The following is a 53167-nucleotide window of genomic DNA, read 5'->3' on the forward strand; positions in this document are numbered from 1 at the left end:
GGCAGCAAACAGATGTTTCTGAGTACTTCAGAAACTGCTGATTTCTGGGAAATGGTATGAAAAACAAAAAACATTGAGTGAGTGGCTGTTCTGTAGGTGGAAACAGCTTGTTGATAAGAGAGGTCAGAGGAAAATTGTTCGAGCTGCCGGGATGCCTGGTATAGTAACTCATATAATCACTCTTTACAACCGTGGTGAGCAGAAATGCATCTCAGCATGCACAGCACATCGTCGTTGAGGTAGATGGACTACAAGAGCAGAAATCCACATTGGGTTCCACTCCTCTCACCCAAACTGGATAGCTGAACATTAAGGGGAAAAAATCACTTTTTTTTTTTTTTCCAGCCTTCAACTGTCCAGTTTAGGTGAGACTGTGCCCATGATAGCTGCAGATTCTTGTTCTTGTCTGACAGGAGCAGAACTTTATGTGGTCTTCTGCTATAGAGTTACAGTTTCCCTTCCCTGGAATCTATGGACCCAAACATGTTTCAGCATGACAGTGTCCCTCTACACAATGCGAGCTCCATGAAGACATGGTTTGTTAAGGTTAGATTGGAAGAACTTGAGTGTCCTGCACAGAGCCCTGACCTACTGAACACCTTTGGGATGAACTGGAACACTGACTGCACCCCAGGCCTCCTCCGCTGACATCAGTGCCTGACCTTACTAATGCTCTTCTGGCTGAATGATCACAAATCCCCACAGTCATGCTCCAAAATCTAGTGGAAAGCCTTCCCAGAAGAGTGGATCTTATTTTAACAGCAAAGGGGGAATAAATCTGCAATAAGATGTTCAACAAGCACATATGTGTGTGATGCTCAGGTGTCCACAAACTTTTGGCAATATAGTACTGTATATATATATATATATATATATATATATATATATATATATATTTTCTGTATATATATATATATATATATTGTGTGTATATATATATATATATATATATATATATATATATATATATATATATATAGATAGATAGATAGATAGATAGATAATGAAGTCAACCAATGTACATTTTCCATTCCACGCGACGCCAATAGATGTCGCTGTTGTCTCACTTCAAAAACTCGCCATGTAAGGAGTCATAACTCCAGTGTCATTAGTATTCACAAGATAAAGTCCTGTTTTGGAAGAGTCATCAAAAAGCTATGGATTCAATCGACAGACCGTTCTAGTCTGTGTTCAGGCAAGTGTTTCACATCGTACATCGACTACATCGATGATATTTGTGATGTTTATCTTCCATACAATACTATGGTTTGAATCTTTGTGTCAAAAAACAAAGCAGTGAACTTTGCTTGTTTGTTCACACACTTGTGCATACACACACGAGGTATAGTGATACTGCACAACACATTGTTTTGTCAGTCTTATCTGTATATAATACTCTTTTTTTAAACAACCTGCTGAACAGGTTGTCAGGACACAGCCAAGCCCATGACCGACCACACACACACACACACACACACACAGACACAGGTACTGGTAGTGTACACATGGCTACCATTGACATCAAATGATAACAGTTAGACATATTGAGCAGTTCAGTACATTTTCAGTGGTTCCTGGTTGAAGAGTACCCCTGCTTCGCATGTTGTAGTTTTTCTATTCGTTTTTTCCCTCAGCTTGAACACACCCATGTAGATTAGATGTGTTGGTATATACACCAAAATATCTAGGCCACAGGTAGTCCAGGTATCGAGAACCACTATATCGAGAGACATTTGAAGTTGAAAGGCAAAATGAATTGGAGTGCCATTATTTAGAATTTTTGTCATACCAACTGAATTGCAGAAACTCAATTTCTCATGTTTAAGAGGGAGATTTTTCCCTTAGAGTGAGATTTGCTTTGTTGCAATACAGGGTAAGCTCCTTCCTGATGAGACGTCTTGGAGGTGGAAGCAAATTTTGAAGGACTGCAGCCACTTCTTGTCGCTTTAGGGCGTGTGTTTGTTCTTTCATTCATTCATCTTCAGTAACCACATTGTGATTAGGGTTAGGGTGGGTTCAGAACCTATTCTATATTAACCTGAGGCTTTTCACCACAAGCATATTTTCATAGTGTGTGCTGAGTTTTGTAGTGTGAGGCCATTGATGGGCAAAAAACGCAGACAAATTTGTCAGTGTCTAACAAAATACTACATAAGATGACACATAACATACAGGGTGTCCAAAAACAATTTTTACAACGTTTATCCATTTAGTGTCAAAGTTGTAATGATCATTTTCAGACACCTGTATTGAATCCTAGCGTTACATATTACAACCCACCTTTAAGTCAAGTCCTAGACTCAGCAATGCAGAATTTAACACCAAGAGCCTGCCAAACGTATAAAAAATCATTTTAATTAGAAAATACAGAAAGAAATCCTATTGTATAGCCTTTTTCATAGACAGTGCCGTGATCTACATCTCTTACCAAGAGATGGCTTTAAATTAAATTTCATTATTTGAGGTTAAGAGAATTAAGAGGCTATTTCCATTCCAACTGGTTAGTTAATAATTAATTCATTCAACTGTTTATAGTTGCATGCCAATTAATGTGCCGATTAATATATTTCGACCCACTGCACAGCTTCAAGCCACAAATTAGAAAATGCATTCCTGAGTACAAAAACCATGTATGCCGAATTTGTGACATACTCTAGGATGTAACAAATTAAACATTTTCAATACTGCAGCATTGTTGAATACTTGATTCTGATTGGTCAGAAGGTGTTTCTATAATAGAAGCTCTGACACTAGATCCAGCTGCAAGGTTTATACTAATGCACCCGTTAATGATAATCTATTATCATTTTTATAGTAACAACTTGCACAGGGACATGTCTTCAGGAAAGCGAGTGTCACGGTTTCACTGTAACATGACCACCTTCAAGAGAGCGAAGAAAGAGAGGCTGGTGAGTGAACGACAGCTCATAGCTGTTGTAACGTAAGTGAATAGTGATGCAGATGTTTCGCAGCATTAACTGTAACTATAAATGGATTAAACGGTATGACGTGTCATTCTTTAATTAATAAAGAATTGTAATCGTTGACGCATTGTTTTTGTGATCTAAGAGCATTAAAACATGATGTGCTGTTATAGGAAAATAATCAACTTTCGAGTGGTGACCGTGATTGTGCTTCACATCAGGATGCATCACACCAACCAGTCATTGATAATTTTCCTATAACAGCATGTGCCTAAATGTTTTGTTGGGTTTTTTTTTTAATCTAGTACATTTTGTGATTTTGTGAGGATTGCTGATGTACGTTTCTGTTTGTTTTGTACAGTCACGTGTCATTAAATCTGAACTTTTCACAGCGAGAAAATGCCATTCTTTATCATTGACTATAGCATATACATGCCCTACAGGAGGGCTTGAACTGAATTGAACCAAACTGAATTGTATGTTGTATTATTTATGGTATAGCTTGTGCAGAAGCCAAAATTACGGCATCTGTAAACTGGTCCAGACTTGATGCTGTGTAAGAAACACCCAAATCACCAATCCTTGGCACCTGGGATATGGCCAAGCATTCAACAAGTTAATCTTCTTAATTAAAACTGGTTTTATTTAGTCATAAACATTCCATATCCACAAGTACAAAACTAGTTTGTGATTGTATTATTATATTATTGTTTGAAAGTATGGTTGCTCACAGAAAATAGGAATATGTATAAATAAGCATGAATAAGTAAATAAAACAAATGGGCAAGGAGGTCCTTGATGGTGTGAAATATGATCTCCCGGTATTCATTTTCTCTAACATCCATTAAGCACTCCCTGGCCCACATACAGGAAGTCCTTGAGCTCCAAGAGATCCCACCACCAGCAGTACTATGGACGAGAACCATCTTAGAGTTATTGCCTGGAAATTGGTTGATAAGGATAAGAGAATTATCAATAAGTTTCCTGGAGAGACAAATGTTGCCTCTTTTGCAACATACCTAATTGCAAAGTTTTTGGTTTTTTTTTTTAATTACAAAAAGTCAGATCTTGCTATCACACTGCATTGCTATATTGCGTTTAGCTCAAACAATAACAATTAAAAATTAAGTCAATCTAAGTGACGTAAATAACAAACATTGAAAATTAAGTAACTCTATCTCGTCTTTAAACGCTATACCAGACTGAAAAAATCAGTCATTGTGTAACTAATAGAGAAAAAATAGAACTGCTATCTAATTCTACCTTCACTACAATCCAAATCCATTATAATCCAAATATACTTAACACTCTTGTTGACATTTTGGACTGAAGATTCACTCCTGTTTCAGAACAAGCCATCAGCAAATGAATTCCCACCCTGCTTCCAGTCACTGAATGCCACAGACACGCAGGTTTAGTCTTATATGTTTGCTTAATTACTGCTCACACCTGTGCTCAGGTGTCTCAGGAGTGTAATATTTACTGAATGAGTAAAGGACTTCTCCTTTCTTCAGCAGCAACAGGAGTGTGTAACTAGTATCTACTACATGTAAGAGTGCAAAAAAACTAGGTGTTTGTTTGTATTAGAAAACAAAAGATAAATGCTATGACAGGAGATGGCATCTAATGACCATTCTTTGACTGTTTCACCAGGTAGTTCTTTGGATTTTTCCAACAGTACACAGCTGATCATATCTAAAATGTCTGTGCTGACTTTGACATTCTGCTACAGAACTGAATTTCTGACTGTTAGACTTGATTGTTATTAGTAGTTTATCACAAGCTAGCACAAGGAAACACAAAAGGTCTGTTATATGACAGCAATAGTGACAAAGTTTACATCGACACGGAAAAAGTGTCTCGAATGATGGGCATTGGCTTATGATGGAATGTTGAACCATGGTAGTCTTGGGTAAATGGTCTGCAGTTATATAGCGCTTTTATCCAAAGTGCTTTACACTGTGTCTCATTCACCCATTCACACACACACTCACACACCAATGGTAGCAGAGCTGCCATGCAAGGCACTAACATGCCATCGGGAGCAACTTGAGGTTCAGTGTCTTGCCCAAGGACACTTCGGTATGTGGAGTCATGTGGGTCGGGAATCGAACCACTAACCTTACAATTAGTGGACAACGCACTCTACCACCTGAGCCACAGCCGCCCCTTGGGTCAGCGGTTCAGCAGGTACATCTGCTTCCATGTATGTTAAGAATAAAACATGACTGGGCCGTTATAGTTAAATCATAGACGACATGGTGGGGTGGTGTGGCCAGATATGAAGAGGAGTTACAGGTACCAGCCCAAGACGGTTATTTTCCAATAGTGAAAACATGTCCAAAATGTTTTGTTTCTCTTCTCTAACAGCTATTTGTCAATGAATAGCTCCTTGCATTTCATAACCATTTACTATTGCGTTTAATGTTATGGAACCTCCTCAAGACAAGTTGGTTCCAGTGAGCACTTATTTTATAACGGCTATAAACAGTCATTGGCTTACCCGGCTTTTATTTGTGAATAAGTAAAAAGAAAAAAAAATACATGAAATAAAAAAACACACCAAGTCACATTATCAAGAAACTGGAAAACTTTTCTGGCTGTAGTGGAAAACTTACTAACGGTTACAAAGCACTGACACTGAAGACTCCTTATATAAATGTTAAATAAAAGTATCCTTCACCATATCAAGTTAAGTAACATGCTGGAGTTGTTACTACAGTTTGTGGTGGCTTAGTGGTTAGCACGTTTGCCTCGCACCTCTGGGGTTGGGGTTTCGAATCCTTCCTCCGCCCTGTGTGCACAGAGCTTGTATGTTCTCCCTGTACCCAGAGGGTTTCCTCTGTCCAAAGACATGCGCTGTAGGCTGACTGGCATTTCCAAATTGTCCATAGTGTGTGAACATTTGTGCGATTGTACCCTATGACGGGTTGGCACACCATCCAGGGTGCCCCCTACCTTGTGCCCAGTGTTCCCTGGGATAGGCTCCAGGTGCTCCTATGACCCAGTGTAGGATTAGTGATATGGAAGATGGATGGATGGAGTTGTTACTATTGAAACAATAAAATATTCAAACAATTATGCACTGTTAATTAGTCCAAAGGGTTCCGGTGCTCTGTCATCTGCAAGGCAAATAGACCACCTCACATTATTATTGAAGGTTTATAAACATAAATGAATATGTAGCATCAATCTAATGCTAAGAGAGAAATTCCACCAGTTTGAAACCTCAACCTATATAATTACTTTCTAAGGCCAAGTTAGAAAATGAACACATGCTTCTTGTAAAAACTTAATTAGCTTTTTATTGCACAATACAAATTTAGGACTTAATTGACCCTTCTGAAGTTTGTCTAACTTGTGTTCCTGTGCTAAACGTTGGTGTTTTGTACAGAAGGACAACTTCTACTATAGGGTGTAGAACCTGTATATGATGTATATGTTCCCTAAGCAGACCATAACCTCAGATGGCTTCAGCAAACAATACAACAGTTTGCCCTTTGTAAACTGTCTAAATCACATTATCACATTACTTTGAACTAAATTTCATTTTCGCATAGAGATCATAATGTATGGTGTGCTTTATTAACACGCTGTTTTGTGTGTTGAAAATGAAAATCTGGTTTGTCCTCAAAGACCTTGAGGAGTGCTGCTTCAGTGGTCTCGTCTTGTAGGTCATGAAACCTGTGTGCTAGGTGTGGCCAATGTCACAGCTCCCTAGGCACAATGCAAATAAATAGCAAACAAATCTCTGCTTGTGTACCGTGTGTACTTAGTACACACAAATCATTCGAGATATCCTCGTTGTGTTACTTATGCATTCACATGTAGCTTGTTAGCCTTTTCAAAAATCTTTACCTAAAATACTACTATACTACAGACTTTATCCACCGCATATTATATCTACTCTACTTCCTGCAGTGAATTTGCCTTTCAAATAAAGCTACTGATAGATGAGTTTGGTGCAAATTCTTTAAGTCCACACCAGTGAACGCACATATTAACATTTTGCTATATCAGCCATTTTTAGACAGTATTGTTGGATGTGTCGATTATGTAATGTGTCTTCTATAGTTTTAGCTTTCCATAAGCTCTTAAGATGAATAATCGTGGATGGAGTTATGAATAGATACACAAAAACCTGTTCGATAACTGTCAATGTTTTAAAGAGTTGTTAAAAACTGAGGAACCCTATTGTTTTAAATACAAAAAGATCAGTAGGAAGTGGGATGAAGTGTTAATGCTAGTCTTCCTCAAATGACACTGCTGGTGTATTTAAGAGCTGAATAAAATCGACTTGAAATGTTTGATGAGCGTGGTCCTTTTTGTAAACCTAAGCAGACTTTTGACTTTTTATTCTACTTTGTAGCTTATCTACTCAAGTGAAAGGATCTTTTCAAATATTCTAGTTAAATCCAAAAACCACTGTCATTTTATTACGCATTACATTCATTTTGCAAGGCAATACAGAACTACCAGTTGAAGCCCCACCCCCTTCTACAGTCTGGCATTGGATTGAATATTTGCCACATCAAATTCTTAGGAAATTTAAAGCAACATATCCAAAATTGGAGAAGAGTAAACTTCATGCATACGGAGGTTGTAAGCCAGAATGTATGATTTTGGCCTGAGTTTGTTGTTCATGTAAACGTCATGTATATTGGATGGTAAGTTTCTTGTGCATCACACGATGTGAAATAGGAAACGATGCCCAATAAATGCAGTCGTTCAAACTGTTGAAGGTCCTGTCAGAAGTTGTGCATTGTGAGCAGTGTCATGTTCTGACTATACACCAGCAGCCAGTTGCACCAGTAGAATGTAGTATAAAAAGAGGTCAGTCATATGAAATCGCATTTGGAGTATGCTAAAAATGCATATTGGAGACTCTGCAAACATGTAGAAAAGGTTTTATGGTCTGATTTAGATTTTAAAAACTGGCTTTGTCACAAAGCAATAAGTTTGGCAGAAACCAAACCAAACTGCCAATCATTTTAAGAACATTAATCCACACAGTGAAGCATGATGCTGGCAGCATAATGTTGTGGCGATGCTTTTGTTCAGTAGGGACTAGGAAACTGGTCAGGGTTGAGGGCAAGTTAAATGGAGCCAAGAATGTTTCAGCCTGCTCACAGACATGATCATGTGTTGAGATAGGCAGTCTTGGAATGCATGATATGTTCACCAGCACCCAGTGCAGTGTAATTGTGAGTTCTGGGAGTGTCAAAGTTTTGTTTAAAATCTCAGTGTGTGACTACTCCTATGACGCTCATCTAAAATCCATGAATAGGGGGATGGCATAGGATATGAGGATGAAACTCGCAAGGTAGCTACTAATATGTTAATGAAAATGACAAGATGTAAACGAATCATATTAATGGACACAAAAAAAAATCCTAATTATCTCAGTCTGACTTTGAAACATATTTCTGTTTATTAACTCTATCATTAGAGGATCTTTATCATATGGAGAACATGTTATTAGACAGTCTGCTATAGAATTTGGCCAAGATTTTACTTGGAACATTTCATACAGTGGACAAGTAATCTTAAAAAGCTGAAATCGCATAGCATGAAACTGGCTTTAGAGTCCTATATTCTGTGTATGAAAATGAAAGCGGGCCTATAATTAGCCATTTTATGGGAAACATTTATGCACTGCTAAAAAACATGAAAATACAAGATATCCAATACCCAAAACATTCCACGACACTGTAAGTTCTCAAATGACACGTTGTCAGGGGGCGTGGTCACATCTTAGCAACTGTCTACAAGCATACAGGGAATGAGGATGTTGCATCACAGTGCCTTATGGTATGTGAATAATCAACCTTTGGGTAATTAATAAAGTCTGTATTATGTGCCAGATAAGGCATGTCACTAATGTGTCACACATACCTGCACAGGTTTGGGATCTGTCCCTACACAATCAATACCTTAGTAAAAATGCCGACGTTTATAGTCAGTTGGGATCTGAGAGTCCATGACCAGTATTACTCAAGCTGGCACTGGCAACCCAAAGCACATGTGATGTGTGATGTTGCTGCATTTGAATTCCAGTGAAATCTATGGCCTTATGTGTGGCAGGTGAAAGAAATATGGGTGGATGGGTGGTGCTGCTTTTTATTTATTTATATATTTATGTATGTGTTTGTTTGTTCGTTTGTTTTTGTGTGTGTGCAACCCAAATTCCAAAAAAGTTGGGACACTGTGTAAAATGTAAATAAAAACAGGATGCAATGATTTGCAAATCTCATAAACCAATATGTTATTCACAATAGAACATAGAAAATATATCAAATGTTTAAACTGAGTAAGTGTACCATTTTAATGAAAAAATAAGGTAATTTTTAATTTGATGGTCGTAACATGTCTCAAAAAAGGTGGGACAGGGCAACAAAAGGCTGGAAAAGTGTATAGATGTATGTGTATATTTACAGTTGCAATCAAAATTATTCAATCCCCATTGCAAATCAGGTTCATTGTCAATTTACAGACTTTCAGCTGTTTGCAATGAACAAATCAAACAAAAGCAATTTAAATAGTTCAACACAACAAATGCTTCAAGTGGATTCCCCAAATTCGACTGAAAATGCAATGATTTCTCCAGTTTCAAAATTATTCAACCCCCTGAATAGAATCACAACAGCACAAATATGCAAAACCGGTGTTTTTTCTTAATTAGGTGCACACCTGATGCAACTAATTAAGGGCTTCATTAGTTGTACCAGGTGTACTTGAGCTGGAACACATGAAATACCTGAACTGGCTAGGGGTAGAAAATGTATGAAATACCTGAATGGGATGGAAAAAGGAAGCTATCAACAGCTGCAACCAGATTTCTGAGAAGGCAGGTTGTGAAAAACCCTTGAGGGACTGCAAAATATCTGCAGAAAGACTTGGTGGCAACAAGTACTGAGGTTTCAGTGAGCACAGTATGGCGCATACTAAACACAGGAGGTTTCCATGCCAGAACTCCAAGACCTACACCACTACTGACCCAAAGGCACAAGAAACTTCAGCTAAAAATCATATAAATAAGCCACAGAAGTTTTGGGATTCTATTCTGCGGAGCGATGAAACAAAACTGGAACTTTTCGGCACGATGACTCAGCGGTATGTCCATAGTCAATCATGGTGGCGGCTCGGTGATGTTCTGGGGCTGCTTTGCATCCTCTGGCACTGGAAACCTGCAGCGTGTGGAAGGCAAGATGGATTCATTGAAGTATCATGAAATCCTAGGAGAAAACATCATGCCATCTGTGAGGAAGCTGAAGCTTGGGAATCACTGGACGTTCCAACAGGACAATGATCCCAAGTATACCTCAAATTCCACCAAGGCTTGGTTGCAGAAGAAGTCCTGGAAGATTCTACAGGGCCATCACAGTCACCCGAGTGGAACCCCACAGAAAATCTCTGGTGGGATTTGAAGAAGGCGGTTGCAGCACACAAACCCAAGAATATATTACTGAACTGGACGCCATTGCTCATGAGAAATGGGCTAAGATTCCTCAGGAACACTGCCAGAAGCTATGCATCTCATTTAGAGCAGGTCATAACAGCAAAATTGAGCTCTACTAAGTACTAAAGATGCTTGCCATGAAAGGGTTGAATCATTTTGAAACTGGAGAAGTCATTATAAGTTGCATGTTCAGTTGAATTTGGGGAATCCACTTGAAGCATTCGTTGTGCTGAACTATTTCAATTGCTTTTGTTTGATTTGTTCATTGCAAACAGCTGAAAGTCTGTAATTTTGATTGCAGCTGTGCGTGTGTCTGTGTGTTTTTTATATATATATATATATATATATATATTATATTCCTTCCACAACATTTCTATTGGACTAAGGTCAGGACTTTGACTTGGCCAGTCCAAAACATTAACTTTATTCTTCTTTAACTATTCTTTGGTAGAATGACTTGTGTGCTTAAGGTCATTGTTTTGCTGTATGAACCACTCTCTCTTGAGATTCAGTTCATGAACAGATATCCTGACATTTTCCTTTAGAAATCGCTGGGATAATTCGGAATTCATTTTTCCATCAATAATGGAAAGTCATCCTGGCCCAGATGCAGCACAACAGCTCCGAACCATGATACTGCCACCACCATGTTTCACAGATGGGATAAGGTTCTTATGCTGGAATGCAGTGTTTTCGTTTCTCCAAACACAGCCCTTCTTACTGAAACCAAAAATTCTATTTTGGTCTCATCCATCCACAAAATATTTTTCCAGTAGACTTCTGGCTTGTCCATCTTGTGATCTTTAGCAAACTGCAGCTGTGCAGCAATGTTCTTTTTGGAGAGCAGTGTCTTTCTCCTTGCAACCCTGCCATGCACACCATTGTTGTTCAGTGTTCTCCTGATGGTGGACTCATGAACATTAACATTAGCCAATGTGACAGAGGCCTTTAGTTGCTTACAATTTACCCTGGGTTCCTTTGTGACCTCATGGACTATCACACATCTTGCTCTAACAATGGTAACAGTGGTCTTGAATTTCTTCTATTTGTACACAATCTGTCTGACTGTGGATTGGTGGAGTCCAAACTCTTTAGAGATGTTTTTTAATCATTTTCAGCCTGTTTCAATCAACAGCTCTTTGTCTGAGGTACTCAGAAATCTCCTTTGTTCGTGCCATGATACACTTCCACAAACATGTGTTGTGAAGATCAGACTTTGATAGATCCCTGTTCTTTAAATAAAACAGGGCGCTCATTCATACTTGATTGTCATCCCACTGATTGAAAACACCTGACTCTAATTTCACCTTCAAATTAACTGCTAATCCTAGAGGTTCACATACTTTTGCCACTTATAGATATGTAATATTGGATCATTTCCCTGAATTAATAAATTACCAAGTATAATATTTTTGTCTCATTTGTTTATTTGGGTTTTGTTGGATAAGATTTTTGATAGAAATAAAACACAAGGGCAATAAAATATGGAGAATGAGCATTTATTGAGAATAAGGGAAAGAGCAGAGTCATGCTCTCTTCCTTATAGGACAATGTCTCTTAAAAGTTAATAACAAGTCTTTATTTCTCACACATACATATGCACAGTGAAATTCTTTTCTTTGCATACCCCAGCATGTTAGGAGGTTGGGGTCAGAGTGCAAGGTCAGCCATGATACAGCGCCCCTGGAGCAGAGAGGGTTTAGGGCCTAACAGTGGGGAGCTTGGCAGTTCTGGGGCTTGAACCCCCAACCTTCTGATCAGTAACCTAGAGGCTTAACCACCAAACCACCACTTCCCCGCTAATTATAGCAACGCCTAGGGCCTGACCAAAAAAAGGAAGTGCAACACACAGCACACACACCCAAGAGCATGAACTCATTCATACACAGACCCAGAGTAATCAGAATAACAAAATAATGGCTAATGATTATTTTACTAAATCATACTGTATATATGCTAATGACAATGCAGAAAAAGCATACACTTACCCATGATAAAGGAGAAAAAGCACACAGGTGATAAATGTCCTCACTCAAAATCAGCTCAGAGATGCCATAAATAGCAGAAGTTGGTTTTAAAAAACAAAGCAACCTAAAAGTGCAAACTCAACAGGTCTTGAGAAGTCTGGGGCAAAAATAAGCGGATTGGAAAAGAATCTAAAAAAACCCAGACAGGACATCACCCAGACATCAGATGTAATGGTATTTTTTGGCAAACCAGGGGTGTTTCAACTGTATAAAAAGGGAGCCCCGTTTCAGCGGACTTTCAGATCACTCTGGGACGTCCCTCTGTGCGGATCTCATGTGGTGAGCAGCAATAAACCCTTGCTTTTCCTACTCACGGCTCACTGTGTTTTTCGTCATCCTCAAACTGATGCAAGTACTTGATGATATAACTTAGCTGTGTTTAACTTTTCGGAAAATTAGAGACAACCATTTTCTCTACCATCTTCTAGGACTTTTAGGACTGTTTTAGGTCATATTTATGCAGATACATAGAAAATTGTTACAAATCAAACTCTTTTTATTTCTTAAATTATGCAACATTCCTATCCTACATAAGTTATATATCCTGGAAATTATTATTACTTTGTCCATCACCAACACTCTTTTTAAAAATAATAATAATAATTTTTTGTTGTTGTTTATAGCTGGAGGATGAAATTATTGTAGGGGGATTCACATTCCAAGTGAACCTGCATTTTTGGTGGACTATGGGGAAATTTGTACCAAATAGTCCTACCATATGCAGGCTATTTATTATGGAAATGATTATGATGCTTATTTCCATCCCTGCAAATATTTGTTTACAATTATTTAAAACTATTTTTTAAATCAACTAGAACCATGATCCCAATACATTCAACCAATATGGTCATATTTTAAAAATATTCTTTCGAATCAATTGGAGGTGGAGAGATAATAATAATAATAATAATAATAATAATAATAGTGCATAATTCAAACCCATTTTCTGTGCTTGCTTCTATGCTCAGTCTGGATCAGCATGATCTTTTCACAGGTTTTCACGTTGCTAAAACAGGGATAGGAGTTCACAGCCACAGCCTGCCAGAGGTATGCACTAAGCAGGCTAAACGAGTCTCTACATGATTTGAAAGTTGTAAACTACGTCTGGTGTTTCTTTTCGGGTTTCATTTCGTGTGTTCACGTTGAGTCATTTTTTTTTTAAAGCAAAAGTAGCCATTACATCTGGCGCGTTTGAACATCTGGTGCACAATTCAGCCTTGTTTGGTGTCAGAGTGCAATTTTGCATTTCCGTTAATAAACAGGAGGGCGTGTTTTAAGCGACCTGTACAACAGGTAGGCTTTCTCTTTTTCTTTTTTCCCCACACACCTGATACTCAAGAGTTACACGACACACGACGCGGATACACCAGGAGATTCCTGTCGAAACTTCCTTTTCCTCCTTTTAACCTCCACGTAAGAAAAATCCCCTTATTCTGCATTACACTTTTTCTTGCTCATGTATGCTTTTTTTTCTGACATTCTGTACATTTAATTCATCATCAGGTTTACGCAGGTGTGTATTTGACAAGACAAGTATGCTATAGACTAATAGTAAAGAGTTACAGTGTGATAGTGTAGCCCAGGTTTAATACTGGAGTGCTCAGAACTGTAATGGCACGAGCTGCAAAGCAATCAACACGTAAATGGGATTTAACTGCACATAAAAGCAAAGGTGTTGAAATGAAATGACGGTGAAATACCTCTCCAGTTTTGGGCATTTAAAAAGCAAGGGGAATTTCGTGTACAGCTCCCTCTTGTGGAATGTGGCATTTCTGAGATGCATGAAAATATATATATATTTTTAAATGCATTCAAATATGTGTGAAAATGTTTGAAATGTATAAGACACTGCTTTAGAAAGAAGCTCAGAGAGGCTCCCTTTGGGAAATTTGGGTGAAACAAACATGCAACAATGCAAAAAAAAAAAAAGTAGCCTATATAAATTATGGCCAATTATATTAATAAACTCAAACATACCTTGCTTGAACTTGAGATCCAAGGAGAAATTTGGGATCCAAAGCTGCAACGTTGAGCGTGCACGATACAACAAATGCAGAATGCAAATCGTAGATGTGCATAAGCTGTGCAATGCAATGCACAGTGCAAAAAAAAAAAAAAAAAATTCCAAGACATTACACAACACACTACACAGTCTGACTAAGCAGCTTACATAACCATTTGAAATAATCACAGATTATTGGTGTTTGACCATACGCAGACGCATTTGTGGTTTAGATTTCTGTGCATCAATGGAGTGTCGGTCATTTCTGAATATAGGATGCGTATATTTATTGCATGCATTGTTTTGCAGATTTTAGATTCGGATTGATGCTTTGTGACAGGCTCAATGCAACCGAGCGAGCAATAATCTCCACACAAAAGAAAAGAAAGATCTTGCTGTAGGATTTACTTCAGGTCGAGTTGGGTGTGTGTGTGTGTGAGAGAGAGAGAGAGAGAGGTGCTTTGTATTGATTTTTCTTTTCATCCTCACGCTCGTGCGTGCTCATTGTGGTCCAAAGTGATGTTTTTCTGTTGTGTAAAACCACACTTGGTGGGTGGATAGACTCGACCAATGCTTTGCTCATCCATTCCCATTCCCCACCGCCTCGGTGTGTGTGCATCCTGTGACACTCTGATAGTGGCAGATGGTGCAGACTGGCAAAGGATTGGGCAAACACTAACTCAAGCACTCACTCGCTCTCTCCATTAAGTCCGAAAAAGCACGCGCTGTATTCATTTTAATAGAAATATTTGACTAGTGCGCTTGGATGGAGGCTGAAGGTGATGCAAATTCTGCCAGAGAGAGTGGAGATGCTCACTCGGGTGAGTTCAACGCAGTGCACGCCGTTTCTGCTCTTTATTTGTATTTGAATTTTTTTTATTTATTTATTTATTTTTAATTTTTTATTTTTTTGGAGGATATAACCTACCCACGTTTGAAGTTGTCGCCCCAGGGCACATGACCTAAGCAATCTGTGCTGCATTCATGTTGGCTTTCAACGCTTTCTGAAGCATGGACAGGAATGCTGAATTGTGTGCATACACAGCGTTGAACTACGGTGTAGTTTCTCCAACAGTGCTCGTGCGTAAACAAGTCTTAGTTCATCATTCCAAGCATTCATTCAACACTCGGGCTTTTTGTTGCGTGTACGTTCTGTAAGTGCGTGATAATGTCTTGATAGTGTAATCAGCTGCTGCCAAAACCATTCAGAGCACTGTTATGAGATTAGCTCAGGTTTTTTTGGTTTGTTTGTTTTATTTAAAGGCGCATTTTTGGTCGAGTCACTGTCTATGCGTAAAGAACAACGCGTGACTGCAAAGAGCGCACAAATCCTCACAGTGTTTGCGCAGGCGATAGACAGTAGTTTGAGGGATTCCCTCGTTACCAGTGTTGCCAGATTGGATTTTTAGTTATAATTGGAACCTTTTTTATTTTTAAGCGTGTTTGTAGACTAGCTTTTCTGACCAGGGCAGGGTAGGAGAAATAGACTTAGTTTTGTAAAATAGGCCTAATAATAAATAATAATACTTTGTATGTAAGCTTTAAACATTCAAAAAATAGACGTTTAAAAGACAAGTCACCGGTTGTACTATTTACAGTGGAGGACGATATGGGTTAAAATCAGATAATCTGGCAACCCTTCCCATCATAGGCGTACTATGCTGTATGTGCGCTCCGAGCGCTGTTGGGTTTTCCACTTCAACCCTGAATGGTAATCATTACAGGGATATCCAGATCAAATAGTGAAGAAATGAAAAGCCCATCTGATCCCCTGTTGCTAGTTAATAGTCTGAAGTGGTGTACCTCATTGAAATTATTACACAGTGGCCTAAAACCCCTAGAATTTAATATAGAAGAAAATAATAATAACAAAAACAAATATACTCTTGGAGTCGTTGTTTTAGATGCTTTATTTTGAAGTAAAATGATATTTTTAGATATTTGTTTAGCATTCATGGAAGGAGTCTCCAATATCACTCCAGTGTTACGTTGTAACAGACAGTAACATTTTTCTGCCATGCAAAAAGACTTCATGACAAGCTGTGTTGTTGTTGTTGTTGTCTTATTAAATTCAAGAGAGAGAAAAAACAGAGGCAGGTGAAGCTATAACATTCCATAATATTAAATGTAATTATAAATTGTTAAAGTGTACAAGGTGTTATTCATCAGTCAATTTTAAAAAAAAGTAATTGACAAATTGCTGTGGTATTATGTAAGTAAAACACGTCAGACATTAGGATGGATCACACCATGTCATTGTTGTTAAATTTCCTATAACGGCGCACCCAGTCGTGTTTTATTTCTTACATAATAATAGTAATTCAATAATGAATAATACAATAGACCTTAGGGCTTTTTTTCAGATTAAGTTTTGCTTTCGTATTAATTGTGTTAATTGTGCCTGGTATTTGATTTACCTACTGAATGAACCACACACACACACACACACACACACACACACACACATTTGTTTATATTTCCCATTGGCGTGGATCTTTAGGTTCCAAACTACAAACATCAGCTTTAATAAGTCTACAAGCATTTTGTGTGTGTTTTTATATTTCTGTTTATTGTTGCTAGATCATTGTCCTGGGTAAATATATCATATTTGTTTGACATGGGCCTTCCACAGTAATAGCGAGTCAAATTTGTAGCCATATGTAGTAAGAGAAAAACAATGCATTCCATCAAACTGAGCTGAATCATTGCTTTGCCATGGCTGGATCATCCAGTTGTCAATCATTTCTCTGTTCTAAGGTGTCTATAGTATTCTTTACTCTCTCCATGACATAATAAAAACCCACTTGACTTGGCTTGGCTTGGCTTGACATTTGACAGAGCTTGGTTGTTGGTTGCTCTTTTGTTCCTTCAGAAAGTAAAACTGTACTGTGGCACTGAAGAATGACTCTAGCATTAAGTTGAAACACATTTCGAAGTACAAAAATCAATTGTAAATGGATTTTCTAATTCCAGCTGTAAATTTGAGAGAGTAGAGTGAATTACTAGTTTACATTGATCTAGCCAAAGGCAGCGCTTTTAACTCTGGCACATTACTGGAGATTAGAAGTCCACTCGGATCAAATTTGGAAACGTTAAGACAACATCATCATAATTTTAAAGAAACCTTCTTAGTATTTAAAGCCACTCACATCCTCTCTTAATTGCACTCAATAATATTGGACAAGGGTTAATTATAATGAAAGGGAAATTGAAGATGATATTTATCTCTTTCAGAGATCATAATAGTCATGTTTAAGGCTTTTAAAATGGATTCATCAGAACTGCGGAGGCACAGTGGTGCAGCAGGTAGTGTTCCCGGCATAGTGGCTTGGTTTGATCCTGAGCTTGGATTACAGTCTGTGCACTGTACATTAGTTTCTCATGTTCTCCCAGTGTCCATGTGGGGTTTTTACAGGTTCTCCAGTTTCCTCCACCTTATAAAACAAGCTGGTAGGTGGACTGGCTACAGTAAATAAGAAGAAGTGTGTGAATGTGTGTGTGTGCATGGTGCCTCTGATATGGACTGGCAACCCGTTTAGGATGTATTCCTGCCTAACACTCTGTGATCCCGGGAGAAATTCAGGATCAGGACCAGGATAAACGCTTACTGAAGATGAATGAATGAATAAACGTATGAATAATCAGTAATTGTATACTGTGTTTGTTTGTAATAAGTATGTGCTATGTTCTAGTTCTTTACTGATCTCGGCAGCATTACCTTCAGTAGCTTAGATGATAGACTGCTGCTACGTTTTGCATCTTATTAACTTCAAGAGAGAGAAAAGGAGAGGCTAGTGGTGGAATAATGGTTTTATAGCAGTTAGGAGTTAACTTGTTTCATGGACGTTCTACAATATTAACCCATGTGCATCCTTATGGAAATTTTTGTCTTTTTCATTATTGTTTTTTTTTTAATCATTTTGTCTGTGTTAATGCAAACAGCATCAATTTTGCTAAAGGTGTTTATTTTTATTGGAATTTTAATATTTCACCCTCATTTGTGTTCATAAATCTATTTTAAACTAGGTACACAAAATAGTTACACTCAAGACCTTGCCAAAAATGTCCCCAATGAAACCCATTCAATCTGAAATATTTAATCCCCGTGATGTTTAAGCATAAAATCATGCATTCTGTGTTAATAGGCTTTTATATTGTTGACAAGGTTTCAAAACATTGCATTTTTTTTTTCTTCTCATTTCTCATGTTTTTCCTTTTTTTGATTCTGCTGTATTATAGAGCACTGCAGACCATCTGAATAAATGATGCAGCTATAACTGTGTGGGTGTGTTTGTATGGATATCAGAGTTGTGGTTTGTATGAGTTTACTGGACATTTTATGTGCGTGAACAGTTTGAAAGAAAGAAATGATATTGTACTGGAAATCACAAATCTCTCCCCATGTATACGAGTCAAAGAAGGTCATGGAGCTTTGAAGATTTTTGCATTATGTAAAGAAACCGGCGTTTAAAGGGTTAAAATTCTGAAAATGAATGAATGCTTGGTAATTATGAACAGAACTGATGCTGGTAAAAAAAAATAGAAGTTTTTTATGACTTTTTTTTTTGTTACATAGACATTTTTGTGGTTTATGGACCTGAGTGGTAGTTTTTTTTTTGTTTTTTTTTTTAATCTGACACTACATAAAAAATACGAACGCATCAAAATTACTGTTGTTGTTAATCACTGACATATCAAAGACTGTAATAATCAAAGAAAAAAAATTCTGCTGAGCATTTAGTATATGGAAATAATTACTATTTTTCTTTTTTCATTAAAAAAAAACAAACATCTGCCGCATTATGTAAACAAACCAGCATTTAAAGGGTTACAATTCAGAAAATGAAGGAATGTTGATGCTGGTAAACAAAAAAAAACAAAAAAAAATCAAAAAGTCAGTGAAAGTGGAAAATTTTTTTAATATATAATATTATTATGACAGTTTTTGGACATGGACATTTTTGTCCTCTATGGACCTATGTGTAACTTTTTTTTAATTGACGCACAAGGGTTAAATGTAAGTATACGTAAAATATACTTATTGTAATATATTATTATATATATATATATATATTATATACAATAAAATATATTTATTGTTTTATAAAAAAAAATATACGTAATCATTGGCAAATTGCTGTGGTAAAAGAGGAGTAAAATGCTTTGGGACATCTTCATATAACAGCACACCACAAAGAGTTGTATTCCTTACTTAATAATAGTAATTAAATAATAAACAATAAGCATTCAGGCTCATTATTTCCAATTAAGCCTTGGTTTGAGGTATAAATGCAAATACTCGCAAGAAAACCATTATCAATTCGGTTTAGAATAAGTATATGTGCAGAGATTGTGTAATCTGTAGCCTTAGACGTTAGTAAGAATGTAGTATATAATTTTACATGTCCTACAGAACTACAGTTTGACAATAACTTTACACAAAAAAGGTCAAAGTCAGTATGTACCAAATGTTTTTTTTTTTTTTAAACTTATTATCCTCTCTTGTGCATGTGATCAATCGTCTTAAACTTGTCTTTTGTAAATAATCTCTGAAATTCACGTTCAGGTCTTGTGTCATCTCATGTTTGTCATAAATATAGAGAAGACGTATTATTTGTGTCTCAACACAGTGTAATGTCTATGAACATGCAATTTCTCTATTGAAACGTTGCCTGGTAGGTTGGTATGACTTCAGCAGTGTCTCTGATTAGCACTCTCCATGTCGGTTTAGTGGAACATCTCATACTAGTTAATAAATTAGTGTGTTCGCTTCTTCTCTTGTCAGGTGAAACGTGCTTGGTTCAGAGCAGCACAGAGGAACAGCTCTCTGAGCTGGGAGAGGAGGCCGAAATGTGGCGGAACGACACGTACGATTCTGTCGCGTCAAAGGACAAAGAATTCAATGTACGGGGTTCCAAAAGCACCGGGGACATTGGATATGCTGAAGATGATTCTATAGTAAGTGAAATCTCGTGGTGGTAAAATCTCTCTCTGCTCATTTTGAAAACTGGCATTTTATTTAGTGCTGCCACTGCTTTGAATGCTGAACGTCCAATCCATTTGCAATGCAAACTAATGCAGAACGATTATTTATTGGTTTGGATTTTCGTAAGTTCTGCTGCCAGTTCTGAGCTGTCTATAGAGATTCTGTGCATGTTCTGTCCGCGTGGGTTTCCTTCAGGGTCTCCGGTTTCCTCCCACCTCCCTAAAACATGCTAGTAGGTGGACTTGCTATGATAAATTGCCCCTAGGTGTGATTGAGTGATACAAGGTGTATTCCCACCTCACGTCCAGTATTCCCCGGATAGGCTCCATTAATGACGATGAAACACAAATGTTTTGTCTTTGATATAAGAATTCAAGGATTTTTATTGTCATTCCAACACATGTACATGAGCTGGAACGAAATTAAGTACCAAAGGTCCGGCTAAAACAACTCACAAGTAATAACGGCTAACTCACTCATAAATAAATAAACACAAATCCCCAATCATACACACATATATACACACTAAAACCTGAGAAATTAGCAGTATAGGAAAAGACATGAAAAAAACGTTCAGTTTATCAGTTCTGGTGTGTGGCAGAGTTTAATAGTCTAACAGCTTCTGGAAATAAGCTGTTTTTTAACCTGGTCGTCCTAGTCCTGCCTGAAGGGAGAAGGACAAATAGTCTTTCCGTATAAGGCTCATAAAGAAGAGGTTTAAGAGGTTCACCTGGTCAGTAGGTTTAATCTTTGCAGCACTATCATGTTCGTTGGGTAATGTAATGTATGCAAACATGTCCTCGGTTGCACCATTTTGTATTTTCTTTTTTCCACCGTCTTTTGCATATTAGTTGGCACACCTTTTGGATTTGCATTCGAATTTTGTTTTGTTTTGTTTTGTTTTGTATCGCTCTCTGTTGACCTGGCCACTTTCCTTTGCTTAAGTAGGTTACTATAAACCAGAATTAAGTTTTAGGCTGAAGTTCAAAATTAAATTAAATACAACAGGTGTATTTATTTATTAATTTTTTTAGATGATTTTACATTCTGAAAGTAATTATTACTATTACTTGACTTATTATCTTCGGTGCAGTGCGGTATGATGGGTAAAAGTTTGTTGGTTTGGAGCGCAGCCTCTGAGTGTGCAAAGGTATTATGAAAAAGTGAAAAGATATGTATGCAAATGTGAAAAAGCACATGTTTGTGCAAATTTATTATTATTATTTTTTAAATCACTGGAGTGGTGATGCATCTCCACATGTTCCCTATAAGTAAAGGATTTTGAAACACACTGACTAAATATTTCATTTGAAACGAATTTTCATTTGAAAGCTTTTGTTTTTCATCTATATTTTACAATTCACACTTTTAAGATATTGGATATTTGTCTCCCCGAAAGATTTGCCAGAATAGATTTGTATTTCTTGATTTTTAGCTCCTGAAATCCTGAAATCAAGCCACCTTGTGCATTTTTAACACCTTCTTTCTACACTTCCTACAAACACGGCACATCGATGAATCATACAATTCAATTTCCTGTAATGTGTTTGGAGTCGATCTTCTGGCAGCATCATAAATAAGTAAAGCACGTGTGCAAAAGAGTGCCTTTTAAACACCACAATTGATTATATTCCTGCCCACATGTGCTTTTTTTTTTTCCACCTGCCGCATAATGTGGTGTGATTTCTTTCTGACACTTCTGATCTGGAGAAGAGAGAGGACGTTGAGTAGCTCTCTTCCGTTGGATGTGGTGACATTTTCACAGATCTCGGCTGCCGTGAGACAACTCACGTTCTAGTTAGAGACAAATATTGACTTGGACGTGTACCCGTCAGCATACACCTATTATTTTTTTAATGACATGTTTGTGTGTGCACAGGTTCTCTTTTGTAAAATAACTATTGTAGATTCAGGATATTCCTTAGCCCTTTTTACATACAGTGGATATAAATGTTTACACACCCTTGTTAAAATGGCAGGTTTTTGTGGCATGCAAAAAAAAATTCACCCTCAATGTGAAATTACAACATATAAAAATTACGTGAAAAACAATCAGAAATATTTTAGGGGGAAAAAGTTACAATAACCTGGTTGCATTAAGTGTGCGCACCCTTTTATAATTGGGTGTGTGGCTGTGTTCGGAATGAGCCAATCGCTTTCAATCTCATGTTCGAAAGTAATTAGCATACAGCTGTCGTCAATGAAATGATTCTGATTAACCCCAAATAAAGACCAGCTGTTTCTGTAGGATTTTCTTCACATCTTCTTGGTTTTATCCGACTGCCGAAGCCATGGTCCGCAGAGAGCTTACAAAGCATGTATGGTATCGAGTAGGAGAGTAGTATAGAAGAATTTCCAAAACATTGGATATACCACGGAACAGCATGAAGGCCATCAACAACAAGTGGAGAAAAAAGTGGACTGGGGCTTTTATCAAGGTGGAAGGAACCATGAATTGCTACAAATACCAGTCGATTTTACTGCAAAAACTTCAGGTGTCTCCTAGTAAGCTGAAGATGAAAAGGAATTTCACCTTTCAGCGCGACAATGACCCAAAGCATACAACCAAATCAACAAAGGAATGGCTTAACCAAAAGAAGAGCAATTTTTGAAGGACCTAGCAAGAGTCCAGACCTGAATCCAACTAAAAATCTGTGGGGTGACCTGAAGTGGGTGGTGCACACAATCAATTTGACAGATCTAGAATGTTTTTGCATGAAAGAGTGGGAAAATATTGCCAAGTCTAGATGTGCTAAGCTGATAGAACCTTACCCAAAAACACTGAGTGGTGTAATAAAATCAAAAGGTGTTTCAACAAAGTATTAGTTTAGGGGTGTGCATTAGAGATGCACCGATACCGATAGTTCTGCCTTTTATGCCCTCTTTTAAATGAATAATAATTAATATCACAATTCTGAAAGAAATGCAAATAAAAACTTTATTCTCTCCATTTCAACAAGTTGTTTCACAGTAACTGGTCTCATCAACAGAACACACATTACTCTAATGAACATTAACACATGAACTCAATTCTGAAGATTAAAGTAAGATTATTAAGTTATTGAATGTTATTAATTCATATAACATTGAAAACCTCCTGTTAGTCTCACATTCACTCATCATAAACAAAAGCATTTCTACTTCATCACTGAACATCACACTGGTAATATATAATATACACTTTTTTATATATTAACATTAACTGGATATGAATTTTACTACTCTACAAATATATTTTTCTGTGCAATATATATATATATATACTACTTTTTTGTCAACCGCTCTTCATTTAAATCTTTCATCAGTGTACTGGCCCTTTAATTCAGCGCGAGCAACTCGAGCAGCTCGGCAAAAATAAAATTAGACGCGAAAACTCCCGCTTCAATGCCACTCACTTCCGGTGTAAAATTGTAGCAGTACAGAGCTTACAAACTCACTTTTTACACAAGAGACATCTTCTTTAGCACAACATCGATGTGTTTTCCCGCCCTCTTTTTATTGAAAGGATATAATCGGCCCTGATCATCGGATGTTTTTAAACTAAAATCGCCTTTATCGGCCGATACCGATTATTGGACGATACATCGGTGCATCTCTAGTGTGCATACTTATGCGACTAGGTAATTGTAGGTTTTTTATTTATTTTTTTCCCCTAAAAAGTTTCTGATTGTTTTTCACTTTATTTGTGTATTCTGCAATTTCACATTAAAGGTGATGAGCTATAATTTTTTTCTTAGTTTCATTCTTTTACTTCACAAAAACCTGGCATTTTAACAAGGGTGTGTAGACTTTTTATATCCGCTGTAGGTTTGTATGTTTGTGGTTAAATGAATAAGAGCCATAATAAGCCCTGATGAACAAACAGTCAATTTAGAGAGTAAACGTCTGGTTTGTTCTATGGAGTCTTTATCTCTTAAACCAACAAGCCTGGAGCAGTGTTTGCTCATGTACTCTTCAAGGAACACATCATTGAGACAAAAAACAAACTCTTTATTGAGAGAAGTAAATACAGTATATGAAGTGTATGCAATGTAAAAAAGCTTTATTGTTTTTGAAGCTAGAGGCCAAGTCAAGTGTTTCATATTCAAATGTGTGTTTGGCTGTGACTGCGAGTTTTATAGGTTTACTTCTAGTCAGGGCGTTATCTTGTTTGAAGATCAAATATTTAAATACAAATATATACTTTAAATGAACATTTGTCAAAAGAAGTAGCAGGGACAAATCCCTGATTATGGTTTTATGGCCAGGAGTCCAAGAGAATAATCTTGCCCATGCACTCTGTCTGGAAGGGATGGTGTTACTCTCTCTCCTGTCAATGACTACGTTTACATGGACAGCAGTAATCTAATTATTGACCTTATTCTGAATAAGACAATATTCTGATTAAGGTGTTTACATGAGTGGCTTTTAGAATATTCCTTTCATGTTCCCGTTTTACATGTTATAGAACATAGATCATCATTACGTCCCCACGCCACGCCGTCCGACGTTCCCTCCAGAATTTCACGTATCGACATATAGTTCGTCTTTGTTATGGAACCGTATACAGTTTTGGGTGTTTTCATTTTTAATTTTACAAAAGTTTCAAGTGCAGTTAATTATTTGTCATGCTATATGTGCTAATAGACAACTGCTTGAAGCCTGTGTTGGGCTGTGTTCCAAACCGCATAATTAACAAAATACGTGTATTTGTTCTACTATATAGTAGGTAAGTACGCGGTTTGGGACGCAGCCGTGCTCTTGTTTGCCGTCAAACAGACGAGCACTGCCGTGTGTGTACATGTCCTGTCGCTAAATGAAAACTCCCACACGACGTTAATAGTGTGATTAAGCTGTTTAAATGTTTATAATGCACGTCAATAATGCGACTAAAACAGGAATACTCCACATGTCTTAATTCGATTTGTTTTTACTTCGAGCATGACTTTAGTCGGATTAAGGTCATCAATAAGCGCTGTTTACATGCTAGTTTCTTAATCAGAGTATCGTCTTAATTGGTTTAATATTGGATTATTGTTGTCCATGTAAACATATTGAATCACAGCGACACTAGCCAACTGTGTGTGTCTGTCAGCTCATGTATGCAGAAGTTGGTAGCGCATTTCTCTGAGTGTGTTACGCTGCCCCGTGATGTAGCATGAGCAGCAGTTCGAAAAGATGTAATGGTTGTCTTCACGTGTCTTGGAGGAAGCATGTGAAAGTAATCCAAGTTGTTAGCTGTCATTTATGACATTTATTGTTTTTTTTTCGTCATGTAGTGGTGAACGTTAACTAGTGGGTTATTCGCATTTCAGGCTTCTGTTACTATTTTCACAGCTCAGAAATGACTTTCGCACCCAGTTGGAAGGGAGCTGTTTAGTTTTGCCACTTTTCCTTAAAAAGCAACCTCACAAGCTACACATACAGTAGATTTAACAGAAGGAGAGGGGTCAGTTTGGGAAAGGTAAAGGTTTGCCAATGTTTTCATTGCATTTGTGAATATTACAAACGACTCCTTTTAATTTGACCTGGGTATGTCCATATTGAAAAATATCTGACGCATGCTCCCTCACCCAGCCTCGTTTTCTTTCTTTCTGCCCACAGCTTCTGAACAGTCAAAGTTCGAACAAGGTGCCTCAGCACTCCAACCTAGGGCCGTATTTCCAGGACGGCCAGAGGCGCATCGATTACATCCTAACCTACAATGCAGAAAGCTTCCAGCGCACCCGCCACCACTCCTCTAGCACCTTCAAGGGCTTGAAAAATGGCCTGTGCTGCATGGGGAAACAGAAAAGGGCCGAATCCATCAAGCACGACCTCGAGAGCGCCAGTAATGCGCACATCCACAGAGAGGAGTTTGAACAGAAGCTTATGGACATGGGACTTGAGCTGGAGAAGGAGGAAGATGTGAGTATACGTTATATTCTGCTCAAGATTTTTTCCCCTTAACTTGGAACTCCCACTGTTTAGACATGATGCTATGGTAGAAAGTATTCATTGTTTAACAATGTTCCTCTAATATCACAGCACTGTTGAATGCTCAGTTCTGATTAGCTAGAGGGTGTTGATGAATTTTCTATAACAGCAGTTCTGGTAGTAGGTCCGGCTCCAAGGTTTATATTAATGTACACATTCTAATGAAGTATCACTTCTATAATAGCATCTTGCACGATGACTTGTATGGTCGATGCTCTACATAAAAACGATTTTAAAATGTGTAATTGTTGATATAGTGACGTTTTCTATCATGAGATGATTATTTACCCTTTTTGAAGGAGTCTCCAGTGTCAGAGCTTTGTAAACATTGGAGATGAAGCTGTACTATCAAGTTTTCAAGCATATGAAAATCTCCTGAATGGAGACTCTTCATGATTTCTTTAATATATATTATTTCTCCATTCTTTTTGTCTTAAAAAAACAAAAGAGAGGCTGGTCAGAGAACAACTGTTTACAGCTGTTATAAAGTGAGTTGTAGCAGCTGTTAACTGTCACGTTTCACTGACAATCCACAACATCAGATGGAAATATATGGATAAAAAGTGTGATTCTTTAAAAAAAAAAAAAAAAAAATTAAATGCATGCTGCGAGAAATGAGGTACAAAACACTTTCGGGATGTCTTGTTTTTGGATAAAAAATATGATGTCACATGATGCTGTCATTGATTATTTTCCTGTAACTGCAAGGTCTATTGGCTTGCCCTTCTGGGGGAAACTTTAAAGGTTAAGTGACATGTGGGACACCACAGGAGTGTTTTCCTGGCAGCTAAAAGCCCTTGAAGAATCGTATTGTTTCCAAGAGTGTAATATTAGTTTCCACTAGTTTCTCTCACAGTAGCCTCTCATACAGGATACTGTGTAGCAAAGGCTATATCCATAAATCCAACTGCCACAAATGATCGCTCTAAAGTTCATTAAATTAGTACATTATGCCTCTTTCCAGTCAAACTTGCTCATCTTATTTTCTTAACCTCTAAGGTGACCTTTCGAAAAGAATTCAGATTTGTGTTTCACTTGAGCTTTATTACCATTGCCTGTATTTTTACTTGATATGTCATGCTTGTTTATACAGCACAAACAAGCTTCAGATGACACTAAATTAGCCTCCATTAATGCTAGCAATTATCCAGGAATGACAGCGCTGGATAAATTGTGAACAGTTAGCGTACAATATAATTGACTATGTAACATGATTAGTTTGTAGACTAAGTACACGTTGAAGCTAATGCCCAAACTTGATATGCAGAATGATTATAATACTGCTTCTCTCTCTCTCTCTCTCTCTCTCTCTCTCTCTCTCTCTCTATTCTTTCATGTCTGTTGTTATCTATATCTGAAAAGGGAATTCGTTTCAGGATTATTGTAAATAAAAACAGTTCATATTATTTAAATTAATTAACTGCGGGTCGGTAAGAATACTGTCTTATACTGTTGGTTCTCAGTGTGGGTCTGGAGCACTTTGTGGATCCTCAGTAACATGAGAAGCTGTGCTTATTAACCTAAAGAGGGAACCTCTGTTTATACGTGCTAACTTGTTTTGCCGACATTCCACCATATTAAATGTATCTATGAATGGATAAAAAGTGCAACGTGTACAACATGTTATAAATAATGTTAACTTGCACCAAAGGTGTTCTGTCAGCTGAAATTTCAGGTGTAAAACACTTCCATGGCTAGAACAAAAAAATATCCATAATATTATTTTACACACGTAAATAATGAGCCTAATGTATATTTATTTCTTATTCATTTCTGATTTTCTAATTTAGTATTTAAATGTATTTAAAAGTCTAAAGAGGAGTAGGCCAGGTTTTCAATTCACTGGAAGTTATATACTGTACATACATGTGTATGTGACAAATAAAAAATCTTGAATTTTGAATAATATTCCAATAATTGAATTCTATTCAGAAGGGTGTGTGTGTGTGTGTGTGTGTGTGTGTGTGTGTGTGTGTGTGTGTGTGAAATTTATTTACAGTTAAGGATTCCTGGCTGCAAAAATGTTGGGTACGCATGCTTTAGATGCCAGAATGCAGTGTTGCGTTTGTACAGACAGGGTCAGACATGATGTGTGGGCTGGCAGTTATAACAAGACTGGGGCATGAAGATAATCTTACATAACACACCCTCCAGCAGGAGATAACTAAATGATAACTAAACCCATTCTCCTTCATGCACACTGCAGAAGTTGTCCTCGTTTGCTTTTTTTCCTTGTGCTGATAGATCATCAGACACAAATGAACCAATCTCGCGTTTAAGGCTATTGTCCTAATTGTTCTCCCACACAGGCCACAGGAGGGCAATAGAAATAACGCAAAGGTTCACTTTGTTTTTGCTGTGTTGTTGTTTCAGGCTAAAATTCCAGAAGTGGGCTTCCTGAAGATCCATGCACCTTGGCACGTTCTCTGTCGAGAAGCAGAGTTCATGAAGCTCAAGATGCCCACCAAAAAAGTATGCACATTTTCCCCCATTGACAAGAATTAGACAGCAATGGTTACACAGCATATTCCAACCAACGTCCTTTTCTGCTATTTTTTTAGAAATATCAAGTCAGTCAAGGAAGTAATGGTATACGAGCAGTGAACGCATTTATCCAAAGATTGTCTGCACCACTGACTCCCAAAGTCGAGGAGAAGTCCCCCCAGAGTGAGAAGCACATATGTTATCCATTCTCCAGGGAAAAACAGCACTTGTGAGTAAACCACTATAACTCAAATGATGATGAGGCAGTGACTTTGTAGCCAAGTAAGATTTCTAACTTGCTGAGCAATCAAAATGTAAATTATTCTCTCAAAGCTGTGGATGCTCATCCATAGGGGCAGGTGGAGCAGAGCCACACCAAATATATGAGCTTTTCAACAAATATCAATCTTTAGAATTAGTCCTCATTCACAACTCCATACATTTTCAATTCTGTTGAAATACTAATTATCTCTTTTGACAGATATACGCCAATGTTCCATTGATTTGTTCACATGTTGCAAAGTCCTGGGGGAAACTGTCAATTTAGCTTCATAGAGGTATTATTTCACCTAGTGGTCACAACCGGAACTGCAACAAGTTTCTAATAGACACCCACTGTGGAAGGATTCATGCTGCCCCATGCTCGCTCAATAGACAATTTCAAGTTGCCAGAGCCATATTTTTTTAATACCACATTGGGCTGGTTTTAAAAATACTCAGTGGCCCTAAAGACCTTGATTACTATCAAATAATCAGAATGAAATTTTATACACAAACAAAGTAAAGTGTAATTGCAGACAGCATGTCTATGCATGATGTCAATTTCCATAGTAAGATATATTGAAAGATTAGGAGAGTGAAAGGAGGATTATGGTGTGGATAATGTCTGTACATCAGAAATGCGTACGCACCACGGTGACCTTGTTTCCCCACAAAAAGGCTGAGGGGCAAAAATGTACTTCAGTGGCCAAAATTTTGGGCTAGTCTCAGGTCTTTTATTTGCTTTTTGGGATGTAGTTCGGCTGGAAAATTTTAACTCCAGTTGATAATATTAGCTCTTCAGGAAACATGCCTATTGTATTTAACACAAGTGATCAAATGTACGCTTAAAACGAGCTGCTAGTCTGTGGTGTGTTGTATGACTTTGTTTTGTTTGAGGCTATGTCATTATTAATGTCCTCCTGCCTCACCAAAATCTATGGTCAAGATCCGCTGCTGCCTTAGACGGTCTTCGTTGCAGATGTAGAATGATGCAATTATAGTAATCTGCCTTTAATTGGTTTAACATGAAATGCAAGATTGCAATCTGAATAAAACGTTTCCATTAATATTCCATCTCTCTTCACAGGTTTGATCTGTCAGATAGAGATTCCTTCTTCGACAGTAAAATTCGTGCCTCAATCGTGAGTATCAGTCCAACCATTTCTGTGCTTTCTTACTGGAGTGCCATTAAAAGAACAGCATCATGATTGTACCACACACACTGTACGAAAAAATCCAATACGAGCGTTGGACAGAATTATTTGAGGAGTGTACTGATGGTTCTTTCTGTCTCTTGTGCACATTCTCCTGTTTCAGGTATGCGAGATCATAAAACGAATAAAGTGCATAGGAGTGAAGGATATCATGGGTAAGTGCTATAACCTCATTTTGAAAAGCAAATATCCATCTCCTACCCATTTCAGAAGTAAAGTTTCAGGAGATCAGCACAGTCTGCTAAGAGTACTATTCTATCACCTCACTGACTGATTAATAGCACAAGAGCGAGAATCAAGGCAATATGGGAGCCAAAAAAATGAAGTAAAGTCATAGACGTTTGCCAAAATCCTCTGCTTGTGCACTTAGAGATGCTACAAAGCACCAAAGCCCATATAGTGTGTGCTAAACCTTAAAGGAAACATCCACCCCGAACGATTTGCATACTTTATAATTAACATGTGTTTTTCAACAGCATCCAAGATTTATTTTCTAATGAAACTCTGAGGGTTTTTATTCTTTCATTGATATTTTGCTTTATTTGTACGTTTATTAAAGTGTTCCTATGTTACCCACAATGCCGTTTGACTACCTGCTAATAGCGAAGCAGTGGGATTCTCCGCTAAATTCAGTGTCACAGCAGCAGCTTTAGTTCTTTATTCTGTCCAGCTCTACAGTATCACCTCCTCATCTGTACCCTCTGCTCAAACGGACCAGCTTCCAAAGTTTCAACTTTCCATCTAATATCAAATACAGCCATCTACGCCATTGCAATCTTTTAATAAAAACAAAAGGCCAATCACATTTTGTTCTGTAACATTTTTTTTTTTTTAATTGTATTTGTAGTAAGAATTCGGTGTGTGTTATTGAAATGTCATGTCTGTAGGCATTAACACGCTCATTGCTCATGGAGTTTACACATCAGCCTACACTCTACATGATGTAAGTAATGGCAAAAAAAAAAAAATTATTCAAAATGTTACAAAATATTTACTAATGCTGCTACTCACTTAATGTCCTTTGTCTCGTGTGTCATGTTATTTGCACTAACACTTACTATATGTTTACACCTGAGACTAGCTAAACAACATTTTATTATACTGTACACCTATGTATATGAATGATGACAATATTTGAGTGAATATATTTGTGTTAATATACTATCCCTATTACAGGGAGACATCGAGGGAGTTGATGCTGAACCAAACGATAGAAAGGTAAGGAAATTGAATTACAATATCTGAATGTAACTCTAGTAATATGTGTGGCACTTATTACAAGAGTTATATACTTTAAAATATATATATATATCTCCATCCATCTAAAAACTACAGGCATTCCTGAACTGAAATGTGTTTATTTTAGTTCAGGAATGCCTTCAGGTGGGGTCTGAGCAGTGGTAGCTCAGTAGTTAAGGCAATGCATAGCTGATCGGAAGGTCAAATCCCAGCACTGCCAACCTGCCACTGTTGGGCCCTTGAGCAAGGCCCTAAACCCTCAACTGCTCAGTTGTATAAATTGGATAAAACGTAAGTCACTCCGGATAAGGGTGTCTGCCAAATGCTGTAAATGTAATGTAAGTGTTTGTTTATTTTTGCACGTATCTCAACCACAATTAAAGTTCTAGCATTTTAAAATCGACCTGCAAAATAGCCAAGAACTTGCTCAAAACGTGCTCACTGTGAGAAGAAATCCCACTTAACTAGCAAGGTTTTCGACATCTTTGGGCTATGTTCACATAACAGCTTGAAGTGACACAATGTGACATACTGTGGGGTGCAAAAGTGGGGTCTGAGACCACTAGTGAAAATGAGATCTTTTCAAATCAGACCTGGGCCACTTTCATATATGGTCCTAGACCAGATAAAGTACATATCCATCATGTGGTCATGAGACATGAATGACTGAGGGCAGATCGGAATTTGTGTGGCATTTTCCCAACACACTATAATGCGCATATCATATCATGTCATTGTCATTTGGTGGCGATGTAGCATGGCAAAACAACAGAGGACACCAACAGCAGCGAATATATTCAGTGGATGGACAGGGAAATTGGTGATTTGCTTGATATTAATAGTTTCATTGATTGCTCCTGAAACTGAGCAGTGTTTGAAATAATTGCTCATGAGATGGAAACCACGCCCAAAAATGGGCGTGATGTTATTGACTTTGAAGGTGTGAATGGTAAAGCGTTTATTTAGTTCATTGTTTAAAAATTTTTTTTAAAAATCCAAAGTTCTTCCATCTAGATAAATCCTGACCAATCCAAGTCCAATGTTCTTCCATTTACCCACTTAAGATCTTCAAAGATGATAAATGTTAAATACTTATTATGAGGTGTGTTAAATTAGTATATCTGTTAACATATTGAGTATAACAAGAACTGTTAAACTACTCTGACCTGCCGATGATTTTAATTTAATTTATACTGACCAAAATATAAACGTGATCGTGCAAAGCCCAAGGCCTTGTCAGGGGTGTCCCAGTGTGCCGTTGGATGAGATCTCTGCCTTCAACAAGGCATAATTATCAGTGTGTGCGTGTCACCATGGCAACAGTATAATTTCCCACTTCACCATCTGTGAGCTGTGCGTCAACAGGCGTGTTGGCGGTGAGGCAATATATTGCCAAGAGTAAATCCTGTAAACATGCTCAGAGGGACATGCAATACAGACAAACTCATAGAGATTTATGTTGCTCTCTACTATGTCATTTCCTTGTTTTGTTGTGTTTTTTTTTGGCTCGGTATTGCCCGAGACTTGCATCTAAATGGGTTGTTGATACACTTATGTGACTCTGTGTGCGTGAAACACTGCACTCTCATCACAGCTGAGTGGCTCCACAATGAACCTTCCTTGTTTATTTCATTCTATACATCATGATGTAGAGGCTCAGAGCGTGGCGCCAATTAGAGACTAAATTCCGCATGAAATGTTTTTCTGTTGTTGTTGTTATGAATCCATTACTGTTAATTTAGTTTTCGTTTCCCAATTCCCATTATGTGGGGGAGTTTAATCACTGCACGCCTACTTTCCTGACAAGTGGCATAATTGCACTTGATTGATCACAAGCCCACTGAAATCCATTCACTTTCTCTGCAGGTGTTATACGAGCAGTGGGCGAGATTCAGCCTCTTCTATATGTACCAGCCCACCGGACTGATCAGGTAAGAACTATTCGAAACAGAGACAGGTGTTTCATTTGCTTTCTTCCTGGACAAACCAGAAAGTCCCTGTTTTTTCCCCCCTAAGTTGGCCATTGCCTAATAATCACCCAAAAGCTAGCTCTCCAGATACCACTCAGAGAGAATGAAGGCTATGAAGAAATGCATCCTCTGAGACATGTGAAACCACTGTATCTTTTTTTTTTTCTTCTTCGAACTGCTGCTCATGCTACGTCACAGGATAATCGAACACTCCAGAAGAAAGCACTAACTGTGCTCCTCCGCAAAAATGAGCTCATAGATGCCCACAGTTGACAGGGGAGTGAGTAATGCAAGCTCTCCCTGCCAGACAGTAGTGCTAATTAATGTGCTCTAGGACTTAAAGATAGGGATAGTCATCTGTAATCTGTAGTTTTCTGATTACAGGCTATAGGACAGTCAGGATCCAAACTTTAAGTGGGTAACTCTTTTTAAAAAATAAATAAATAAATAAAAACTGATAGAAATTGTATTTCCATTCCAATTTATAACCTTTATTATTATTATCATTATTATTATTATTATTATTATTATTATTATTATTTAAAAGAGACATTTTCAGATTTTTGTTCAAATAAATTGATTCAGGAAACATGCTCAAGTTGCCACAAAATAATGATATCCATTTTATATGCAAATAATCAGAGGATAATGATGTCATAATTACATTTTTTTTTTTTTGGTCAGGCTTGCCAATTATTATACGAATCACTGAGAATATGATGGTGTTTATTGACACACCAATAATATAATCTTGATCTACACACACAAAAATACTATTATATAATCGTTATATATGTTAAGAACTAAACTGCATAATTACTACATTTGATTAATATATATAGCTTACGCTTATGCGTGTCCGTTTTTCTTCCAACACATTGACCTCGAGAACTGACTGTTCACTTGCTGACTAATATATCCCACCCATTGACAAGTCCCATTGTGATGAGATAATCAATGTCATTCACGTCACCTGTCGGTATCAGTAACATTTTCTACATTTTTCTAATTTCTTTGATGGTTGATTACTTCAGGTTTTAATAAAAGTGTTTGTGGGGGGATTTTTTTAAGTCAAAATATATTTAAATTTTCATGCCATTTTTTTTTTTTTTTAATTTCAAATAATTTATGCACAAAAGGTCTACAGGAAAAAAAATAAGCCAAAGGTGGAGGACGGATTAGCTGTTTCGATTGTGCAATGAATACTGTAATTAAGAATACTCACCCTTGTAGGTGTATGCCTACTATATGCCTCACTCTTTCTCTCTCTCTCTCTCTCTCTCTCTCTCTCTCTCTTTCTACTCAAACAGGAAGTACTTTGGAGAAAAAATTGGCTTGTACTTTGCCTGGTTAGGTGTGTACACTCAAATGCTGATCCCAGCCTCAGTCATCGGTGTCATCGTCTTCTTGTATGGCTGTATCACTGTGGATTCTGACATTCCCAGGTCAGTCGTTTCAGCCAGAAACCTGTCACATGAGTTCATCTGAGGGAACTTACATACTTGTCACCACAACGCCACATTGTTATTATTAAGGATTTCTCAGAATTGCGCTCAACCTACACTCCTGTGGCACGCCTACAGAGCAGCAGGATAAGGCAGGCGCTAATATTTGGTTGATACCATTTTAATGATCCAGCTGAACAGGTTGTGTCTGTGTTCTCACACGTCTCGGAGACACGGACTCTCCTGAGTGTTGATGGCTGAGTACATGTCTGAGTCAGTAAGAAACCATGCCCAGTAACGTTTACTACAGAACTGCCAAGTGCCCTAAGGCTTACTTGGATAAAGCAAGTGGAGAACTCGAAAATAAAAGTAATTAAGGAAGCAGTTATGCAGGTAAAACTTTTCTAACAGTCGGTTACTCAGCTTGCCTCCTGATGGATTTCCAAACACGTCGTAATTAGATGGAGAAAAGTTGTTATACAGTTGTCTGCAGTCATAATGGGCGCTAATGTAGTCTATAATGACAGTTCTTAAGCATACGCGCTGAATTCACAGCACTCTTGAGCTGCACTTAAGGCACAGATTAACTACATGTGAATGGATGCCGACTGCTGGCATCCTTTTATCGTCTGAAGCTTTCACAGCTGCTCTGAATACTTTTTACTGTAACAGTAATGCGTTATTGTGCAGGAATATTGAGTAGCTCTGGAGAATACTGAAACCTACTGCACTAACATCTTATGTGATTAATTGTTTTCTATCAGGCCTTTCTTTCTGTTTTGTTCTTCGGCCGATAAAAGGAACGTGGCAATGGGAACAGAAAAGCATAGTAACGGACCCTAAGACAGCAAAATATAAATGTAATTTAACACGCTATATAAAGATTATTACAAATCTTCATAAGCTATATGGAGAAACGTATCAATCCTAGTGAGGAGAAGGTTAACACATTTCACATATATTGTGTGATACATAAGGTATAATTATATAACATCTCTATATATAAAACACTGTACGAAATTACTGTATGACACTGATTATGCAAGATTTTATATTCATCTTACACACATGCATGTTGATTATCAAAGACAAGCCTGGAGGCAAAATGTGGCCTTATTAGATATATCATAATATATCAAAAAATACATATATTGATAAATATAATACATAGTATTTTGCAGTATATCAGTACATTTCCTTATAAGGGAAAACTTCATAACATTGAACTCGGGTCATTGTTTTTCTCTTGCATTTGTTTCTTCTTTGCATTTTTTGTGCTCTGTGGAAGGCTGTGTAGACACAGTCAGACTTGATCTAGGTAGTTCACAACTACATTTTGACTCAAAACTGAAGAATATATTAAATATATACCTTGATTTATTCGAATTAGGACTTCGAATCTACATTCAGGAAAAGAATGTGAGTTTTGTGACTGTTATGTGTAGTAAAGTATTACAGTGCTATTCAAATGTAACTCGAAGCAATAATTAAGTGCAAAAAACAAAAACAAAAGTGTAGAGAAGGGTTGGGGATATTCCTGAGCCGTTACAGATTTTCTCAAAATCTACTTTTGTGGCCATAAAAAGTTCAATTGTGGTGAGAAACACTAATACACAGAGAAATCGGTTGAACTAAACAATGTGTGGCCATGGAAATCTCTTCACCTTAAGTGAGGAGACCACATGTTAAATATGGCGTTCCCATTGCATGTTAAGTTGTGGCCTCAAGATACACAATTTATGGCCATTCATATCAACTTTGTCATCTCGACTTTGGTATCTCATGGCCACGGCATAATTCATGGCTATTAGAGACCTGATGTGTAGCTTCGAAATATTAACTCATGGCCACAATATCCACACTGTATTTAAAATAATCACCATGTCACCTCAGTGGCTTTGTAGAGCAAAACTGTTTTCATACTGTAGCAAGGTTGAAGTCCCCAAAAACAGAAAAACGGATATCCTTAATTACAGAAGTTTAGAAAAAGTAACTAAAATGCTCCTAACTATATCCAAAATGTACAACACACTCGCACGATTTATCCTCGCATGATGAATAGGATGAATGCATTATTAAAATGACCACACCTACAGTACAAGCCCAATTCCAAAAAATGTCCAATGTAAATAAAAACCGAATGCAGTGATTTGCAAATCTCATAAACCCATATGTTATTCACAATAGAACATTAGAAAACATATCAAATGTTTAAACTGAGGTAATTGTAAGGAAAAAAATAAGGTGATTTTGAATTTCATGGTTTCAAAAACGTTGGGACAGGGGCAACAAAAGGGCTGGAAAAGTAAGTGTTACTAAAAAGAAACAGCTGGAGGAACATTTTGCAACCAATTAGGTTAATTGGCAACAGGTGAGTAACATGATTGGGTATTAAAAAAAAGAGTATCTTAGAGAGGCAGAGTCTTTCAGAATTAAAGATGGGTTTGGAATCTGGATAAAAGCATATGTTGCTCTGAAACTTGTATATACCTTTCAGCATTGATGCTGCCTTTCCAGATGTGCAAGCTTCCCTTTCCATAGGCACTAATGCGCTCCCATACCATCAGAGATGCAGGCTTTTGAACTGAGCCGTATGAAAAAGCTGGATGGTCCCTCTCCTCTTTAGTCCTCTTTAGTTTAGAGGATGCGGCGTCCATGGTTTCCAAAAAGAATTTCAAATTTTGATTCATCTGACCACACAACAGTTTTCCATTTTGCCTCAGTCCATTTTAAATGAGCTTTGACCCGGAGAAGATGGCGGTGTTTCTGGATCATGTTCACATATGGCTCCTTCTTTGCATGATAGAGCTTTAACCAGCATTTGTGGATGGCACGACGAACTGTGTTCACAGACAATGAGTTCTGGAGGTGTTTCTGAGCCCATGCAGTGATTTCCTTTACAGAACCATGCCTGTTTATAACGCAGCGCCGCCTGAGGGCCTGAAGATCACAGGCATGCCATATTGATTTTCTCCCTTGTGCACAGAGATTTCTCCAGATTCTATTATGTACTGTAGATGATGAGAAATTCATAGTCTTCGCAATTTTACATTGAGGAACATTATTCTGAAGTTGTTCCACAAATTCTAGACGCAGCTTTTCACAGATGGGTGAACCTCTGCCCATATTGACTTCTAAAAGACTCTGCCTCTCTAAGATACTCTTTTTATTCCCAATCATCTTACTGACCTGTTGCCAATTAACCTTCAGCTGTTTCTTTTTAGAAACACTTACATTCCCAGCCTTTTGCTACCCCGTCCCAACTTTTTTTTTTTTTTTTTAGACGTGTTGCAACCATCAAATTCAAAATGACCTAATTTTTTTCTTAAAATGGTATATTTACTCAGTTTAAACATTTAATATGTTCTATTGTGAATAACACATGGGTTTATGAGATTTGCAAATCATTGCATTCTGTTTTTATTTACATTTATTTACATTTCACACAGCATCCCAACTTATTTTGGAATTGGGATTGTATATAACGATACTATGAACTGCAGTGGTTTCCAGAGAAATTATATAACAGTGTTCTCACCACAGCTAACAATATGAATCTTGCGTTTATAACTAAAAGCTTGAAATGTTGAAATGCTGAAGAAGAGCTTGCAGTCTTAATTATGTATTAATAGATTTGAAATAAAAATGTCTAGTCAAATGATTGAGTTGAGAAAGGTATTAAAAGGTGACATTTTAACAAGTAGGTCTTTTCTTTGACGATGAGTGGAAAGAGGTCTACAGTGACATTTTAAAGAAAGCTCAATCCCACCTACAATCCTAGGCCTACAGCCAACATCTTTTGACATTTTAACAATTGCCATTTTGTATTTCGAGCAGCATGCTGTGCGTTAATCCTTTGTGAATGCTGATGCAATGTCAAGTGCTATATGTATGCTCTGCTGTGTCTGTTTTTAATATTGAATACTGCAAACAATTCTTATATTCAAGAACTCTACTTAGTGTATGCCTAGTTAGGATAAAAGTAACAACTTTAAATAAAATGAACAAATTTTGCTGGCTGTGTGTGGCTGTTCTTGTTATTTCAAACTAACAAAATGTCCAGGGGGCCATGGTGGCTTAGTGGTTAGCAAGTTTGCTTCACACCTCCAGGGTTGGGGGTTTGATTCCCATCCCTGTCCTGTGTGCACGGAGTTTGCATGTTCTCCCCCGTGTTTGAGGGGTTTCCTCTAGGTACTCCGGTTTCCTCCCCCAGTCCAAAGACATGTGTTGGAGGCTGATTGGCATTTCCAAATTGTCCATAGTGTGTGAATGGGTGTGCGATTGTGCCCTGTGATGGGCTGGCACCCCGTCCACGGTGTCCCCCACCTCGTGCCCCGAGTTACCTGGAATAGGCTCCAGGCTCCCCGCAACCCTGTGTAGGATAAGCAGGATGGATGGATGAAATGTCCATGATGATTATATTGCATGTCTTAAAATAAATCACAGTGTAAATCTGTTTAAATGCACCTGCTATTTCATGTATGTTTTCCCTATTTAAACCAATAGCTAATGGAATAGTAGTTTTCAGGAAAGATATTACATGCTGCTGATCTCCTGTCCCATTTCCTACATGCTTCAGTATGGAGATCTGTGATGAAAGGAACAACATCACCATGTGTCCGCTGTGCGATCGCGCATGCAGCTACTGGAAGCTCGTCGAGGCTTGCGGTACTGCCAGGGCCAGCCACCTGTTCGACAACATGGCCACCGTCTTCTTCTCCATCTTTATGGCGCTCTGGGGTAGGTGCCTTTTTCAGATTTGACATTATTTACAGTTTTAATGGTTATTGAGTATTTTGAAACCATCATAGTTGTGCAGTCTGTCACTTCTCTTACTTTCTTATCAATAGTCTGTCTCTCGCTCGATCATGTTTTTGAAGTCTCTTTGACTTTAAAATATCTCAAACTTTTTTATTGTCAAATCCATGGCTTAACGCTTCCTTGGAGGTTTTTCAATTCTTTTTTTTTTTTTCCACCCCCCAAAAATGTCACTTGTCAGAAGCTTGAAAAGTGTCTACTTTATTTTCATCTGTAGCTCCAGGCTATAAAAGACAAATGCAGCTATTTCCCTGGTTTTGCTAATGCCCCAAGTAGTCAGACTTTAATACCATCTAGACACACTGTGCAATTTTCCATTCATTTGTAGCATATTAATCATGTTAATGATCCATAAACATCTACTTTGTGTTGAGATCAATATTAAAATGCGCTAAAAGGACTAGATTGGACAGTACGTCAAATTGAATTTGGCGTCTTTGTGTTCTGCAGCCACAATGTTCATGGAGCATTGGAAGAGGAGACAGATGAGGCTTAATTACATCTGGGACATGACGGGCTTTGACGAGGAGGAGGTTTGTTGTGCATTCTGACACGGAAATTCAAAATCCCGATCGGAGAATCAATTCCGTGTTTTTCGCCAGTCATTTGATTGAATCCTGAAGTGATGTCTTGTCTGAGGAATGAAAGCATCTGATAATGCTTAATTTTGTTTGTGTCTTATGCAGGAAGAAAATAAGGTTTGGATTGATGATATTGAATTCTAACACCGCTCTTAGCCATTGCATAGTAGCTCGGACACTTACTCTCTTGTGTTTTCACGTCCAGTCACCATATTGTCATTTTTATTTATTTGTTTTTTGTTTTTTTTGCTGTGGCCTTTAACGTTCGTTTGTTCAGGGAATAGGTTGCACAAAACCCTCACACTCCTAATCCAAATCACTGTGTGGCGGTTTGGAAGCTCCTATTGTCCTGGGGCCGTGGTCAAAAGCTGTTCACTTACCATCATCTGTCACTGAGAGCACTGCACCATTACCGTTTAAAACACACAGAGAATGCCACCCAGAATAACTGCACTGAATGTGTATAGTGGATGCATTAATGTTAGTGTCATGCTCACTAAATGCTAACACGACGCTTTTGGCAGAATACCTCCTTCAACTTTGTCATCATGCACTTGACTCTTTCACCAATCACTCCTTTGGATGAGCTGGGCGTCAAAGCCTCATGCACGTTCTGAATTGTGCTGTCGTCTCCAGAGCCAACCGCGACCAGAGTATGAGTTCCATGTCAGGCAGAAGAGGCTGAAGAAAGAGAAGAGTAGCGATGAAGGTCTAAAGGTGAGCTTTCACAAATGTAGGGTGGGTATCGGATACTTGGTGGAGCTCTAACACCTTTGTGAATGGTGGTTAATAATAATAAGAAGAAGAAGAAGAAGAATTATAAGCATGTAAAATATATTGTATGTGCTTATATATTCAAAACAGTGCAAAACTACATTTTAATTCATTTATTATAAAATAATTTATTTATATATATAAAATAGCTAATTATTTATTTTATATATAATATAATATAATATAATATAATATATATACCAAAGGTGCTGGACATCCCATATGCTGGCCATGTAGATGTTGTTTGTTTGTTTATGCATGTATTTATTTGTTTATTTCTCTATAAAACAATGTTAGAATGTTACAGTAAATAATAATATTAATAATAATGTATTTTATATGACTTATATATTCAAAACAGTGCAAAACTGCATTTTTATTAATGTATTATGATAATAAATTATATTTATATATTTACATACAAAAAAAGCAATTTATTTATTATTTTATATGTAAACCAAAGGTGCTGGCCTTGTTGTTGTTGTTTGTTTGTTTATTGATCAAACAATTTTACACAGTGTCAGGCTGTATTAAATAATAACAACAACAACAATAATAGTAATAAAGTTTCACAATGTTTTATAGAGAAATATTTTTATGTCAAATGTGTGAAATTTTTCTTTCACCAAGGCCCTGTGTAAATACATTTAACTATTTAAAGCAAAATGCATTCATTTCGCTATTTCTAAGGATTAACTCTATCATGTATCTAAGGGCTTTTGATGCCAAAACCAACTGAGGAATTCTGAATTAAGCCCTTCGGACTGAAAAATAAATATTATACCATATAAATTAAACTGTATTGTGTTTGCATCCATTAAAAAAAAAGTTGAGCTCTTCCTCCCCTGGTGAAAACACAAGGTTAACTGACTCTAGAGCATGTGAAGAATAAGGGCTTGACTTAACGGCCCAACAGTGGTTCCCTGACAGTGCTTGGATTTTAAATGACATCCTTTCAGCTGTTAGTGCAGAGTTCAGTGGTCACTGAATCATCATTGTGTCCAAACATTTTTTATGAGCTTTGGCTTACCTTCTCCCTCTCTGCATCCATTATCTTCATATTCAACCATATGATAAACTGATTGGCATATCCAATAGCGCATCCCTCACTTTTTATTGACTGACCACTCTTTTGTGGTCAGAAAGACTGCTGTTTCATTGTGTCATGTGCACTCAGATAATGTTGACCTTACTTGTTTTTATGCTGAAATGAGATGTGGCTGTGTGATGAGTCACATCCGGAAAGCTTCTGTTTGATCTGCCGGACAGGACAGAGTTCACTTAGTCTAGTGAACTGTGTGTGTGTGTGTGTGTGTGTGTGTGTGTGTGTGTGTGTGTGTGTGTGAGAGAGAGAGAGAGAGAGAGAGAGAGAGAGCGAGAGCGAGCGCGTGCGCGCGCGAGAGAGCTAGCTAGCTTACTATAACTGATGATAGCTCACACTTTTTTTTGTTTTGTTCTAGCATGGAAAACACAAGCTGACATGCAAAGACAGGCTGCCAGCTTACATGACCATCCTTATCATGATGCTCTTCTTGGTATGTTAACCCTTCCCTCCGGTCTAAACATGCTTAAACCTTATAATCTGTTCTGTAATTAGCACTGAACATTGCAATGTATGTATCTCATTCATCTCAGTTGAAAACAATATAATTTGTTTTTAAAAACAGACACACAAAAGGCCTCCACCTGGTTGTGATTTTCCCTGGTTGGTGTTAGTACACAGATGGGAGTGTGAATAGAGATGAAGGGAATGTGATGGCAAACAAAATCACTTTTTCATATCTGTATTCATAAAGACAGTTCATTTTTAACACGTTTACCTGAGACAGAGTGACCGAGAGAGCGAGCGAGACAGAGAGAGCGAGCGAGACAGAGAGCAAGCGAGACAGAGAGAGAGAGCGAGAGAGACCGAAAGCGAGCGAGACAGAGAGAGCAAGCAAGGGAGAGAGCGAGACAGAGAGAGAGGGAGAGAGACAGAGTGAGACAGAGAGCGAGACAGAGTGAGAGAGAGAGTGAGACAGAGGGCGAGACAGAGTGAGAGAGAGAGTGAGACAGAGAGCGAGACAGAGCGAGAGAGAGAGAGCGCGAGACAGAGAGAGAGAGAGAGAGACAGCGTGAGAAAGAGAGAGAGAGACAGAGAGAGTTCTGATGTTTGCACAGCTTTGATGATGATCTTTATGCTGCAGTGCTTTTCAATAATTGTTATATAATTTTGTACAGTGTACTGTACAATGTACAGTGCAGTATAATATACTATAAATATAATTTACAATATAAAAAATTTATTTTTTATTATTGATTTATTGAAATATTTTGACACAAAATCTATTATTTAACAGTGATCTTATGCTGCGATGCTTTTCAATAATTATAATTATATTTATATATATATATAATGTACAATATAATATAAATATACAATATAAAATGTTATAATTATTATTGATTTATTGAAACATTTTGACTCTCTCTCTTTATATAGTTATATATAGTTATATATAAATAGAAAAGAATACTCCTGGATATATTAAAGTGGTGATTTTTATATCCATCGATTTGGTGCTCTGTACAGGTTTGCGTGACCTTCACCATCGTGTTTGGAGTGATCCTCTACAGGATTTCTATCAAGACAGCTCTACACATGAGCTCCTCCTCCCCCTTTCGTTCAAACATTCGGGCCACGGTGAAAACCACGGCGGCTGTCATCAACCTCATCATCATCATCATCATGGACGAGATCTATGGAATGGTGGCGCGTTGGCTCACTTCTCTGGGTGAGTTTGAGGTGTCTTTCTTTGGGAGCTGCAGTGATATAGTTCTCGAGTACTAGATTCTCAAATTTCATCCAGGAAAAAAAAAAAAATCCTCCAGTCTCTGTAGCATGGCATTAAAAGCAAATTCTTCACTCAAGTAAAAGCTCAGTTACTCACCTAAATAAATCTAGTAGAAGCTTCAAATCCTTCTCTCAACTTTAAGTAGAAACCTAGAAACTATTAAATGTACTAATTAATAGTGCAAACTTACGCAACCAAGTTATTGTAACTTTTTTTATTTTTCCTAAAAAATGTTTCTGATTTTCACTTAGTACAATATAATAATGTTGTTACAATATACATTGTAATGTCACATTGAGGGGTTTGGGTTTATTTGGTTTGTTTGTTTGTTTTTGTTTTGTTTTTTACTTCACAAAAACCTGCCATTTTAACAGGAGTGTGTCGACTTTTTATATCCATTGCAGGTTAATTACTGGATGGAAAAAAAAGTTCAATCTTTTTTTTTTTTTTTGAAATCTTTCAAAGTTATATCGGGTAAAAAAAAAATCTATAAAAGGACCAGACTCACAAGCTACAGCTAGAAGTTTGGCTTGTGAGACTATAGCTTTGGTTAACTTCCACCAAACTTGCTGAGTATACCTTTTAAGTCACCGTTTTAATGACTAGGAAGATGACTTGAACTTTTTGAGATTTAGACTTGACTTGAAAGTGAGGATGACTTGGGCTTCTGTTTGAAGTCATTCTTGACATTTTCTCTCATTTGAAATTCATCAGAGGTGCCAAAAACAGACAAAAGCTTTGAGGAGAGGCTGATTTTCAAGACTTTCATCCTGAAGTTTGCCAACGCCTTCACTCCAATCGTCTACCTGGCTTTCTTCAGAGGCAGGTCAGAGTATTCCCTTATATTTTTCTGGTAGCCCAACACATAGTTATAACCAGAAGTACGGGTCTTGAGAAAACTAATTACAAGAACATGTTTTTCTCCATATAGCCTCCATACATTGTGCTGTTAAGCTGTACAACCATATACAGTAGGTTTGTGTGTGTATATATGTGCAGACCTGCCAACCTTCATGCATTTTGCGTCAAACTGCTGCATTTTAACGTCAGTGTACGTCGCTATGAATTATCTCTAAAACTATGCCTTTGACTTTGAGTCTTTTGTTTTTCCCCCAAATAAAAATGATAGATGAGCCAATCACACACGAATATGGAACGAATGCCAACTGTGTAGGCACTTTGAACGACCTCAGAATGCCTGAACACGTTTTGGCTGGTTCTTTTCATCTCAACTCGATTTTCTCACTTGAAAGTTGTTCCCTTTCTTTCTGTCCAGATAAATGCAGATTGATTTTACCTCGTTACTGTGAAAGCAAATCTATCGGTGGATGTTCGCTAACGTTAGTTAACATTTAGACAAAGTAGCTTCTATAGCTAACATCAGTTAACTAGGCTATATTTATTAAGAATTCCACCAACTATTAGCTTTTCTTTTTTTTTTGCTAACAGAGTCTAAGATCGCACAGTGGCTTAGTGGTTAGCACGTTCGTCTCACACCTCCAGGGTCGGGGGTTCGAGTCCCACCGTGGCGGAGTTTGCATGTTCTCCCCGTGCTGCATGGGTTTCCTCCGGGTACTCCGGTTTCCTCCCCCAGTCCAAAGACATGCATGGTAGGCTGATTGGCATGTCCAAAATGTCCGTTGTGAATGTGTATGTGATTGTGCCCTGCGATGGATTGGCACCCTGTCCAGGGTACCCCGCCTTGTGCCCGATGCACCCTGGGATAGGCTCCAGGTTTCCCCGCAACCCTGAAAAGGATAAGCAGTATAGAAGATGGATGGAATGGATGGAGAGTCTAAGATTCTGACTGAACAAAAAAGAGGACTGAATAGACCATTGCTGTAGAAATTAATATCCGATTAAACAGGGTTTTACACTAACAGCCATAATTTTAAAATAAAAAAAATAATAAAATAGCTGTTTTAGTTAAGATGTAGACACAAGAAAAGTCTACATGCACACTTTCCTTTTCACGTTTCTTCATCTTAGCTAAAACAGATGAGCGACAGCTTTTGTCCCCCCCTCCCCACAAGCGCCTGGTGGTTATGGACAAAACCCTCGTATATACGTACATGCCAGAGTCTACTTTATACAAGTGGTTTGTGGAAGGACAATATCGAAAACATACAGCAGGACTACGCATTATTCCTCTTCGAAGTTGGTGGGCCTGCATTAGTGTCATGGCTGGTAAACATTTCTTACATTAACTTTGTGTGCAATACCTTCAGGCTCATTGGCCGGCCAGGCAACTATTTGTACGTTGTCGGGAATTACCGAATGGAGGAGGTGGGTCTATATTTAAGCTTATTCATTCAACTATTACAAGATTTTGGCATTTGTAGCAGAAAAATGCACCGGAACACGGGCGTTATTTCATATCGAAGCTTTTAAAATAAGTATAGTGGTAGTGTTACATAAGCGACTGTGGTTTTTCTGTTTTGTACCTGCTGTAGTGTGCTCACGCTGGCTGCCTGATGGAGCTGTGTATTCAGCTGTGCATCACCATGCTTGGCAAGCAGCTTATCCAGAACAATCTGTTTGAGCTTGGCATTCCGTGAGTATACACACCCATGTGCATGTACACTCTCAGCCCACCACCACAGTGTTCATTTCGCATTAGTCAATATGCCTTGAGAATAGTGAATGGAAAGCGAGTGAGTGAATTGAATTGAAAATCGATTAAAATGTACTAATTTTCTATATCGGTAGCTGTGTTGGTGGTTTTGGTAGCAAGACAAATCATTCCAATACATTTTCATATTTACAGTAAAAACTCATGACGGACACGTCTATGGTGGACACTCCACATAATCAAGTGTTGTTATTAAACAAAGAAAAATGTATAATCGTTGATGTGAAAATTTATTTATCATGCCTCGGGAAAGTGTTCACGGCCGGCTTTTCAGTATTTCAGTAAGATGATCAAGACAGAGAGAAAAAAAAAGAGAGGTTAGTGAGGAAGCAACTGTTTATAGCTGCTATAACGTACGTGATAACAGGAACTAAATTTTGTCGGGGGCATCGCACAACATTAAGTGTACGTGGTTAAAAGTATGATGTGTCGTTCGTTAATACTCCATGTTGAGGCGCATGGTGGCTTAATGGTTAGCACGTTCGCCTCACACCTCCAGGGTTGGGGGTTCGATTCCCCCCGTGGCCCTGTGTGTGTGGAGTTTGCATGTTCCTCCGGGTACTCCGGTTTCCTCCCCCAGTCCAAAGACATGCATGGTAGGCTGATTGGCGAGTCCAAAGTGTCCGTAGTGTATGAATGGGTGTGTGAATGTGTATGTGATTGTGCCCTGCTGGTCTGGAACCCTGTCCAGGGTGTACCCCGCCTTGTGCCTGATGCTCCCTGGGATAGGCTCCAGGTTCCCTGTGACCCTGAAAAGGATAAGTGGTATAGAAGATGAATGGATGGATGGAGCACTCCATGTTTTTTTTTTGTTTTTTTTTATTACTTACAAAATGAAGTGGAAATGTATATAACCATTTAGACTAACCATATTCCCATGTTGCAGTAAAATAAAGAAACTTCTTCGCCGCCGTAAGTCAAAGAGAGACGCTAAACAAGAAGAGGAGTTTTTCAAAACCCTGGCCCGACATGAGAAAGACCACTTCCTCGACCCCTATGTTGGCCTTAATCCAGAGTATATGGAGATGAGTGAGTCACTACACACCCACACACACATATGTATGCAGAGACACGAAACAACTGCAATATGGACAACTGCATTTCTAGAAATTTTCCTAAAACCTCATCGTTCCTTCCTTCCTTCTCAGATCAGATCTGCCTTGGTTATCGGTGTAAAACGTTTCCGTGGGGATTTTTATATTGATTATTATTAGTAAACACAGGCTGTAATGAATCAGTCAGTGACTATACAGTACATTTATCTCTTCAGTCTGTCCTCAGTTGTCCTTTACATTTGAGTGGATTTGGATGATGTTATCTAACCCAGACAGAAAATGCCGTCTGCTTACTACTAGCTCTGTAAAAGCGAGGTTGTAAAAATCTGAGCAGCTTTCTCGCTCATCTCTCTCTGCTGCAGCGTGGGCTGGCCTTCTGCTAAGAGAGTGGCATTGTGGGTCCTGCAGAGCAGTGTGAGGTTGCAAGCTTTAGTTGTAGAAACCACTCAGGCGAGCTAAAAGAATGTTGCTTCCAGCAGATTTCAGAAATGTTGTGGGAATCTGTTGACTTGACCTTGTACCATTTTGAGCTCTTGCCCCAATCTTCTGATGAACTGCACTTGATGTAGTGTATATTCTGGATTGGATCCCCAAGCTATTTTTGTGAGCTTTTTATTCACTGGAAGTTCTTTATAAAGCTTCATAACACAAGATGTTTTGTCCTCATCATCCTAGTGATCCAGTTCGGAATGGTGACCTTGTTTGTAGCCTCCTTCCCTCTGGCTCCTCTGTTTGCGCTCCTGAACAACGTTATTGAGATCCGCCTCGACGCCAAGAAATTTGTCTCGGAGTACAGACGGCCCATTGCTGCTAAGGCTAAAGATATCGGTTAGTATCTGTATGCTGCCATTGCTCCATTTGTCCTTTCTTTTACAGCAGAGGTAGGATTTAATTACTGTAAATATGGGCTGAAGAATATAGTTAAGAGTATCAACATAAGATGGTGGGTGAAATGTCACAGATGGAAGAGCATGGTGCATGATTGTTGCACGATAGTCTTTATTCTGGGTCTAAGATAAAGCCTTAACTTGTCTGTCCATAGTCATGTATCATAAATCATATAATGCAAAGCAACTTGTGTTTCGAGTTTGAAAATCTGTACATTCTCGAAACATCCGTGGCTATAATTGAACGCCACCTTGTGGTGATACTTTGATAGTAATGTGACATTTGTAATGTGTACTAAATAGCTCAAATGAAATGAATGATCTCTTCAGAATTTAGCTGCCACCTTATGTTACACCACTCTCTTGTCTAGGCATCTGGTACACCCTTCTGAGAGGACTGAGCAAAGTGGCAGTCATAGTGAACGTAAGTTCTTAAGGTTGGATTTTCTGTTACTAAACTCTCACGATCTTTGATTCAAAAACCAAGTCTCTGTTATTAAAGTGTCAAATCTAGCGGTTGCTAAATTTGGCCAGTTGCCAAATCTCTGTGGTTTCTAATCAAGAATGAAACTGAAAATATCATAAAATGTTGTTGTTTTTCATAATGGTTTGTTTCTCCTCAGGCGTTTGTGATCTCCTTCACATCTGATTTCATCCCCCGACTGGTTTATCAGTACGTGTACAGTCCTGACGGAACGTTGCACGGCTTCGTCAACCACTCCCTCTCCTATTTCAACGTCACGGACTTTCAGCCGAACACAGACCCGGTCGAGCCGATGTTCCTGGGCTACAAAGTGGAAGTTTGCAGGTGCTGACAGAAATCATTTAGTCCAACAAGGACAACCTTTGTTGCTGTGTTTATGACCATTTTTCTACCACAATAACAGTTCATGATATTCTTATTTATACTACACTGCTAATGAGCATGATTCTGATTGGTCAGAAGGTGTTGATTTATTTCCTATAACAGCAGCTCTGACAATACTTCTGGCTGTTATTCAAATCACAGCTGTATATTAGATATGTGTTTATGCGGTTTCATTACATACAAGTACACAGGGACTTGTATGACAGACGCTCTACATAATATTTTTTATTAGGCTTAAATTTTAATATACAAAGTGCTTTTATTTAACAAAAATAAATGGATAGTTGTGGAAATGGTGAATATTAATATTCAGTAATATTGTGCCATGTTTCAAATAGTTGAAAAAGTTTTGATGAGTAGCTTGGTAGTTTGCTACTGTCAATCTAAATTAAAAGATGAACAAAATTTTTAAATTGAATCAAGTATAGTCAAGGTCATAAGTTTAAGCCTTGCAGAATCTGCAAAATGTAATTTTTTTTTTTTGTAATGAGGATCATAAAAATTGCATTGTTTTTTATTTAGTAATGCCCTGAATAAGGTTTTTCACATAACAGATGTTTATAGCTAGTCCACAAGACGCAATAATAATAACTGAATTTACACAAATGAACCCGTTCAAAAGTTTACTTGATTCTTAATACTGTGTGTCGTTACCTGGACGATCAGCGACTGTGTTTATGTTCTGTGAGAGTTCTTCATGAGTCCCTTGATTGTCCTGAGCAGTTAAACTGCCCACTGTTCTTCATAAAAATCCTCCAGGTCCGGCACATTCTTTACTTTTCCAGCATCTTCTACATATTTGACCTCTTTCCAATAGCGGCTATATGATCTTGAGATTCATCTTTTCACACTGAGGACGACTGAGGAACTCGTACACAACTATTACAAAAGGTGCAAACGTTCACTGATGCTCAAGAAGGCAACACGATACATTAAGAGCCAGGGGGGTGTAAACTTTTGAACAGGATGATCAGTGTAAACATCTGTTATGTGAAATAGCTTATTCGGGGCAGTACTAAATAAAAAAACAAAATGCAATTTTTATGATCCCACTTTTAAAAAAAAAAAATTTTTTATTATTAACATGTTGCAGATTCTGTTAGGTGTATGTAAACTTATGGCCACAAATGTTATTACTTAAGGTAAGCTAGTGGTATGCATATAGATACCATTACTTGCATAACCATGATAGCTGGCTATCTCGATGCCAGTAACACAGATGGGGTCCTCAAGGATCCTTTAGTAAAGAGTGACCACTACAACAGTACTACACCAAAATGGGTCACCAAAAATCAGTGACGCTCTTGGGACCTGTGCTGGCTTACCTCATTGGCTTTATTCCTGGGGCAAATGGGCAGTGCAGGCACAAGGCCATTGCCCATGACGGCACTCCATGCACATCATATTACACAGCAGCTGTGCGGCCATCTGTACAGTCTGAGAGCATAATGACGGGCATTCGCAATATAGAGTATTATATAATCTAATTACTGACACACGGCAAAGTTTATTCTGTTCGTAATAATGCAAATACTGTCCTTAGGTTTAAGGATTACAGAGATTCCCCATGGTCGGATTCCCCATATGAACTGTCGAGAGAATTCTGGAATATTCTGGCAGCACGGCTGGCGTTTGTCATCGTCTTTCAGGTGACTGAAAAGGGTTCGACTCGACTTGTTCCAAAGAAAATGTCAATAACGTGCTTTTCATCAGCAGCTGATTTCTGAACTCGTTGTCTTTGCAGAACATGGTGATGCTAATGAGTGACTTTGTGGACTGGCTAATCCCAGACATCCCCAAAGATATCAGTTTGCAAATGCACAAGGAGAAGAACCTGGTCGTGGAGCTCTTTATGAAGGAGGAACAGGGAAAGAGGCAAATGAGCAAGCGAAAGAGCAACCCCAGTCCGCAGTCACGCTCTCGAACGCCATTGCATGTACAAATCAACAACCACTAGTCTGTGTGCCCAAGGTGGGAAGAATACATCTATCCTTACAGCACATCAGAAGTTTGTACGAAACGAGATGAGCCGGCTTGTCTGAAAGTGTGATGGTTACAATGGTTTAAGGTGAAATGTTACATTGGAAGTGCAGCTCGCTGACTGGAGGCAGACGCAGGCACTGAGACTGTCTGGTTGTGATCACAAGAGATGTCTCAAGACTACCATATACCTTGCAGCTTAGCTTTTCTTTTTGTCTAGGTTACTTTGTAAACATGTAAACGAAATGCACAGACATTTGTTGTTGTTTGTTATTTTTAATCAATATGCAAATTAAGGTTTTTACTTATTTACTGTTTGTGTGTCATATGAAAGTTTTCTATGTAGTCATTGTTTATGTTTGTCTCAGTTATAGAAAAGCTCACTCGCTTTTATATCGATTTTATTTAAACCATACCTCAACAAATATCCAAGTTGTTGTTTTTTGGGGGTTTTTTTGTGTTTGTTTTTAAAATCGCATGTCCTCATTATGCCATTCAAAGTTGTCCGTAATAAATGTGTCATAAAATCTAACACCATTATGTGCAAGGTCATGCCTCATAAAGCCACAGGTCTGTAAATTGAATGGTAAGTAAACCTGCAGCTTTTTTTCTTTTTGCTAGCAAATTATAGTGTTATTGTATAATGCTAAGAAATAAAGAATTCTGACCCCTTAACATAACTGACTGATTCTGACTAACAGGAATAGATTCTTTTGATAGCAAACTTGAAATATAATATAAATGGCTGCACTGCATTAATAGTTAGTAAAGTAAGAGAAAATGTATATTTTCTTCTTGGTCTTTTTTTAAAATACATTTCAGTAGAAGCATCTGTAATTTCATTCAAAGGGTATACTAGACTAGATGGCATTAAAACAAATAATTAGGTGCTTTTTTTTTTTTAGGTGCATGAATGTTTTTTGTACTTCTGAAAATATGTCTGCTGTCTTTTAATACATATATTATGTATAACTATGACGTTTTTTTTGTGTTAGAACATAGTGGACACAATAACTGCAGCTCAAGAGGCCTTAACAATGCGAAATGTATGTTGCTTTTTAATAATTATTCTAATTTTTACTTCATTTGTCTGGCTGGGTGGGATCAAATCATAAGTGGTTTGATTCAGAGGTATGTAGGTGTGTATATTTTATTTTATTTTATTTTATAAATATATGTTTAAACAGATATACATTTAAACATATATATATATATATATATATATATATATATATATATATATATATATATATATATATATATATATATATATATATATATAGATATATATATATATATAGATATATATATAGATAGATAGATAGATAGATAGATAGATAGATAGATATATAGATATATATAGATAGATATATATATCTGTTTAAAGTCTCATCTCCTGTCTTGACTGTTAATACTGCATGTACATTACTATGTCTTGTAAAACTTGCAGAAATACACTTGTATACATTTTTCTGTCAATAAAATTAGCATATTCTAATTCTTCTCAAAATTGAAAGAACAATAATGAATTACTCCAAAAGGCTGAACTCTTGCTCAACACATCTTTTTTTTTTTTTATTTCTCCTGGGTTTCTCATTGACTGACAAAATATATAAACTATATAACATTTTAAGGACTGTTACTTTACAAAGAAAGGACTTATTGATGTCTATAAAACTCATTCAATATTTAGAACTTGGCCTCTTCAAAAATGATCGAGGCAACAGTGCAAATCTGTCACAATCAAATAAACTTGCTATAAGCACTCGGAA

General features: G+C 37.7%; 1 protein-coding gene across 2 annotated transcripts; it reads left to right on the forward strand.

The window, feature by feature from the left end:
* The first annotated feature begins 13342 nt into the window (after positions 1 to 13342).
* On the forward strand, positions 13343 to 52590 carry ano1a (anoctamin 1, calcium activated chloride channel a). Of its 2 annotated transcripts, none has more exons than XM_053634653.1 (25): positions 13343 to 13823; positions 20198 to 20370; positions 25982 to 26284; positions 28727 to 28825; positions 28915 to 29066; positions 30186 to 30240; positions 30416 to 30467; positions 31200 to 31255; positions 31489 to 31530; positions 33418 to 33482; positions 34832 to 34966; positions 39546 to 39706; positions 40235 to 40317; positions 41002 to 41082; positions 42600 to 42674; positions 43712 to 43913; positions 44688 to 44799; positions 46202 to 46259; positions 46427 to 46527; positions 47492 to 47634; positions 48336 to 48488; positions 48919 to 48971; positions 49171 to 49355; positions 50959 to 51064; positions 51160 to 52590. In XM_053634653.1, the coding sequence occupies exons 2-25, from the start codon at positions 20263 to 20265 to the stop codon at positions 51370 to 51372; spliced, it is 2793 nt and encodes a 930-aa protein (XP_053490628.1). In that variant the 5' UTR covers positions 13343 to 13823; positions 20198 to 20262; the 3' UTR covers positions 51373 to 52590. The 2 variants fall into 2 exon arrangements, with proteins under 2 accessions (XP_053490628.1, XP_053490627.1); XM_053634652.1 differs by lacking the exon at positions 13343 to 13823 and adding an exon at positions 14526 to 15233.
* Positions 52591 to 53167: the final 577 nt, after the last annotated feature.

The sequence above is a fragment of the Ictalurus furcatus genome, chromosome 10, assembly GCF_023375685.1.
Source record: "Ictalurus furcatus strain D&B chromosome 10, Billie_1.0, whole genome shotgun sequence".
Classification (NCBI taxonomy): Eukaryota; Metazoa; Chordata; class Actinopteri; order Siluriformes; family Ictaluridae; genus Ictalurus; species Ictalurus furcatus.

Bases quoted from the DNA above. Each gene is read 5' to 3' on its own strand.
- ano1a (XM_053634652.1), top strand. From the start codon at position 15,179: ATGGAGGCTGAAGGTGATGCAAATTCTGCCAGAGAGAGTGGAGATGCT. The intron at 47,635-48,335 runs GTGAGTCACTAC...TCATCATCCTAG, and splicing joins TCCAGAGTATATGGAGATGA to TGATCCAGTTCGGAATGGTG. The intron at 48,972-49,170 runs GTAAGTTCTTAA...GTTTCTCCTCAG, and splicing joins AAGTGGCAGTCATAGTGAAC to GCGTTTGTGATCTCCTTCAC.